Consider the following 72,089-nt stretch of genomic DNA (forward strand, 5'->3'; position numbering starts at 1 on the left):
GGTATACTTGTAACCTTTCGATGATACCTTGGATTGCAGGATATGACGTTTTCCATGGCAGTTAGGTTTAGCATGATAGTATGTTATTCTTTTATAAACTAGTATGGAAGATCCTTAGCATTGAGTAAGCTAGCCTAAATGATTTCTTAGTGTGAATGGTATAATAGGATGTCATTTATTCATGGTACAAGTATGACTTGAAACTACTTATGAAATGTCCTCTTATGAAGTATAGTTAGCATCGGTAGTTGCTATAGTTTCCTTCAATGATATGAACGACTTTAGATGATAGTTACTTGTCAAATGTAAATGTAGGTCAATAGTGAGATTTACAAATAGTAACACATAAATAGGGTAACTTTAAGATATTTTTAGTATGTGTGGTAGAATAAGATTCCTCGAATGCATTTCACAAGTGTGCCTTTAGGTGACTCAGCTTAGCTAGTAGTATTAAATGGTACCTTGCCCTTGCACATGTATACTTAGAGGTGGCTTGTGAAGTGGTTCACCTGAGTATTAAAGACAAATGGTTGAAGTATAAAATTATAATTATACCTTACGTATGATGTGATGATTATGTTATGATTAGGTATTGTCTCTTATGCTTATGGCTTATGTTGACTAACCAGTTAAGATGTCTTATGATGTTACATTAGCTCTCATACTTAGTACCTTTGTGCTAATGGATATTGCCGACATTCTAACCAAATGTAATGTTGGAGCTTTGAGTTGCTTTGAGGGTAGAGTTTTAAGGAATTTGTAAGAAGTGAAGAAGTGGTGACTCCTCATAGCTTCGAGGGATAAACCTTTATGTTCCATTTATGTCATTTACTTTTCTATCTAGAAAATGTCATGCAGGTTGAATCCCAAGAGTTTTATTCATGTTATACATAGATGGTTTGAGACAACAATTTTAGAAAGACTTCCTATTTTATGAAATACTTCCCGAGTTGTTTTGAATTCTTTCACATTTTCAATACTTTCATGTAATGAAATTTAAAGGCTTGTAAAATATCTCTTCGAGGTCAAATGTGCCATGTTACAACTAGAGGGTTCTCTCGAGTCTTGAGAAACTTGGTATCAGAGCATAAGCTTATAAAATGGTCTTAGGATTTCTCAAAAGACATATAATTAGAGTCTTGTTCATGGGTGTAAGACGCGACAGGTTTCATGAATATGAGGCTATAGGATGTTTAGGAGCAATGTCACTTCTTCATTCTCTTTGCCATTCCATAGATGTTTACTCTAGTAGGTCTTTCTTCTAATATTTGCCTATGATTTTTCAGGTTATGGCAAATACTAGATCTAATTCTAGGAGATTTGAGGAAAGTGAAAGGGAATAAGAGATTCCTCCCCAAGTTCCAAATTAAGACCCTCCTTAATATCAACACTAAGTACCTCCTAAATTTTCAAAATGACTCTCCAATAGGGAATGCGACTCTTGGTGAGCTTAGGGATTCTAAGAAACTATTGGCTCAAACCTTGACAACGCAAGCTAATAGAGAGGTGGTGGCTCCGGCCAACCCTATAGGAGGAATTGGTGCTTCTAGGGTAAGAAAGTTCTTGAAAACCCACCGGAGTTCTATGGCTCCAAGGTGGAAGAAGATCCAAATGGGTTCATAGATGAGTTTTATAAGGTGCTTGCAATCATTGGAGTGTCTTCCAATTAGAAGGGAGCTAATCGCCTATAAATTGAATGATGTTTCCAAATTTAGTATGAGCAATGTAAGGATAGTAGATCTTTGAGAGCGGTCCCAATAGAGTGGGAAGATTTTAATTCAGGATTTCTAGATAGGATCTTTCACAAGGAGTTGTGGGAAGCAAAGTTGGAAGAATTCATTAACCTTAATCAAGGAAATATGTGTTTCAAGGAGTAATCTTTCAAATTCACCTTTTTGTCTAGATATGCTCCAATAATGGTAGTCAATCCTAGGGATATGATGAATAGGTTTATGACGGGGGTATCCGACTTGGTAAAAGGAAAATGTCGTATGGCAACGCTTGTTGATTACATGGATATTTCTCATCTCGTGGTGTTCTCCTAACAAATAGAGGAGTCACAACACATGAAAGAGAATGCTAGAGAGAAAAGGAGAGGTAGGATGCAAAAATGGGGCATCCGATGGACATGGTCGTCCTAATAGTCAACAAAAGTTTTCGAACAAGTTTATCAATGCTCCTAAGTATAATGAGGAGGGGTGTATGACACTAGGTCACAAGGTATAGGTAGTGATTCCCTAAGGCCTACTTGTTCTAGGTAAGGTAAGATGCACAGGTTAGGTGTTTGGCTGGTAGAGATGGTTGTTTTTGATTTCGTGAGAGTGGCCACATGAAGAAAGATTTCCCTATGACGAGAAGGTTAGAAAGTTTCTCCAAATGTAGTAAGTGATGAGACTCAAAAGGAGAATATTTTAATGCTCTCCAATTTAAAGAAGATCAAGAGTGATCTCCTGATGTCCTTTCTGGTATGTGCTTCTTTCATATTTTAAAAAATTTCAAAATTTCTTATTTTATGACTTAGTATAGGATGTTGTTCTTGTTATGAAGGTGTGTAGGACTTGCTTAAATTGATGTATTTGCATTGTGTTATCTCTTTTTGTAGAATCTTGATCCAAGTGCATTTAGACATAATGAGTCTATGTTGAGCATGTTGTATCTATGAGATGTTAGATTCTCCTTGGAAATTAGTAATATGTTTCTTTGAAGCATTTTCAGTTGCATTGAGTATATCTAGATATGAATTATAGTTTCCTTAATTGGTTTTGTGCATTTATATACAATGCGTAGACGATAGGCTTCTAGCTTTGAGTCGTGGTGTTCCACTATGAAGGTTTAAGGTGTCATTCGAGGACAAATATTCCCTAGGGGGCATTATTATAATACCCAGAAAGTTGTATGACCTAAACTAGATCCCTACATGGAGTATTATAACATATAAAGGGTTAAAATAATGTTTCTAGACCTAATCTAATGCAATTAACTTAGTTTGGTAATTCTGGGAAGTGAAGTGGCAAGAAACGACCATGATACGCGGAAACTAGTCCAGTTGAACTAATTTATGTTAGGGTCTTGTAGTTGAGTTTTGAGTGTTGTATGAGGGTGAAATTGAGCATCAAGGTTTCCATAACCTAGATATACATGTTTAGAGTACAAACATCCTGGTACAGCTCCCCAAGGACAACCCTAAGGGTCCTTGAGAAGGACTCAAAACCTATGAGGTAAAGGTAAGGGTTCGTAGTGTATACTGATATACCGTGGTTTCATGGTATAATTAAAACTTTTTCCTTAAGTTTAGTGTGTCGAAAAGTCTTTTGTGTTAGTTTTTATATAAGTTTCTCTTTGTTTTGCAGGAAATCTGTCCAAAGTTGAATTTGGAGATTTTGAGCGAAGAAATGCAGAAGAGACCACCTACGAAGCTTATGATGGTCCGTCGTGCTTGTGACGGTCCGTAGGTGGCAGCGTAGTAAAGCTGCTGAAGGAAGATGGGAAGGTCTGACCAAGTGTGGGGTTACGAAGCTTGTGACGGTTCGTCGTGGCTATGACAATCAGTCCTGCAGGTTCGTCGTGTAGTTCAGAGAAGTGATCCCAGTACCCAGATTCCAAGAGTTGAAGTATTTTGGAACGAAGACCCTCGACGGACCGTTGTGCCTATGACGGTCTGTCATACTTGCCGTTGACGTTGGTGAAGAGAGCAGTAGAATAAATTGCACCAAGCATGGGATGACGGAGTCCATGACGGTCCGTCGTGACCACGACGATCCGTCGCGTGGTCCGTCGACCCAACGCATTTTGGCAGTTTTAAAGCAAACAGAGTCCTTGTTTAATTAGTTTTTTTTATTTTTATAAATAGTTCAAAAAACCTCATTTTTGAGGTTGGACTCGGTTAGGTTATACTCTTAGATTGTAAAATTCCTTATTGGTAAACATTGTATTGTGAAACTCTTGATAATCATTAGACTTTTTGTGAGATTATTGATTACTTTGAGATTCTTGCAAGTGAATATTGGTGATTAATCAAGCAAACTTTTGGATTTTACTCTTTCTCATTGAAGTAAGTACATGAACTCTTATTTAATATATTTGAATATTGTGTTTATGGCCATGAGTAACTTAACTCCATAACTAGGGTTGTAGGAACCATAGGCAAATAATGAGATAAACCCTAACTAAAATAACAATTCTAGAATAGTGTTGTGCGTATATTAATAATTCTTTTGTTTAGAAGTCTTTTTAACGGATGGCCAACGTTAGAATTCGCCTTAATGCTACTTGCCAGACCAAGGAGGTAGATAATAGGAAAAGAATTATTAACATAGATTTAGTGTATACTATCTAATAGGCTAGTATTGATTAGTCCGAGGTAATAACTTAGTCAAATATCGAATACGATGCTTAATATGAGGTAAGGATAAGGGTTAGGATAGCAACACACGTAGCCGGACCAAGGTGCAGAGTGAGATTTTCTAGATGTCGGACCAAGGATTTAGAAATACATAACTTATCACTTTGCATGCAAGATACTAGGAAAGAATTGTTATAGTTAGAGTTATCAAGTTATGAACCTGTGGGGAACACGTAAACCCTAGTTACTTTGATTAGTTATTAAAATCCAACATTCAAAGTTATTAAGTGTCTCTGTCAAGTTTGATAATTAATTTTACTCATTTAGAAATAGAAACCCCCCTTTATTGTTTTTACTTTCCAAGGAAGTCATTGACCAAACAATAGTAATAACAGGTTGAAGTTAAGTCTAGACTATTTTCCTCGTGGGAACGATCCCAACCTCACTAGTTGGATTATTTACTTCACACGAACGTTTTACTTCTTATTTGAGAAGTAAGTTTGAGCGTATCAAATTTTGGCGCCGCTGCCGGGGATTCTAGCTTTTAGATTAACTTGAACTTATTACTATAGTTTAGTTAATATTTTCTTGATTTTACTTTATTTTATTGTTTTTGATTTCTTTTAAGAACTATCCTCCTTGTATGCCAAATACATGGAGAGGAAGAGAACCCTTGTTTCCCTACGATCACGAGTTAGAGCATACACTGTGCAGTATGAATTGAAACTTGGGAATAAATAATGAGGATCCGAACCAGAACATCCCAGCTTTGATGTTCATTGTCAGATGTTACTCGATGCTCCGGGTGAACATCAACAGAGGGGACAAAATCCCGTTCCACAGCCCCAAGCATACTACAGAGGGTATGATAACATAGCAGACTCTGATGAGCCACTTGTCTTGCCCCCCTCTACCCACAGGCCACACCTTTATGGTAGCTAGTAGCTTGATGCAAATGCTCACTGCCAGAGGTTTGTTTTCAGTGCTACCTTCTGAGGATCCACATGCCCATATAGATAAGGTAAGGCAGTGTGTAAAAGTTGTGTGGGGAGGCCTGATTTGGATCTAGATCTAATAGGGCTCAGAGTGTTTCCTCTCTCAGTGACGGGAGAGACTGCTTTATGGTTCGCTGAGATCCCATAAAACTCAATCTTCACTTGGAATCAATTAAGAGATGTCTTCTTAGCACGATACTATCCGGTCTCCAAGAAACTAAACCACAAAGACAGAGTGAACAACTTTGTGGCACTACCAGGAGAGTCAGTTAGTAGTTCTTGGGATAGATTCACCTCATTCTTGAGAAGTGTTCCAAATCACCTTATAGATAATGAGTCGCTGAATAAATAATTCTATCGGGACAAGATGATAACAATAAAGCGGTGGTGGACACTATAGCAGGTGGGTCTTATGGGGAGTGTCCTTATGCTTAGATTGCTGAAAATTTAGAGAAAATCTCCCGGAATAACAAAGCTTGGAGTACTAGGAAGTCTGATACAGGGAGAAACACCTTCGCAATACAGTCCAATCACAACCCAGCCACAGATGAGATTCGTGAAGAAATGGCTCAGATGAGAACTGAGCTTGGGTTAGTACTAAAACATGTCACAGGGGGTGCAGAAAAGATAAATGCAGTTAACTACTTGGCTAAACCACCACCTCCTAATGATGAGTGCTATTATGCGGAGGACACTAATGCAGTAAATGAGCAGACGTGGGGTTTCCGACCAAGCGCCCAAGGCTCAAATCAGGATAACTGGCGCCAAGGTCAAGGACACCATGGTCGGAACTATGGTAACTACAATCGTGAGGGTCATTATGTCCGAGATGGAAACTACAACCACGACAACAACATTAACAGGGGTAACTATGCTAATAGAAACGATAGGAATGGGCCCTATGTCCCCCCTCAAAATCGTAAAGTTACTCCTACGGATGGTGGAGATAGTATGGCGCGAGTTGAGGATATGTTGCATAAAATGATGAGGAGGTTTGATGCTAGTGATGAGCACATTAAAGAGTTGAGGTGTGATTTAGCTAGTATTGGGCAAAAAGTTGATACACATGCAATTTCGATTAAGCAGATCGAGTTGCAAATGGCCCAAATATCTGCGGCAGTGAACACACAGCAACCTGGAACTCTTCCTAGCAACACTGTCCAAAATCCAAAGAATGATGAGCGTTGTATGGCAATCACTAATCGGGGTGGTAAGAAAAACATTGACCAACCTATGCCATCTACTGAGGAAAATGTGAGAAAGGATAATGATAATGTGGTAAAGGGTAGTGGTGAAGCAGAGGAAAGTAATGGAAAAGATGCAGAAGTACCTATCAAGGTAATTCCCATGCCTAGGCCACCACCACCTTTCCCTCAGAGATTAGTGAAAAAGACCGAGGATGGCAAATACCGGCGTTTCATAACAATATTGAAGCAGCTTTCTATCAATGTCCCTTTGGTAGAAGCTCTAGAACAAATGCCCGGTTATGCCAAATTCATGAAAGATCTGGTCACCAAGAAAAGATCGGTCAATTTTGAGAATGATGATAGACTGCAGCATTGTAGTGCTATTGCTACAAGATCCCTTGTACAAAAGAAAGAAGATCCGGGTGCGTTCACTATTCCTTGTATAGTTGGGTCATTACATTTTGTGAAAGCATTATGTGATCTAGGGGCAAGCATAAATCTCATGCCCCTCTCAATTTACAAGAATTTGGGTTTGAAGGATCAAAAACCCACTGCGATATGGCTATTGATGGCTGATCGGATAGTGAAACGGACAATAGGGATACTCCCTGATGTGCTAGTAAAAGTTGAGTCATTCATCTTTCCGGCTGATTTTGTTATTCTTGATTGTGAGGTCGATTTTGAAGTGCCTATTATTCTTGGGAGGTCATTCCTTGCTACAGGTTGAGCATTAGTTGATATGGAGAAGGGACAGATGACATTTTGGTTGAATAATGAAAAAGTCACCTTCAACATTTGTAGGACCATGAGGCAGAGTGGTGAGCTCCAATCGGTATCTGCCATATCCCACAAAGAAAAGATGAAGAAGGGTAATGAATAGACAAATGCAAAACAAGAGTTTATTGTTGGAGATTTGGTGCTTGTAGACAGTTCTGGGGTACCTTGTCTTCCGGGCAAGCTCAAGTCCAAATGGACTGGCCCTTACTTGATTACCCAAGTATTCCCTCATGGAGAAGTTGAGTTAAAAGCCAAGGAGAGAGTGCGGTTTAAGAGGAATAGAGATAGAATAAAACTCTAATTTGGGCATAAAGCATCGGGGAATAAAGTGATAGAGGCATACCATCTTGATGAAGTCTGAGTAATCAAGGGTCCCTAGTCGTGCTACAACATTAAATCAGGCGCTTGTTGGGAGGCAACGCAATACTTATAGTTTTTTTTTAGTAATGGTAGCATTCTGTACTAATGGGTTTTAAATTTGCAAGCACATTACCAGGAAATTCTGCAGAAAATTACTCTAAAGCATTCACTGATGGATACATCGACGGACCATTGCACCCGCGATGGATCGTCGTATGCATCCGTCGTGTCAGGTACATTTTTTGTTATTTTAAAACTAGGGCACACACGACGGAACCAATGATGGATCATCACAACTGCGACGGACCGCCGTCGGGGAATTGTCGCGTGATTAATGAGGCATACCGACATGACCCGATTGGAGTTTAATATAAACTTTCACCATTTAAACTCCCCAACCCCTCATTTCACCCCCATTACTTCATTATTTCTCCCATTACTCCTTCCTTCTCAACTTTCACAATCTATTCCTCTATCAACCACCGATCATTGACCCCCCACAATTCTCCAAAGCCCTAGAGTGTTAATCTACTAGTGGGAACTACTGTTGTGGGTGTCTGCCTGGCCACCGAGCACTTGTCTATTTGTTTTTCTACATTTCTAAGGTATGCGTCTCTAATTTCTACTCTTTTATCTTGCATTTTTGTTTAATATTTAGTATTCGCTTAGTTCTTCATCGTATGTTGTTTCCTTTATTAGATTCTGTCTAACCTAGGTTCAAAATGTTCGAAATTGCCATGTTTACAACCTTAGACAAAGGTGCCTTTGCATTGCTAGTTTCCTAGGCAGTTGGGATAGACAAATGTAGGTCCAAAACACTACCAGTTTGATGTGGGTTCATCGGGGATGCATAGGGTACCTTCAGTTATGTCACTATTATTCAGAAAGAGACCCCGATGATGGACCGCCGTACCCACTATGGACCGTCGTAGGGTCTGTTGCAAAAGCCCTAGCGCCTTGTCCCAACGGACACATGTGATAGACCTTCGTACTCACGGCGGTCCGTCCTGCACAACCGTTCCAGTTGTCAGATACCCTATTTCTAAGGGTCTCTCATTTTTTTCCCAAGTGTTCCTCAACGGACACATGTGACGGACCGTCGTCTTCACGACGATCTGTATTGCAAAACCGTTCTGGTTGTCAGAGACCCTGTTTCTAAGGGTCTCTCATTTTTTTCCAAGTGTCCTTCAACGGATACATGTGACAGACCGCCATACCCATGACAGTCCGTACTGCACAACCGTCATGACGGTCAGAGACCCCTCCCCTAAGGGTCTCTATATTTTTTTTTCAACTGCTATACGACGGAAACCTACGACGGACCGTCATACCTGTGACGGTCTGTCCTGCACAGAGCGTCATGCTAGTCAGAGACTCTCCTTCAGAGTTCTCTATATATACAAAGTCTAATTAATACATGACGGATCTCATGACGGTCCATCAAAGTCACGATGGGCCATCACCAGGCCCATCGTGTGCCACTGTGTCTATAGCAATTACCTACTATTTTCAATGTTTTGTTAAGTATGGTTTTGCTTGTCTAGTTTGCCACTACTCGTACTAATATTGATCCTTTACAGGTACTATCTACTATGGAACCCAAGCAAGACCGCATCTGCGCACGCGGGCGATCAAAGTCTGTCGCCCCGTCTGCCCGCATGGTCATCGTCTCTGATGATGAGTGTCACCCTTAGTACGTGCCCCCAGGCACTTCCACCCCTTCCCGCGCTGCGCGTGCTCCCAGAGCCACACCCAAAAAGTTGGCATGCGTAGTCACTGCCTTCCAGTCTGATGAGGAGCACACACTGACCGGCACACCCTCTGGGTCAGCCACAAATGAGGAAGGAGCGTCTGACTCCTTAGGAGTATCATGGTCGAGGAAGCTTCCGGCTCTGCTGAGGTTCCCGCACCCGCCACCACTGCAGCGTCGGCCTCGTCTGATGAGGCTGACTGTTCAGACTCTACATCATGCTCACCAGTTCAGGTCCCCACCCCAGCCACTGACCAGCCCAACTGGTGGTGTGTCGATGGGCAATTCCGAGTCTTCTCCGACACCAATTTCCTGACTGATAAAGGAGTGATGACTCGAACACTCACGTTGGAGCGGCGGGTCCTTACAAGGAGTCTCCCGACGATGCCTGAGATCCATAATCTCTTCATCAGGCATCGCTTAGAGTGGACAGCACGTCCTTTGGGATGATACAGTGAAGAATTGGTCTGAGAGTTCTACGCATCTTACGTAGCGACTCTCCGATCACAGATAGATAGACGGGCTGCCCCCACTAAACAGGCCCCACTGGAGCAGGTTCGAGTACGAGGCGTACAGGCTGACATTTCCATGCTAGCCATCTTCCGATTTCTATACGACGAGAGTGTTGAGGCTACTCGGACCCCCCTCACTACCGAGTTTGACTACCACTGGTAGATAGTTAAGGATGGTCAGTTCTTGCGCGAGCCATCACTGAGAGAGACATCACCAAGAGGTGGATGGCCCTACACCTGTCAGTAGATGGAGAGGGTGCCGATTAGGTGACTGAGCCGAAGGGGGACATCAAGAAGGCCAACCTCACGTTCACAGCAAAGTTCTTGTGGTTGCTTGTCTATCACTGTCTTTCCCCCACAGTTGCTGATAATATTGTTACCTGGGATCAAGCAGTGTTGATGGCGGCGATGATAGCCAGATTCGAGGTGGACTTCGCATGGCTTCTCCAGGCAGTCATGCATGAGAGGGCATTCAAGGTCACTACTACCTACCCTTTCCCGTGCATGATCTTTGCCCTCTGCAGGTCCGCGGGTGTGCCCATATGGCATGTAGATCATCTTAAGACCCCGCAGGGAACTGTTGACGTCGGCCTCATCAGATACGAGGCCAAGGAGTTGTCTCCACACAGAGGGCCTCGTCTGGAGCTCCCCCACTTGCTGATGATCTTGCTGATACGGTAGCCCAGGACCGCACAGCTACACAGGCGGCGTCCACTGACACTACCCCAGTCGAGTCTATCCTGGGTAGTAGCACTGCCCCGAGCTCCTCTCGCACAGCCCCTCTACCGGCACTGGTCCCGCTTGCTAGGGTCCAAAAAACTAGAGGCACAAATGGCCACTCTTCTGCATCATATCCAATCGGGGATGCAGAAGTCGATTACTGAGTCTGAAGAGCACCTAGAGAGAAAATTGGTGCAGTTTACAGAGCGGAAGAAAGATAGGGTTAACCAGCGCTTGGACGCCATTGAGTTGAGGGTGCTAGCCCGACCAGCCCCTCCGGTGGATGTGTCGACCCTCAAGGCTACAGTCGACAGTCTTCCTGCAGATATCGGCGCGATCTTAGAGGCTAGGGTGCCGGATTCTAAGGCCCCTTCTGTCGAGCCTGCTGAGGACACACTGTTGGCGGCCCTTTTTGCTACTTCTGAAATTGCACCACCTCCCCCTGGAGAGAGTGCCAAGAGGCGTAGGGGTCGAGCAGAGGATGAGATGCGAGCACGGAAGAAGGTGAGCCGAGAGATAGAGGCTGCGAGGAGAGCCTCACATGCTGAGGAGGCGGCGCACCAGATGAGAGCATCAGTGTTAGCGCTGGGGTGTCTAGCTCCCGCACTGTAGAGATAGCAGGAGGCACTACTGATGGTGCGGCTGTTGCTGAGGACACCACTGAGGGTGTCCAGATTGCAGAGGACGTGGGTTCCGGGGAACCGGACCCACCAACTTGCTGATCGACGGCACTTTGCGCCACAGGTTTGCTTGACCTACCACTCTAGTATTTTAATTTTTATGCATTGGGGACAATTGCATGTTTTTTTGTTGGGGGTGGGGTAAATGGAAAGTGAGTGTTAGGGTGAAGTTTTAGTAGCCCAATTCACTATCCTCTTTTGGGGTTTTCTTGCCTATGTTCTTTTTCCCCAAAAGACTGATTTCTTTTCTGTTGAACCGACATTTTTATATCTTTTGTACATAGTTTAATTCTGGAGCATGATGGCTAAAATGATATCCTGATAAACTGGCAAATGATGCATGACTAGGCATAGTAACTGATAATTGTGTGGCTCTAAGCATGAAATAGAGTTACACCATTGCATTACCCTAAGTCTTAAATTCAAACTAAGTGTCTGATAATCTGGTATAGTGATGAGATCTCAAGTGAGTGTGAGGAAAATTTGAATAGACCACTATTGGTACTGAGCTAGAACTTGCCTGGTTAGTCCTGCTAAAAGTAAGTTGTAATAGACAATTAGGAAAGGATCATAGGCCCTTATTCAATATAGCCCATTTCTAGCCTAAATAGAAGAAACCAAATGAAAATTATCCTTCTTTGATCAAAAAAATTTGAGCTTAAAATTAGACCTTTCTTTTTCACCCCAACTGATCTTTTCTGGGAACAATGTGTTGGCCCTGGTCCCTCCTTGGACATGTGCACCTCAGCTTATGCCAAAAGCATAAGTTGACGGTGGCTAATGCATAAACAACCTTTGTTATGGCCCTGATCCAAATTTGGATATTTTGTACTTTGTTCATGGCAAAGTCATGAGTTGAGGGTGGCTATTATAAGGAATGCTCTGGAAAGTGGGGTTGAAAGAACAAAGAGAGAGAAAGAACAAAAGTAAAGTAACTCAAGAATTCGTTGAAAGAAAAGTAAAGAAAAAAAATTACAAGAATTACAAACAAGAAAACAAGAGAGTCACTTACACAAATGAAGAAAGAAGAGAAAATAGCAAGGTGAAAGAATATGAGAAACTGGGCGAGATAAAATGATAGAAAGTGGAAGGTTTAGCCGATATTTCAAGGAGGGCAAAAAGTCACTAAAGTATAAGTAAATATACCTTACCTGACCCCGAGCCTATATTACTAGCTAAAAAATTCCTATCGTGATCCTAAGGGTTGTATAGCGAACTTAAGGCAGTGAAAATAAGGGCAAGCTTATGGCAATAGGTATGAATGAGTGTGACTTTGTTCTGAGAGCGAGTGTTGAAAAGTAATCCTTATACTCAAACTAAAATCATTGTGAGAAAATGGAGGATTTTTTTTAAAGTGAGGACACTAGTTGCAATATCGGAATTGTTAGCACCTCGGTAAGAAATTGAAGAGGATAGGTGTAAGTGCATGGTGAGTCTGTGTCATGTTGTGATCCCACATAATTCAAGCCTAATAGTGATAGCATGCATAGATTTGATGAGATTAATCGGGATTGATAGCCAAATGATTGCAAAGGATAAAACATGGATACTATTGTACAAAGATTTTGTATTGAGTAATAGTGTGTCGCTAGAGGAGAAACTACGAATTTAAGTTGAGGGTGTTGATATACCGTAGTTTCATGGTATAATTAATACTTTTTCCTTAAGTTTAGTGTGTCCGAAAGTCTTTTTGTGTTAGTTTTTATATAAGTTTCTCTTTATTTTGCAGGAAATCTGTCCAAAGTTGAATGCGGAGATTTTGAGCGAAGAAATGCAGAAGAGACCACCTACGGAGCTTATGACGGTCCATCGTGCTTGTGACGGTCCGTAGGTGGCACCGTAGTAAAGCTACTGAAGAAAGATGGGGAAGTCTGACCAAGTGTGGGGTTACGAATCTTGTGACGGTCCGTCCTGCAGGTTCGTTGTGAAGTTCAGAGAAGTGATCCCACTACCCAGATTCCAAGAGTTGAAGTGTTTTTGAACAAAGACCCTCGACGGACCGTTGTGCCTATGAAGGTCCGTCATACTTGCCATCAAGGGTGGTGAAGAAAGCAGCAGAAGAAATTGCACCAAGTATGGGACGACGGAGTCCATGACGGTCCGTCGTGACCACGACGATCCGTCGCGTGGTCCGTCGACCCAGCCGCGTTTTGGCAGATTTCCAGCAAACAGAGTCCTTGTTTAATTAGACTTTTTTATTTTTTATAAATAGTTCGAAAAACCTCGTTTTTGAGGTTGGACTCGGTTAGTTTAGACTCTTAGATTGTAAAATTCCTTATTGGTAAACGTTGTATTGTGAGATTCTTCATAATCATTAGACTTTTTGTGAGATTATTCATTATTTTGAGATTCTTGCAAGTGAATATTGGTGATTAATCAAGCAAACTTTTGGATTTTACTCTTTCTCATTGAAGTAAGTACATGAACTCTTATTTAATATATTTAAATATTGTGTTTATGGCCATGAGTAACTAAACTCCATAACTAGGGTTATGGGAACCATAGGCAAATAATGAGATAAACCCTAACTAAAATAACAATTCTAGAATAGTGTCTTGCATGTATTAATAATTCTTTCGCTTAGAAGTCTTTTTAACGGATGGCCGACGTTAGAACTCGCCTTAATGCTACTTGACGGATCAAGGAGGTAGATAATAGGAAAAAAATTATTAACATAGATTTAGTGTATACTATCTAATAGGCTAGTATTGATTGGTACGAGGTAATAACTTAGTCAAATATCGAATACGATGCTTAATATGAGGTAAGGATAGGGTTAGGATAGCAACACACGTAGCCGGACCAAGGTGTGGAGTGAATTTTCTAGATGCCGGACCAAGGATTTAGAAATACATAACTTGTCACTCTACATGCAAGATACAAGGAAAGAATTGTTATAGTTAGAGTTATCAAGTTATGAACCTGTGGGGAACACGTAAACCCTAGTTACTTTGATTAATTGATTAAAATCCAACATTCAAAGTTGTTAAGTGTCTCTGTCAAGTTTGTTAATTGATTTTACTCATTTAGAAATAGAAACCCCCCTTTATTGTTTTTACTTTCCAAGGTAGTCATTGACCAAACAATAGTAATAACAGGTTGAAGTTAAGTCTAGACTATTTTCCTCGTGGGAACGATCCCAACCTCACTAGTTAGGTTATTTACTTGACACGACCTCTTTACTTCTTATTTGAGAAGTAAGTTTGAGCGTATCATATACACACGTAGTCGGACCAAGGTGCCGGGTGAACTTCTATAAATGTCGGACCAAGGTTTAGAGATACCTAACTTATCACTTTTCATGCAAATCACTAGGGAAGAATTGTTTTAACCAGGAATACGGCATTATGATCCTACGAGAACACTTACACCCTAGCTTCTTTCATAACTTGTTATGCGGAATTTGATATAATATGAGAAAATATAAACGCGAAAAACAAGACAACAGATTTACGTGGTTCACCAATAAATTGGCTACGTCCACGGGAAGAGGGGGAGCAGTTTTATTATGGAGAGGCAAGAACAGAATTACAGAATAGGGTTTGTCATAGCATCTATATATATAGTGCTAAGCTACGCCCTAACAGGCTTGGGCCCAAAATACAGAACTGACAGATAATTAAGGGCTCAATACGGGTTCGATTCAAGGCATTCAACAAATCTCCACCTTGACTTGAATTCTCCAAACAGATTCTTCAGACACACTATGATAGTGCCAGGCCTCCCCCTCTTCCTCAGAATTGCCCCGCAGGGCAATTATCAGCTTCTGATGTTGAGAAAGTCCAAACAGTGTTGAAACTTGCTCTGTGGAACCGGCTTTGTGAACATATCAGCAGGATTATCAGCAGTTCCTACTTTCTTCACCTTGATTCTCTTCTCACTTCTCAGAAAATGATACCTCACGTCAATATGCTTGGTTCTCGCATGATGGACTTGATCCTTGGCTAGACAAATTGCGCTCAAACTATCACAATATACCGTAGCCTGATCATGATGCAGACCAAGATCACTAACCAGCCCTTTCAGCCAAATCCCTTCTTTTGCAGCCTCTGTCAAGGCCATGTACTCCGCTTCCGTAGTAGACAAAGTCACTGTAGGTTGCAAAGTTTCCTTCCAACTGACGACAGATCCTCCAAGGGTAAACACATAGCCAGTCATCGATCTTCTTGTGTCAACATCTCCAGCATAGTCAGAATCAGAATATCCAGTTACCAAACACTGAGTATCACCTCCATAAATGAGACCAACATCAGATGTACCTCTAAGGTACCGAAAAATTCTCTTCACAGCCTGCCAATGTTCTTTCCCTGGTTGTCCCATGAATCTGCTCACTACAGTGACTGCATGTGCTAAATCTGGCCTTGTACGGACCATAGCATACATCAAACTTCCTACGGCACTGGCATAAGGGACTCGTGAAATATACTCCTTCTCTTCTTCTGACTGTGGAGCGAACATGGCAGTGAGATGGATATTGGCAGCACTGGGGGTATCAATAGGCATAGATGAAGACATGCCAAACCTCGCCAAGACCTCTGAATGTAGCTTCTCTGTGACAAGAAAAGTTTCCTTCTCTCTCTGTCTCTAATGATCTCCATCCCTAGAATCTTCCGAGCGGCTCCCAGATCCTTCATCTCAAACTCAGCACTAAGTAAACCCTTCAGCTTCTGAATGTCATACTTCTTCTTTGCAGCTATCAGTATATCATCCACATAAAGCACCAGATAGATGAATGAATCATCCTTGAGCCTATTGTAGTAGACACAACAATCATATGAGCTCCAAGTATAGCCCAACTTCACCATATAGCTGTCAAACCTTTTGTACCACTGCCTTGGAGACTGCTTAAGTCCATATAAGGACTTCTTCAACTTGCAGACATGATTTTCCTTCCCTGGAACTTGGAAACCATCCAGCTGAGTCATGTATATCTCTTCCTCCAACTCTCCATGTAGAAACATTGTCTTCACATCAAGTTGTTCAAGCTCCAGATTCTGATGTGTAACTATCGCTAGTAACACTCAAATGGAAGTATGTCTGACCACTGGTGAGAAGATCTCATTGTAGTTCACTCCCTCTCTTTGGTTGAAACCTCTGGCAACAACCCTGGCTTTATACTTGACTCCTTCTGCTGGTGATATCTCTTCCTTCTTCTTGAAAACCCATTTGCAAGTAATTATCTTTCTCCCCGAAGGCTGTATGACCAGATCCCATGTTTGATTCTTGTGTAGGGACTCCATCTCATCTCCCATATCGGCAAACCATTTTTCAGAATCAGGACTTAAAATGGCTTCTTTGTAAGTAGACGGCTCAGATGTATCTACCTCTTTAGCAACCTGCAGTGCATAACCCACCATGTCCTCAAAACCATACCTCGTAGGTGGCCGAACTCCAACCCTCCTTGGCCGATCTTGAGCTATACTCTGATGGATATCTGATGGCATGGATTCTGGAATATCAGTTTCTGTCTGTGACTCTTGATCCTTCTTTTCAGGTTCTTTCAAATTGCTCTCGCTCTGAATGACTTGAAACTCCACCTATTTATCAAGACTCCCAGTTTCTGACAAAGTTGTAGGCTTCACAATGGTTCTAAGCAGAGAACTTCATCAAAGACAACGTTCCTGCTCATAATAACCCTCTTTTCTGCTAGAGACCAGATTCTGAAACCTTTCACTCCATCTCCGTAGCCCACAAATACTCCCTTTTTAGTCTTGGTTCTAACTTACCTTCACTGACGTGATAGTAAGCCGTACAACCAAAAGCTTTCAGATTTGAATAATCAGCAGCTTTTCCTGACCACATCTCCATAGGTGTCTTGCACTGTATGCCTGTATGTGGTATGCGGTTAATCAAGTAGCAAGCTGTACTAACCTCTTCTAGCCAGAATCTTCTATCTAGCCCAGCATTATAGAGCATGCACCTTGATCTCTCCAGAAGTGTTTGATTCATCCGCTCAGCTACACCATTCTGCTGTGGTGTATTTCTGACTGTATGATGTCGAGCAACCCCTTCATCCTTACAGAAGTGATCAAATTCAGAATTCTAGCCCATTATCAGTTCACAACCTCTTGATCTTCTTCCCTGTTTGATTTTCCATCAAAATTTTCCACTCCTTGAACTTCTGGAAAGCTTCACTTTTATGCTTCATCATGTACACCCAAGTCATCCTTGAATAGTCATTAATAATGGACACAAAAAAATCTGCAGCCTCCCAAAGACTCAACACGGCATGGACCCCAGCAATCAGAATAGATGTAATCAAGTGTGCCTTTTGTTCTGTGAATGGCCTTTGGAAACTTGTTCGATGTAGTTTTCCAAATACACAATGTTCACAAAACTCTAGGCTCTTAACCTTATGACCAGCAAGAAGATCCTCCTTTGACAGAATTTGCATCCCTCTTTCACCCATATGACCAAGTCTCATGTGCCATAACTTAGTCATATCCTCCTGGTGAACTTCTGACGATGCAACATGGGCTGAACCTGTAACCGTGGAACCTTGTAGAAAATACAAAGTACCACGCATGACACCTTTCAGAATCAGATTTGAACCCTTCCAGACCCGCAAGACTCCATCTTTTCCTGACCAGCTGAATCCCTTGCTATCCAAAAGACTGAGAGATATCAGATTTTTCGTCATCAATGGAACGTGCCTGACCTCGTTCAATGTGCAGAAGCTACCGTCATGTGTCCTTATCTTGATCGAGCCTGTCCCAACCACCTTGCAGATAGAACTGTTGGCCATCGAGATGCTACCTCCGTCTACCTTCTCATAAGCTGTAAACCACTCTCTCCTAGGACAGATGTGATAAGATGCCCCAGAATCGAGAACCTACACATCTGAATGATGAGTGTGCTCATCCGCAACTAGGGCAATGTCTTCTTCAGAATTGGTGTCTTCTTCAGCAACAACAGAAGAAACTGATTGTTTTTCCGATTGCTTCTTCTTCTTCGGACAATCAAATTTCCAATGTCCCTTCTCCTTGCAGTAATTACAAACATCATCCGGCTTTGCACCCTTCGACATCGGGTTATTTTTCTTTCCTCCATTTTTCCTTCCCTTTCCGCTATTGGTGAACAGACCGGAAGGATGTATGTCCGTACTTGTGCCATTAGCCTTATGCCGTAATTCCCTGTTATGGAGGGCCGATCTGACTTCTTCCAGCGACACAGTATCTTTCCCAACAATGAACGATTGAATAAAATTCTCAAACGACATTGGGAGAGATACTAACAGAATCAGGGAAGAATCTTCATCCGCGATTTTCACATCGATATTACGCAATTCTAATAACAAAGTATTCAATTGCTTTAAATGTTCCCTGAGTTATGTACCTTCAGCCATTCGTAAACCGAATAGACGTTGTTTCAGAAGCAGTTTGTTGGTTAGAGATTTTGTCATGTACAAACTCTCCAGCTTCAATCACAGACCAGCAGCAGTCTCTTCATCCGAGACCTTCGTGATGACGTCATCCGCGAGACACAGCATGATCATCGAGTGCGCCTTTTCCTCCAGAATCGCCATCTCAGGAGTAATGACGGCATTCTTGTCTTTCGACAACGGCGCCCAGAAGCCTTGTAGTTTCAACAAAGCCCGCATCTTGATCTGCCATAAACTGAAACTGTTCCTCCCTGTGAATTTGTCGATTTTCACGTTCAAAGCAGACATATCAAATTCTCCAAGAACACCGATTAACCGAAAGGCTCTGATACCAATTTGTTATGCGGAATTTGATATAATACGAGAAAATATAAATACGAAAAACAAGACAACAGATTTACGTGGTTCACCAATAAATTGGCTACATCCACGGGAAGAGGGGGAGCAGTTTTATTATGGAGAGGCAAGAACAAAATTACAGAATAGGGTTTGCCATAGTGTCTATATATATAGTGCTAAGCTACTCCCTAACAGGCTTGGGCCCAAAATACAGAATTGACAGATAATTACGGGCCCAATACGGGTCCGATTCAAGGCATTCAACATAACTTGATAAAAAAACAAAGTCTTTGCTTTTATTTAGTTGTTTGGGTTAGAATTGTTAACAAAGATTTCTGTTACAACCCCCCCCCCCTTATTTACTTGCTTTTGGAAAGAACTTGACTAAATAGCAATAATCTTCCAATGAAGTTAAGTCTAAACAAATTTCCTCATGGGGTCGACCCCAAGCTACTAGTTGGGTTCTTTACTTGATACGACCGTTTATACCTCTTTAGGGACGTGTAATTTGAGCATATCATGCTAGAGGTTGATTTTGTCCACTTCCTGGTTGTGGAGCCACCACCACCTTGTCGTTCCCCTGTCTTATTCCAACTTTGCAGGAATGCCAATGTAATAGTCTTGCATGATGACCAATTTCTTCAGGAAATCAATACGCTAGATATTGGGATGACTCAGGATTATAACAACCTGGATTCACCATGCAAAAAGCCACTAGTTGAGGTACTACCATTAGGTGAGGATCTGTAGCATATGTGGATATAATGCAGGTTAATGACCTTGCCCTCTAGACACTATTATAGATGCCCAAGCTCCCACATCTTCAGTTACCAGTCAGGACCCTAGCTCTTCCAAATCCACTTCTCCATCCGGGTCCATTCTCATCACCCTAGCCTGAGTGTAGAAGATGGAGACATATACTGCTACGTTGCTTCAACATGTGAATCCCTGGATGCAATGTTCAATAGCATAGTTAGAGGAAAGAATGGAGCACTTGATGAATCAGCAGGTCCAGGACTTTCATAAGAGTCTGGATGCTTTTGAGGAGAGGCCATCCCCAATGATTGATTTGACCACTTTCCGGAGGGAGTTTACTAGCCTTCGGGCAGAAATTGATGCCTTTCTAGCTCCCTCAACGACTGAGAGAAAGTATTCCCTCACGACATCGGAGGATCTAGTGGTGTTGAATGCCCTATTCTACGACAGTATTCCGCCACAAGCTTCTTCCCATGCCGTAGGAAAGCAGCACATCTTGGTTCGTACATAGATTGGTGCTAAGGTTGCGAGATAGAGAAAAAAAGAGTTCTAAGTAGATTGAGGATTACTAAAGGGCATCTATAGTTGATGAGTGAGCTTAAACAGAAATGAGCCAGAGATGCTGGTATTGGTACATCTGGTCCTGTGATCACTACTAAGGGTGCTACTACAGTAAGAGTTGATGTGAGCACTACTAAGAGTGCTTGGGTAGTATAAAGGAGCTCTACTAAAGGCGCTTTAATTGTTTATCCAGTGGGATTTGGAAAATTGGACCCACCTACTTATTGAGATGTCTTCGGCGCATTTGACCCACAGGTTTGCCTCACTTTCACCCTATGCATTGATTTTTTGTTTTTGTGTGCATTGGGGACAATCGCACTTTATTTTGTTGGGTGGGAGGGGGTAAATGGATTGTGAATGGTGGGCGAAATCTAAGTAACCCAAATCACTATCCTCTCATTAGGTTTTCTTGCCTGTGCTCTTTTCCCCAAGAGACTTTTTTAAAATCTGTTAAACCATCATATTTAGGATTGTAGGTGTAGAAGCATGAAGAAGAATACGGAGCGTGATGGTATAATGACAAAGAATTGATACCCGTCCAAAACTTTTGAAATGTGCTAGAACTTGTTGTCTTGATGAGTTGAATGTGTTGTCTCTTAGTATGACATGATAAAGAAGCAATTTGATCTCATGACTTACGCTAAATCTTGAATTAGGTAACCTGATAATCTAATAATCAAACAATGTTCCAAAAGTGAGTGAGAAAGTTTGAATGTTCAGAAAGTTGTGTGCCAATATAGAACTTGCCCTGTTGGTCCTTCTTAGATGATCGAGGCTAGAAGCTAGGAAATGATCATAGGCCCTGCTTCTGATAAGTCCACTAATGCCTAAATTAATCCAACAAAATGAAATAAATTTTTCCTTTGGTCCTAATGTTTAATCCTCAAATAGACTATTCCTTTCAATCACCTACTTCACCCTCCCTTAGTTGATTGTTTTGGCCTTTTCCCTCCTTGGACATGTGCACCTTGACTTATGTCAAAGCCTAAGTTGAGGGTAGATAAGTCAAAAACTTACCTTAATCTTGTTCCATTGTCTGACATTAGATATTTTGCACCTCAACTCTCGCAAAATTGATAAGTTGAGGGTGGCTATGAAAAAGGAAACTAGAAGAAAATGGTATGAAAAGAGTTTTGTTTTTGAAGACATGAAAAGAAAAGAAAAGATAGAAAAATATGTGATTTTGTTCAAAAAGATGAATAGCAAAAGTGTTGAGAAGAATAAAGAAAAAGAATAAAAGTAAAAAATATGAGTTGCAAAGTCAAATAACACAGTCAAGGGAAATAAAAGAAATAAAAAGTTGTCAAGAATTGGTTGAGAAAAGAGGTAAAAGTCAATGTTATGTCAAGGAGGGCAGAAAGTCACTAAAAGGAACCCAAATATATCCTACCTTACTATGAGCCTATGTACAAGCTAACAAAGTCCTAGAGTGATCCCAGTGGCAAGTTGGAGAGCCTATGCCATGAAAATAAGGGCAAGCATATGGTATTCAGCACTAAATATACTTGAAGTCAGTTCTGAGTGTGAGTGTTGAATGAATCCTTAAACTCAAAAATCATGTCTATAGTGTGAAAAGGAATTTCATTTGAAGTGGCGGCAGTAGTTGCATTATTGGAAAATAGTAGTACCTTGGTGATTATGAACAGAGTATGTTGTGCTATCTATTGGTCGATCTATGTCATATCTTAATCCACATGAGTTAGTTTTATTCAGTATAAATGAAAAGGTTGCACTAGACAATGGAGTTGGGATAGTCGTTCAAAATTCTTTCGGATCCTGTGCGCATACAAACTATGCTACCTTACTAAATTCGATGATCTGAACTCAATGGAGCTGTAAAAACTTCCATACGAGATTATCTTGACAAAAAAGTGGGTCACACACCCAAAGGCCATTTTTAACCAAAAATTACTAAGGGGCTAGAAATGAGTCTAGAATGTTGACAAAAGTCAACCTTAGGCCAATTTCAAAGGCTAAAATGCTTAATGGTCCAAACTCGTACCGAAGGTCTCGATACATGCTATTATCCTAATGTGGATATTCTAGAGCTGATGGAACTGCCAAAATTCCTTTTCTGAGGTCTTTTACCTAATGTTTTGACTAAAGTCAACTATTCAAGTTTCAAAAGCTCTAAAACTGGGAAACAAGCATAAAACCCAAACGAACGATCAGGAGATCAAACAATCAGTGCCACCAAGTCATAAATGACTTGGGGTCGCTATAGGAAAGCTCTAATCTACGAAAAGAAGGTAAATACATAAAAATGACCTAGAGGGTCATTACAACATCCACTACTTAAAAAAATACTTTCGTCGATGAAAGTAAGAGTCAAAAAGTACATGAAGACTCAAATAAGTCGGGGAAATGCTCTCGTAACTCCTGCTCGGTCTCCCAGATAGTCTCCTCAACTAGGCGATTCCTCCAATGGATCTTAACAACATGAATAGCTCTCGGACGCAATTGCCTGCCATCTTTGTCAAGAAAGGCAACCGGATCCTCTATATAGCTTTGACGATCATCCAACTTAATTGAATCATACTGAGCACAAGATATTCATATGGAACAAACCGACATAGCATCCAAACATGGATAACTGGGTAGGTAGTCGATAGTGCTGGAGGTAAAGCTAACTCATTGGCAACCTCGCCAACTTCTCTCAAAATCTCAAAAGGGCCTATATACATGGGGCTAAGCTTGACCTGCCTCGTAAATCTCATCATGCCCTTTATGGGCGATACTCGGAGAAATACTCAATCATCAACTGCAAACCTCAACAGTCGACGCCTGTGATCCGCGTAACTTTATTGTCTACTTTGAGTCGTCCTGAAAACCTATCCTTAATTACCCTTACCTGATTGAGGCTATCCTGAATCACCCTCACCCGATCCAAGGCATCTTGAAGAAAATTTATACCACGCGGCCTAGGCTTTGTAGACTTAAACTAACCAACTGGAGAGAGACGATGTGTTATGCCATATAAGGCCTCGAACGGCGCCATCTGAATACTAGGGTGGTAGTTGTTGTTGTATGCAAACTCCGCCAAAGGCATGGAGTAGTTCCACTAACCTTCAAAATACATAATACGGACTCGTAACGTATCCTCAAGGACCTGAATAGTCGTTGTGACTAGACATCCTTCTGCGGGTATATATTGTGCTAAGGTGGACACGGGTGCCCGAATCCTCCCAAAAAGCCCTTTCAAAGTTCGAAGTGAATTGTGACCACTGGTCTAAAATAATAGAAACAGGCACCCCATGAAGACGAACTACCTCCCGAATGTAGATACGAGCCAACCTCTTGGCACTGAAGGTAGTATGAATAGGAAGGAAGTGTGTTGACTTGGTCAATTGATCCACAATGACGCAAATGTTGTCAACGCCTCTAGAATTTCGAGGCAACCTCACAATGAAGTCCATAATGATATGCTCCTACTTCCACTCCGGAATAGGTAATATCTAGAACTTGCCACCAGGCCTCAAAAGTTTGGACTTCACCTGCTGGCAACATAAACAACGAGATACATAGTCGGCCATATCTCTCCTCATACCGCTCCACCAATATACTGCCTCAAATCACGATACATCTTAGTTGTGCTCAGATGGATGGAATATCCCACAAATTGAGTTCACAAAGTAGCCACGACAATAGGTGAAATAAATAATTTACCTCAAACAAAGGTCCCAAAGCAGCTTCCGATCTCACCAACGTGTTCTCCTCAAAAAAGCTCACAACCTAGCCTCTTGGATCACCTAGTTTGGAGCTCTAAAGCTCAAGATATCACACTTTTAAAATGAGGTTCAAAAGCATAAATGGGGCTTTTAAAAGGCAAATCTGGTTGCTAAATAGCCCAAATATATGATTACTAAAAGCCCAAAAAATCTGGTGCTAAAAGGGCTGCACCAGATCTCAGCTTTTGCCTTTTTAGAGTTTCTGACGAGTAGCTCGAAATTCGTTCAGAATCCTGTGCGCACATAAGGACTATGTTACCCCCACTAAATTTGACGTTCAGTCTCAATGGCACTGTCAAAATTTCTATACGAGGTCATCTTGACAAAAAGTGGGTCCCACACCCAAAGGTTATTTTTAACCTAAACCACCGAGGGGCTCGGAATAAGTTTGAAGGCCTTGGGATTCGAACAAAAGATCGTTTCCGACCAAACTTAGCATTACGGGGCTAACCGCGCTGTCAGAATATTCATTTAGATGTGTTTCCCAAGAATGTTTAGCAAAGTCAACCTTAAGCCAAATTTCAAAGGCTAAAACGCTTAATGGTCTAAACTTGCAATGAAGGCCTCGATACTCGTGTTAGCCATGCAACTAGCCTAATTTGGTCATTCCGGGGCTGATGGAATAGTCAGTGCCATGTAGGAAAGGTTTAAACTATGAAAAGAAGGCGGGTACACAGAAATGACTGGAGGATTACACCACGCTACACACAAGCTTGGTCAGGAACTCTCTGTATATAGAATTACTAGTTTCTTTGGGTGAATTTTTTTTTTCTAGCATCAGGCACTCATATGGTTCTGATGTATGGTGCATCATACATGTTTGAAGTGTTATAATGTGCCAGAACCGCAAATTCTTATTGTTATGCAGGTCATATGTTTCTGATGTTTGGTGCATCATACATGTTTGAAGTGTTATAATGTGCCAGAACCTCAAATTCTTACTGTTATGCAGGTAGGTTATAATATAATGTTTGAAGACGTAGGTGTATTCTGTATCTACCTTCTTTTGCTCTAAGTTGCCTCTTCACTTCCATTATAATTTGTTTTAGTTTCCCCGTGTAAAGTATGATTGGTGATAAGCTTGTATCTTGATGGTAGAAAGTAGAATGTTATCCTTTGTGTAATGTTCTGACTTGAGTATACAACTCTGTTTAGCATTTGTGTAATGTTGTGTCATAATTTGTCATTTCTTGATTTTCCTTTAGGTCTAGCAGTCGAGGAAACAGCAATAAGCTGCAAATTGAATTATTTACCACCAAAACTAAGACCCACAATTTCATACACCTACTCTTTGTAGTTCATTCACTTTCCCCATCAAAGGGGCTAGGGAGATGGGGGAAAAAATAACTGCAACATGTACCATTACCTTGTACCCACCGCGACATGGCAATCGCAAAGATACTAGCAGTAGAAATCCCTTCCGATAGAGATCAAATTGGAATATGATTCTGGTACAGTAATGTATTGTACAGCCCGAATTAAATTAAAACACGACAGGACATTAGCACAATGGACAAAGAAAACTTTTTCCTACTGCCAAACAGTTTCAACTACTTCAGATCTTCTATCTTAGCCAAATGTTGAAATAAGGAAACTCTTGTAGATGCTCATGAATTTGGCCACAAATGCTGCAAAAACAAATCAAAGACGAGGAACCAATAAGCTCGAAGCACATCAAACCATAACCGTAGGTTAACAAAATCACATCTTTAAATAACAGTCAATCCTAGTACAAATATCTAGAAGAACTATTTAACTTGAGCAACAAAAACTGCGATTACTGAGCAAGTTTGGTCTGTAGCTTAAATCTTTATAACACCATTAAGTGTGAACATGTATCATGCTTCTCCAATTAAGTATATCTGCTTCGGCCAAACAGCAGACTATACAGTCATACACCTGCTGCAAATACATGCTAAAGAATGGAATTAAGCAATCCCTTGCTGCGAAATATTATCTCCCTGATTGTTACAATTGGACTATCATCGTCACTCACTCTTAATTTGTGTAGATGGCTCTTAATTGGATCATTTATGGGTGTAAAGAAAAATCAACTTTTAACGTATATTGAGCCCCTTCCCCTTCAGTGACCAACTTTGAGTTAAATCCCAAACTAAAAAAATTGCTCCATGACCCATTTGATATGCACAACTTTGGAGTAAGTTCCTTGGTTTTTTCTGCTCCAAGTTACAAATGAGAGACTAAGGGGTCGTTTGTAGAGTGTATTAAGGAAAATAATGCATGCATTAGCCTTGTGTATTACTAGTACCTTGTTTGATATTCTTATTCAACATGTGTATAACTAATCGCATTAGTTATACCCTGTTGTTTATTAAGGTATGCATTGTTAATACCATGAATTTCTAGGTATTAGCAACGCAATGGTTTTAATGCATGCATTTAAATGATAAAACACTCAATTATCCTTTTCCACCATAAAATTGGAGGATATCTTGTCAATAATTTTTTTAATGAAATCCATACTATTTTAATGTATCAAACCAAACAATGCATTATAATAATCTATGTATAATTAATGCAAGCATAACTAATAGATGCATTACTAATGCAAGCATTACTTATACACTATTTAGCAGTATTCTCATACACTCTACCAAATGACCCTTAAAAGTACTTAGACTAATAAGTAAACAACAAACTAATGTCTTATTTCCTACAATCAGGCACCACTAGTAATTGAAGAAACATTCCTTAGCTTCAATCATTCTGTAGGTGTCCATCAAAACTCCACACTAACATACACTCCAGTCACACATAAACACAACTAATTCATGAAACGGAGAAACTATGCTTATATGAATAACCCTTTGTGGATGTGCTCATTGTGATGGGATTCAAGTATATTTAATAACACAGTTCAACACAATATAAACTAAAATATATATAAACAAAACTGTAAAGTTAATCCCACAAGCAGAAAGCTCATAAAAATTTTCCCTGCCATTTTCCCAGCTTCTGGTATTGTTTGTTGGTGATAAATATCATATCCATATCTTGTTTTATTGACAAGATTTCCGAGCAAAGCATAATAATACCTTGGTGATATAAAATGTGAGAAGTAATGAAGCACGCATCTTTATTGCTCGGACTCTTCAAAAATGTTGACTGATGAATGTTAGATCTTCAAAAATAGTACATATTTGGAGGATCCAATACGGGTGTGGCAGTGTTTCGGGAGAGCCCGAGCACATAACATGGAGAAAGGAGGGCATTAGCTGGAGTATCCAAATACCGAAATGGTGCAACTAAAATTATCAGGGGTAAGCTAATGAAGTACTCAACTTTGTCTTTTTCACAGCAAAGGGACATATTGAGCTCATAGAAAATCCATGAGCAAAATGATTGAAAAGACAACTTAGGTGATTTAATTTACATCCTGCACAACGGTTGGTTGTCCTTGACAGTAGCTTATCAGGAAGTTTGCATATCATATAAGAAACCTGGAAGTAATTTGAATCCCATAGAAGTGCTTACGTCTCTAAACTCAACTCACGACTGTCTCAACTTTGGGAGTCCATTCATGCATCCATTTCCTCAAGTCAGTATATCAACAGTTTCCTTAAAATTGATAGTTGGCGCCAAACATTCAACTGTGACCTAAATCACCTAACATGCAACCCCAAATAGGACATCGCTCTTATTCAGTACTTCCCAGAATGTTCCTTGAGACTATTGCTTTTATTCTCTTTAAGCAACTCCTATATTCCAACCCCCAAAAGGTTAACGGTTCACATGCTAGACATCCCTTTGCCTCTGCTAACAGTATTACTTCTTCCTTGTTAAAAATAGTTTTACTTCATTTTTTTAATTTGCAATTTTCAAAAGTTATTACTGTCAATGATGACGGATGTAACTTATAGGTCACTTTCAAGCTTTCCCAACATTTCTTTTTCATAGGTTGGTAAAAAGGTTCATTCACACCAAGGTGGTGTTGGGAGATTACAGCAGGGATATTACGAAAATCTCAGTTCCTCTCTACTCTAGCATGTGAGGCAACTGAGGAACTCCTATAGACTATCTACATCATACACCTTCCGAGATTGAGCACTTTCTAACATGGAATATGGTTTGATTCAAGTAAAGTTGAAAAGTAGAGAGATATGCTTGCATATTAGGGCGTCTCATTAGTAGAAAATGAGAAAATCAAAAGTTTGTAACAATCATTTCCCTTATTTGGCAAGCAAAACAGAAAGGGAAAGGAAAAAGAAAAAGAAAAACTGAAAACACATTTTCTAGAGGTGGCAAGTTTCTCTCCTAGTAGGATGACAAAAGACATGAAATCTATTCGGTGAACTCATCCATGATAAATAATACTACTTAGCATTCACTGATATACAGATAAGAAGGGCATGCTTGTGAAAAAAACATCCGCATTCACGCATGGTTCCAGGAAAGGGTTAGACCCCAAGGGGTGTGACGTAGACAGCCTACCCTACTACAAGCATTAGTAGCTGCTACAACGGATCATCCATATACAAACAATATCTTTGTTTGAACATTGGAGCGGAAACAGCTAGCCCACCGGGTATCTGCTACCTTACACCAACACAGGTACCGAGTAACTCCATCCACCAAGAGTTGGACAGATAGAAAGAACCTAGTGTTTTTGCTTCATCGGATTTGGACCTAAGACCCTTTGATTCTCAACCCACTATACTGACTATTAGAGGTCACACCATTGAGTGCTCATCCAGATATCATACCATACTGATACAATATCTCCACCATCATGTTCCTCAACCTACAATTTTTTTATATTCCTTGTGCACTAAAATCAAATGTTTTTTAATGAAAAACTGAAAATTATCATTCTTTTTTTGGATGAATATAGTGTTTGGGACAGCTTGTGCATACCACAACTAATGTCATGGGGTAACTGATACCTCAAGTTTATCATTCATACTACTAACTTCAATCTTAAACAAGAACTAACGATATTTATGAATGGAGAGAGTATGGTACGGCATACACCGAGTTCTTATAATAATTTCTCACCCTACCCATACACATGGCTGGTTCTGAAATTGTAATCCTCACCTTCCCCTTATCCGTGGTTCCAGAAGTTACAATTATGATACAAGTACAATAAATGCAAATATTTACAGGTTGAATGAGAATCCATCCCGATCTCCAAGCAAAGATAAATCTTATTCTCCTTTCAGTTTCTTACTTCAACAAAGGTACCCTTCAGTTTTCTTTAACCAGATAATGCATATTATAAAAGCTGCCTTGGCATCCCAAGGGAGGTACATCAACATACCTAGTGTGATCACACAAGTGGGATTTGAGAATGGTAATGTGTACGCAATCTTGCCCCTATGTTGTGAAGGTAAAGAGGTTGCTTTCGATAGACCCTCAGGCTCAAGTAAAGCATAATAATAACAAGTATAGAAAGGAAATACAGTAGTGAAGAAGCCATGGTAAAAATAAAGTAGAAGAGAGCAGTAGCAACATTAAAAAAAATACGGTAATAGAAGTAGAGGAAACAACAAGTGGTAATAAAAAAAGAATAAGACAGTAGAAAAGTAATAATCGGAACAATACTGATAACGTAAACTAGTCAAAATTCGACTACCTATCAACATTTTACCCTAATCCTCGGCCTTCATACCCTCTTATCTAAGATCAAGCACGCAGTAAGTAAAGTTACAACTAACACGTGTGTCATATCCTATCTAATCACCTCTCCGCACTACTTAGGCCTACCTTTACCTATCCTCATACCTACCAATTACCATAGTCAACGTCTCACATCTCCTCACTAGGTCATATGTGCATCTCCACTTCACATGCTCTCACCTCGTCCGGAATTTCTTGGTTCCTAATCGTATCTCTCTTAGTATGCCCACACATCCATCTCAATATCCTCATGTTCGCTACTTGCATCTTCTAGACGCGTGAATTCTTGACCAGCCAATACTATGCTCCATACAACATAATTGGTCTAACAATTACTTTATAAATGTTACCTTTAAGCCTTGGTGGCACATTCTTATCACACAAGACATTTTATACATCGCCAATCACCCATTTCTTGGATTATCGACCTAAACAATAAATAATCCAAATGCTTCTTAACGCGTGATATTCTCCCAGGCTTCTGCTCCGATCAGCTCACTATCCAAATATAAATATAAAATCCCTTTAATACTAGCATCCTATTAACCCCTTCAGACTGAACTAATCATGTGCAAATCCTATCTACAGATCAAATATGTGGCAGAAGATTTTTCAAAAGAAACATTCCAAAGCTCTTAGACGAACAGAACAACACCAGTATTCAAAAATTAAGTTCACATAAAAATTTTTAAAAAAGCAGACAGGAAATCACAGAAGTCATTTATAAGTTACTTACAGCAACTTATATTTCAAACAATGTATGAGAGCATAAACAACTGAGAGATCAAGTAAAGGTAACATAGAAAATCAGCATCTGAGAAAATAGAGCTCAACCAATACAAAGCAGCCAGTCAAAGCTGTTTTCTGATAATGCTCAAAGTTGATTTCTAATTAAAAGGATATGCAATACCTTCGAGATGAAATATAGCCTTCTGTCCAAGACGCATCCTATGCTCCTGAAAGGCACAATTTCTTAAGGAAAGTTTTAAACTATTTCTTACAAAACAACAAACATTAATTCATGCACGAGAAAAATGCAGAATTATCAATACAGTAAAAGTGCACATAACCTAATGGCTGATTCAACAACAAAAAAAAAGCATCCCTTTACATCTCTCAACAAACATTAATGCTGAGTTCATACATTGACTTGAATCCTAACTTATACTTGGTTGTAGTACTACAGAATGATTGATCATTCAAGCCAAACCATAAGGGAATGGTTGGAGTAGTCCGACCTTTAGAAATTCCTTTGATTCCTTAACTCTCATCGACTTAATACGAAACATTATGTAACTCAATAACTTACATAATGAGCAGCCCAGTTGGTCACCTCATGCTTCAACTCTGAATCCAGTTTCTTTAATAGTTCAAAAAGTAGCCTCTGCAATTGAAAGCAGAATCATTCAAACATAAATGTTTGTAACACCTTACAGAGTAGAAGGTAAAGCACCTGGAAAAAGATCTTACCTTCAAAATAATTTCAGGGGGAATACAATTAGTTAGAAGCTCATATAACTTTCCTCTTACCTCAAATAACCTGTAATAAAGAACATTGCAGTTCATACAAGGACGCAAATGTATATTGTGTAGTTGTGTGGTGATAAGCACAATTAAGACACATGTCTTGTTCAGATTGCCCATGGGAAGTTACCCACCTCCCTCCTTCCTAACTTCGTATGAAAGATGATGATTTCTTTGCATGATTAATAGTTGAATATCTTAAATGATGTGAAAAACAATGTAAGCTCAAAAACACACAGTTTTCCTTTTTTCAACTTATAGTGAGGGTAGAATATTGTTCCTTTTTTATGAAGTACGTTCTTGTGTTAAAAAGCATCAAGAAGATACATAAAGCTTTACACAAAGAAAGGTTAAAACTCCAGAGACTGCAAAAAACTAATATTGTTCTAGTAATTATTTATTTTTCTTGATGAAGGCAATATTTTGTATATCAATCATCAGCTCAGAGCGGGTAACCAAAAATTTACATCATATCCTATATCCACAGGAGAGTGCCTATCAAACAAAAACATAAAGAAAAAAGCAAAACTATCACCAGATCCTCCATCATCGTATAACTTATAAGGATCCTGGGATATCCACCATAGCCACAGGATCATCTATATACTCTGAACTACATTGTTCTAGTGATTCTTGTGCTTGAATACTTGGATTTTGCCTTTCAACTGAATGTTTCTTCTGGCTCTGCTTATTAAAGAGCATGCAATTCCGTCTTTTGACATTTAATGGGAAATAGGTGAGGAAATTTGTGATGCAACACTATGCATTATTGGTTGCATATGGAATGAACAAAAAAGGAAATGATTTAAGGGAGTATCAACCATTGTTCATAAAGTATATCTGTGTTTGTTTGGTGCATCCAAGGTAATGAAAAGGGCTTAAAGAATTTAAAGGATCTTCACTTGGAGATGGAGACTTCTGTAAATCGATTGCAGCAACTATTCATTCTTTTTGCTTCTTTTTTTTTTTTAATTTTCTTTTGTTTCAGTGAACTAGTTTTTTAAAAAATCCTGGACAACTTTTTAGAAGTTTGGAGACAAATTGCTTATCTATATGTGACTCGCTCGCTCAATTGTCTGTGCTTTACATTACTGATTTATTAATCAAATAAGACATTCAGATCCTCAATTTGGAAACTACTTCAGAAACTGAGACAACAAAGAACTACTAACTTTAACAGAAGAAAGCAATCAACAAATTCCATGACAGGATAAATTTCAATATGCCCCCTTTTGACTTCTTACTGCCTCTTTTCTACTTATAGGCGAAGGAGTGTCGCCAGGGCTTAAGCCCAAAGCACAATTACAGCATGCTGTAGTGAAGAAAGGCACAATAGGAAGAAAACATAAATTAGCATGTGTAATGTAAGAGAACTAACTACAGGTATGTATGGATTATGGTAAAAAGAACTACAATAAGTTAAATAAATGAAGAAATGGCCCTATCAATCAAGTTCGAAACCTTTTTAAATTAGATGCAGAGATGCATATTAAGATTCTAAATCATAAAAGCAACTAGTTTTCTAAAACTAATTTCTAATTTCCTATTTCTAGTCACTAACTTCCCCATTTCTAGTCATTCATTACATTACTTGAAATTTAATTTTGCTTTGCTTGCTTTTTTATGACAAGAGAAATCCGCAGCCGCTAACCTTTGGATGCGCATAGGATAGAATCCTCACTCCTATACAATAGCTCACAAATCACACATGAGAGGTAACCCGCACTAGTCAAGCCCGGTGAGACGAGCACAACCCAGAAGGCAAACCCCCTGCTTTCTCTGGCATGGGGTATCGAACTTGAGACCTTCAACATGGGAGTCTCAAGCCCAAACCACTGGGCCACCGAAGGTATGTGAAGTCTTATAGGTTTCTCTCTGTTTTTATAACATACTCAAAAGCCAATTGTCCTCTTAAATTTACAGCTCCCTTCTCTCAAAGTCAAATCTCCACTTGTCTTGAATTCCATGTCGACCTCTAGTGGCAGAACTGGACATTCAAAGAACAGTTTATAGAAGCACGAGCTGAATATTAAATACCCTATTCATATTAACTGTCAACAGTACCTTTTAGGGCTCTGCTCTTTCATTATGTCTGATGCAATTTCTGAAACATATTGCTCCCAGTCCATTGGAGGTACAGTTTGGTTGTTTGTAAAGGGATACCTTGCACAAATAAAGAAGGGATCAGCAAGTGCATAAAAAAACTTTGGTACAAATAATATACCATAAACTCAGAATTAACAGCCTAAGCTAGCAAGAAACTAAAATAAATCAGTATCCAGCAGTTAAAGGGCTCAACTGTTGAACACGGCAAGACTCAAATGTTAAAACTGCCCTTCTCAGATTCCTATTTGACTTTTCCACAATGCGGGCTGCAAAACCCTGTGGAAATTGAAGTCCTTCCTTTTTGGCAATAAATTCCAAAACACTAACAATCTGTCAAACAAAAAAGATTAACAAGAAACAGTTAGGAATAAGATGAATAATCAAAGGACCACGTGTCAACAATTCTTTGCTAAATGACTGACTAGGTCGTATATATACTTTGATTCAGAAAAAATCTTATGCATCAAAAACTTCCTGATGGTCCCACACCAAAGTCAAAAAAGCATTAAGTCAAGTAGAGTCACAGGTCCTAAGGCAACCAGGCTTTAGTCTAGTAGGAATGCAGAACGTGATGTGTAGATTAGGTGCAAGGGCTTGAACACTGCTGCGGAAAAAGTCCTGGTATTTAAGTGGAGAAGGGTAAAGTGGATCAATTATTCAATGAGCTTCAAACAAGGCCCACTACCCTTCAGGGATTTCTCAATTATGAGGGGACAATGTCACAGGAAAAAAATAACACATGCGTTATGGTCCTTCAGTTGACGTATTTTCTTAAGTTAAAACTTTCATCTTATAATGTTTCCTGGACAACTAGAACATGTCAGTGGAATAACTCAAATTAGCATATCCGTAATTAAACTTAAATAAGATCAATTCATACTTGAGCAAATGTTCTTATATATTTTTTACTTTTTTTGAAAATTGATTAAATTACAACAAATGTTCTTACATTTAATCCAAGTATAACCAAAAAATTTTAATTGTAAAGAAAATTTAAACAAACTCATGTGACAATTCTACAAATAACTACTGCTCTCGTGCTGTTAGTGCTGAACTGTGTGATCATCTCCTCTAAAAGCTTAAGTTGTTAGAGAAGTCACACTATTATTTATTTAGTTACATCTATAACACGCCCTCTCATGTGCAGACTGCAGACTTAATTCTTTTTTCATGAGCCAAGCACATAGATATTACTTTTAATAGTGGGTGATGGTGAGACTGACCCGGGACTTGTGTGTGCTCTAATAAATGTTGAAGTTTGTTTTATCTAATCTAGAAGCTTAAGCAATTAAAAAGTGCACAATATTATTATTTAAGTATATCTCCAACATTTAGTTGTTCTAGTTACTCTATTCACTAGATGAGCCTCCATCTTGTTTCTAAGGCACAAATTGGTATGTAAGACCAAAGACTGCTCAAACTATGTTCAAGGATGTATGGCACCCTTTCCTCAAAAAGTGTCTTTTCCTGTGGTAAACGAATAGCCAAAGCAGTTGAAATGGCATTTTCAATCCACCATGTCTAAGCTAGCACAACATTTAACTTTACTTAGCACCTTTTTTGGCGACAATGAATGTCATTACAGGGAAATTCTCACATGAAATAAACCCTGGAGAAAAGACCAGATAAACACACTAGTCTAATGCAAGCCCGAACCAAGAAAATGCAGCTAATTGTTAAACAGCACATATACTTCTACTCTTGATCTTGTAGTATGAAAACCAGAAAAAGAAAAGGAAAGAAGACAATGTTGTAATATTAGCAGTGGGACAAACCAGAAAGATGGTGAAAGAAAATATATCAACAGTGGGACAGCTGAATTTCACTGACCTCTTCTTCCATTGGTGCATTTATTCGCACATTAAGGCATCGTGAGCGAACTGCTTCAGTGACCTTTGAAGAACTGTTGGAGCAAAGAATCAGGCGACATGATGCACTGTACTTCTCCATTGTTCTTCGAAGAGAATGTTGTGCTTCTCTTGAGAGCTTGTCAACTTCATTTAGCACTAGAACTAATATGTACCAACATGATATCAGCTAGGTACCTTTTACAGCTACTAATGAACAAAGTATAAATAATAGAAGACATTTACACAATGCTGGTGGCAAATAATTGAAATTCCAAAATAATATCTCAAAGCTGATAAGGCATTCAATAACTATTTTAAATTCCTCAGCTTAACATAGAGAAATCACTATAGAATATCAATTTTCTTGTCCTGTTAACCTTTGGTATGATATATCACATGAAATGCTTCTTTTTTATAAATTATCTATAATAGATCATATGTATTTTCCTTATTAAAAGATAGATTATGGATTTTGTTGTTTTTCATTTATTCATACAAAATATACCTAGTGTAACCCCACAAGTGGAGCCTAGCAAGGGTAGAATGTATGCAGATACCCCTAACTTGGGATGTAGAGAGGTTGTTTCCGATAGACCCTCGGCTCAAGGAAAAGAAACTCAAAGCAGTTTGAAAAAAAAATAACAGAAGTGAATAAGAAGCCATGGCAAATACCATAGAAAGCACGACAAAGAAGTCTGAAAAAAGTAACTACAACAAATAGTACTATGATCAAAGTCTCTAGAGAAGTCGGAGGTCATGTCCTTCCACAAAGCTCAATCGCCGGCATTGTTAGACCGGAGGGAAGATGCCAACAGAACAAATCAACGAGAGAACCCTGTTTCTCTCTTTCTACAGAATATGTCTCAAGAAGCAAACAAATTTAAGTACTTGCCTGGTTGGTTCCATTACGAAATGGCTGCACTTCCGAGGCAATCGAAAATTGTGTTGTTAACAAACGGGAAGTAGCAGATGGGTTGAAAATTATCCAGCTGAGCGACACCCAAACCTTATTTCGCTCTGCTAATGAGCAGCAGGCAGTGAAGACATTTCAGGAGGAAGGAGATGGTTAACTAGCAACTTCTGTTGGAAAGGTAAATAGAGCAAGATGGCTGCGTTGACAAAAGATTCTTCGGCAACACTGTGATAGTAAATCTGATGGGCCCTCTGCTCCATCTATGGAGTGTTAATATATTCAAAAAGGTAGGGAAGATACTTGATGGAATGGGTATGAAGTTGTTGGTACACCATCTTTCCGACTTGCTAGCGAGTTGAAAATGTTAAAAAGAAATATGAGGAAGTGGAGAAAGAAGATGTTTGGGATTGCGGCAGCTAAGATGAGGGAATTAGAAAATGAGGTGGACAATAAGGAATGTGGAAGGGATGAACGCATTAGAAGATAGGAAGAGAATTAGGAAGGAGATGGAAAAAAGGTAGCTTGCTGCTTTAGCGGTTGCTTAAGAGACTAGTTGGAGTCAAACATCGAGGATATTGTAGCTGGAAGAGGGGAATTCAGATACAAGCTTATTTCATAGGGTTGTCATAGCAATTAGGATGAGGAACTTAATTGAATCTCTAGATGTGAACTGAGAGGTGCATGAGAAGGACGATGAGAAAGTGAGGGAGCCATTGTAGTATTTAGTCAATTAAGGAACGGGATGAGGGAGTGGTAGGAAAGGGGTATAGATGAAGAAGAAGTGCAGGAAGCGGTGGCAAGTGATGGATTCACTCTAGCTTATTTCCAACAGTGTTGGGGTAGTTAGAAGTGAGTTGATGGAGATAACTGCAGTATTCCAAGATACTAGGAGTTGGGGAGAAGTTCTAGTGCATGACTACTACGCCAAAGAAGGAAGGAGCAATGAGTATAAAGGATTTTAGATATATTAGTCTGATAGGAAGCATTAACAACATTATTTCTAAGGTGCTTTCTAATAGAGTAAAAAAAAAGATTTTGGATAAGACAGTGTCTACTTGTCAGAATGCTTTTGTGGAAGAAAGACATTCTGGAATCAGCTTTAGTGGCAAACGAAGTGGCTAATTTAGAAAGACGAAATATGACTCGTGCACTTTATGTAAGTTGGATCTTGAGAAAGCTAACGATCATGTGAGTTTGGATTTCCTTCATTAAATAATCTTGATGATGGGTTTGGGGGACGAGTCAAGGCGATGGATCAAGTTTGCTAGAAAGTGTTGCTTTTTATATATTTAATGGGTCAAAGTTGTTAAGACTCTTTTTAATTAGTAGAAACTAGACTAAGTTGTTGAGTCACCTTTAAACCCCTTTTTCCCTTTCGTGTCAATTGGTCTGTTCTTGGCCATTTCTTTGATTATCTCTTGAACAACGTATCTGTCCTGAAATCCGGCATCACTTGGATTTAATTCCACATGGTGAGTGCTTGACAATGTTGTGAGCTCCACATCAATTGTCCGAGTACCAGCCTGAGAGGAAAACCCATAAAGAGAGATCAATGCAAAAAAACACTCCTTGCTTTTTTTCCTTTAGCCAAATGTCCCTCAGAGATAAAATTTCCCCAAACTCTTAAATATCAAATTCTTGCAGTTTTGACAGATAGATTAGAGGTATATTGGTAGAAAAGCCTCTCAAATGCAAAAGACAATTAGATATTTTTAATTAGTAAATAATGTACTAAAATATTTTTATGAATAAGTACTTTAATTACTCAGTTCCAGACATCAAGTGATTTAGAGTAGTGCTGAAACTGATAGATTTTATTTTGTGAAAGACATAGGAAGAGAATATGAGGAATTAGAGGGGTTCTCATGTTTTTAACACTTCAGTCCAGGTCATTTTAAATAGCACAATTTCATTTGAACTTAAAAGTTAATGAAAATTGTCTGTTTACATATTGCCTAAACTTCCTATTCTTTCTTTAACACTAAAATTCACACAATATGTTGCTGACAAACATTGAGAAAATATATATACACACATGACTAAATTAAAACTGGAGAAAGAGAAACAGAAGATTTTTTAAAGAAAAAAAGGGGAATATAATCAGTCTTCAGTCTCATTGTATTTCCTTCTTTCTTTTTGGAGCAACATGGAAAATGTACATGGATACTCACAATGTCTCATGATTTACTTAATTAGTTTTCTTTGTTTTAATAAATCCAAGTTATTTATTAATACCACATGAAGAAGATGATTGCTTTACAAGAGAAGTACAGTGCTATAAATCAAAATCATCAAAAATCTAACCAACCATCTATACAAGTAGGTACATATGTTGTGCACCAAAAATTTTTAGAAGTAACAAACTAGAACTATTCTTTGTCGCTTTTTTTTTTAATATGAGTGTGTATGTGTTACTTGAATGTTAAGCATCTTCCACTATTTTTGTGCATTTTACTTTTAAAAAGGGCAATTGTTATATATTGGAGAAAGAAAAAAAGGAATCAATTGATGTATGCAAATAATAAGAATGCAGATAAAAAAAAAATCACATGCACATATATACTTGCATTCCAAAAGAAAAGAAAAAGAAATTCAAGGAAAAGCTTACATCAACTTTCCAAATCTTGTTCTCAACCTTAACCTGCATAAGTCATCCAAACATAAATTTCAAATTTTTAGATACAGAGAGAAAAAGAAAACAATGAATTAAAGAATTACCTTGTCAGCACTTGGACCAAAAATCTGTCTAAGAAGTGCCATAATGAGAGTTTTCTTTCCTGAACCGGGAGGGCCGTAAAAGAGGAGATGAGGACAATCTCCCTCTGAGACCTAATAATAGTAATAAGGGTGATGAGTTTGAGTATATGAAAGAATTGACAAAGTGTGAAGAGATAATTTACCAGTTTACGAAGATTTTGAGCAACATCCTGGTGTACAATAACTTTATCTAATGTTTTAGGGCGGTACTTGTCAACCCACAACATTTCAACCTATAGTTGAAGAGAAATCGTCCTGAAATAAGATATCAAACACTCTGAATTTTGATTGTTCTTGTTAACACATACAAACACAAAAATGGAAGAAATTTAACCTGATTCGCGACCAATTTTCCTCTGCCAAGCTCACTACTCAGTAGAAGCAGACATTTCAATTTTCCGCGCCAATGTGGGTTTTGTGCTATCATGGGCTACTAGGGTTGGGCCTATTCAACAAGCCCACCCACCACCACATAACATTCTTGGGCTTCTGTTTAAATTTCGGATTTTGTTACAGAAATTACACCTTTTGGTTTACTAATTAGTGTTATTTTCTATAAATTTTACAAATTTTCAAATCATTTTTCTCTTAAGTCAAAAATTTCCTTAATATATTTGAACCTCCATTAATGTATTTGACCCTCTTTTTAATAGGGAAAATTTCATATATGACAAACTTATTTGATTAAATAACATTATATGGGTATAGTTTACCTAATTACATTTTATGGGTATAGTTTAGTTATTTTAGGTATCCTTATTTTTGTATATAAGGTTTATTTTGTTTTTTATTTATATAATTTTATTTTAAAAAGTGGTTTGTAACTGAAGCATTAAATATGCTAACAATAAATATAGATAATGTCATAATTTAAGGTAAACGTCCCTTTTTTAAAGTAAACGTTCAAATTCATATTTTTTTTCAAAAAAAAATAAAAATTATACAGCAATTGAAACAAAAGATAAACTTGTTTTTGTTGTTTATGAAACAACAGTTCATCAATTTTTTTTATTTTTTCTTTGTAATCGAATTCAAGTAAGTGTTCATTGGATGAAAATTCATTTTTATTATTGCAATAATTATACAATGTTCTATTGGATTTACAAATTTTGATTTATGTGCGTTCGTTATTGTGGTGCCGTAAATTTTTTTTTTGAAAACTGGTTTCAAAATATGATTATTTTAAGCAGACAATTATATACTTTTTGTTGATGTAGTATTTGTATATTATAAAGAAGATCAGTGTAAGCGAATACAAGTAATCGTTGGTGATAATTATATATAGCCATAAAGTAAGTATTTTGCTTTTGATACAATTATATATATTTTTTTGATGTAGTATTTGTATATTAAAAAGAATATCAGTGTAAAATCAATTCAATAATTTGATTGTATAATAGTGTTGTGTTAATTGTATATATGATCTTTTTGAATGATTTGAAATTTTTTTTTTTTTATAATTGTACAGATAATGGCTTCATTGGCTATTTTGGTTATGCATTCTGGTTAATATGTGTACATGAATATGGTTAGTTAAACATGACAATATATACAACTGTCTAAATGACTTTGTATAGACTCCAATAATATATAAACTTAATATATACGAACTTCAATAATTTGTCTATAACTACTAAAATATACAAATTACAATCATATATGAAATTTTCCCATATGTATAACTAAATCCAATTACTTTGTGTATATATGTAAACAAAAACAAAAATAATAATGAGCCTTTAATATACAATCCGCTACTACCACTATTAAAACTTAGTATATATGTATACAAAAACAGCCAATTTTGAAAACAGTCATGGACATATCAATTTTTGTATATGTATATAAACTCAATATATACTAACTTCAATAATTTGTATATAACTAATAAAATATACAAATTATAATCATATATGAAATTTTCCCATCTGTATAACTGAGTCCAATTACTTTTTGTATATATATACAAAAACAAAAATAATAATGAGCCTTTAATATACAATCTGCTACTACCACTATTAAGACTTAGTGTATTATTCATTATACATAACTTAAAGTATGTATAAAGTAATCAAATCCACAGACACATATACAAATATATAACTAAAACATGTGTGTACTAAACATGCAATATACTATATACAATTACGTGAATACAAAATTTACTTAAACAATAACTTTTTGTATATTGACATCTAAGTAACAAAAAAATTGTATCTAAATTTGTGTTTTAAGTCACTACCTCATAATTATGATGTTCTTCAGATCCGTCAACTTCACATGCATTTTCCTCTGAATCAATGTTTACTGCTTTCCTCTTTCTTCCTCCATGTACAATTTTAATGCCTCTAGCTTTAACATTGTTAATAACTTCTTGAACTGCCGTAAGGTCATATTTTTTTCTTTGATCTCAATTCTTCCATTGTTTGTTCATGTTGAACTTGTTTTGATTTTACCATAGACCCTACGTCAACCCAAAATCTTGAGTGTAACCATTGAAAATGATGATAAATTGTCAACAAAATTGACATGCAACGGAATACCTTTAATAATCCTCATAGATGAAGATGATTCATTCATTCTGTGACTAATTAGAGATCTAATAAGAACAAACAATTGATTATTTCATCAAAAAAATATGAAAAAACATAAGAAACACAATACATATACAATTGTTGTATAAAAAAAACGACTAAAATTTAGGAGTACCTACGAAAATTGAATTCAACTTCAGGAGGGAGTAATTGAATTTTGGACAATTTGAAATTCAAATCGGATAGAAGTATTAATTGTAGGAGAAAAAAGTGGAATATGAATAGGAGAGATAATATTGTTTTATGTAAAATTATATACAAAATTAATTTTAAAAAAAGTTTTTATACTATTGGTTATATAATAGGTGGTGGACCCCATTAATTATAGCAAAAAAAATATACTAAAATTATAGAAAGTAAATAAATTAAACTATACCCCTATTATATAATTACTTAGGAATGTTTTGCCATTCCATATAATTTTCCATTTTTAATATATCAACACATGTATCCGACCCTCTTTTTAATGTATCAGCACTTTGATTTTTTGGTCATTAATGTATTTGACCTTCTCTTTAATGTATCAAACGTTTATATTATTGTATCCGTTTGAGAGATTTCTGTAATTATAAACTTTAAAAGGATAAATGATAATTTTGCCTTTAAAGTATGTGATTATTGTATTTTGGCCTTAAATTTCAATGAGAAACTTTCACATATATCCACTCAAAAATAGTTTAATTACTCTCCATAGTTATAATTTGATGATTACGATTCGTAACTACATGTTATAGGGAGGAGAGAGACGAGCGAGATTGGAGGAGAGAGGAGAGAGAGTCAAAATTGGGAGAGAGGTGAATTGTAAATGTATATCGATTAGATAATTGTATATTATATATATATATATATATATATATATATATATATATATATATATATATATATTTGTATATATGACAAAAGAGATTGAGAGGGGGAGGAGAGAGGCGAGCGAGATTGGGAGAGGGAGGAGAGAGGCGAGCGAGAGAGGTCAGAGAGTGGGAGGGAAGTGAATTGCATATGTATATATATTAGATAATTGTATATCATACATACACATTTGTATATATGACAAACGAGATTGGGAGAGATAGAAGAGAGGCGAACGAGATTAGGAGAGGGAGGAGAGAGGCCAGAGAGTGGGAGAGAGGTGAATTATATATGTATATCGATTAGATAATTATATATCATACATATGTATTTGTATATTTAGGCGAATTATACATATACAAATGTGACTAATTATTCAAACTCGAAATCGCCCCACATAATTAATGTATAATGTTAGTCATGAATAGTAATTATAGCAAATTATAGTAATGATAAATAGTTAAGTCGTATAAGTTTGCTTAACTGCATAATTTTCTCTTAAACATTTTAACTAATTTGGAATGTTGGTTTGTCATATCTTATAGGAAAAACTACATAAAATGACAAACTATATTTTATATTAAAATAATATAGCTATACTTCCTTAGATTTTCATTTTATGACTATATTTAATTAATAAATAGAAAATAAATATTAAATTATCCTAAAAAATATAGTATATGCCCCTAATTTCACGTTTATATTCCTTCCATAATAATTGTGCATGTACGCCTCATGTTTCTCTCTCTATAATCTACTCCTATATTAATTATGTTCTTATTTTAACGTTTCTCTTCCTTCCATAATAATTGTGCACAGATATTATGGATGTTTCTCTCTCTATTATCTACAGCACGCCTATTGAAATTAAAGAAGCCTATTTTCACGTTAATTCCAAGAAACCCATTTTTTAGCTTCAAACTTATCTCTCAAATCCTCCCAAAATCTGATTTCACATTTAGTCATTTTCCAAGAACCCCATTTTATAGCTTCAAACTTATCTCCCAAATCCCCCCAAAATCAGATTTACCGTAAAATTCTTAATCAATTAAATCTCTATCAAGCTCCCACGAAATTAGGTTTGTATTTTTTCAAATCAAATACGCAACATTGCTTGATTTTCGGAGATATTTATGTTGTTTAGATCATGCAGGTTTCTTCAATTTTTATTAGGTTAAATTCTTTAATATTTGTTTGTTTATAAATTTTTAGGATATGGGTTGTTGAATATAATTGTCTAAACAAAATACCAAAAGGATAATCACAAGAGATACAAAATATACCGAAAATTTCATGGTTGAAATACCATCTTTTGATTTAGGTATAACTTAGATTAAATCACAAATTTCAGGATATACTGCTGCGATGGAATTACATAAGAAGTCGAAAGATGAAATAGTAAGGTTTCCTTCAAAAAGAAAAGTAGGGTCAACGGTGAAAGCGATTGAAAAAAATTGTTACAAGAGGAGGAAAGTAAATGTAGTTTCCGACATGATTGGAGAACATGCAGTTAATGAAGAACAAGACGAAGTCAGTGAAAAATTAAAGGTATGTACATTTTTAATTTTTTTGAATAATTTTTGCATATGTACATGCAGTGTACTTTAATTCTATTAAGAAAGATCATGTGGTTATATATCTTTTGATTTGTAAAAATTACTTAAATGAAAATAGTTTTTGATTATGATATAGTATTGATGTTGTTGAATGGTGGTAACTGTAGTTTAGATATATATGCATTTAGTTTTGTAAAAAGTACATAAGTGAATACATTTTGTATGAGAGCCTTTTGTGTGAATGTAGGTAGTGATGTAATGCATGCAGGTTGCATGTAAAAATTAGTGTATATTGTAAGAAATATCAAGATCACGTACAATAAGTCAAAAAAGAACATTAAAGCTTTTTGTACATGTGTTATAATGTAATGTAAGTCGAACAACAAAGGTTACGTTGAGTATATACCAAGAAAGTTTATTAGTAGTTTTTCCTTTTCTGAATGTGTTATCTTTTATAATTACAGGGTATCAGATTCCATGTATTGGCTCGCCCAATTAAACCCCCACGCATGTAGGTTTATGTGAGCCATAACATAGTCACAGATTTGAAGGGGAAGCTTACAGCGACCCAATTCAATCAATTTAAAGATACATGTTTTGGAGCATATACAAAAATGCACCTATGTGGAGCGCAACCACAAAGGTTTAGGTGTTTCATGGTATGTGAATTAGAAGACAGTTCCCCTGATGAATTGTTGTTTCATATAAATCATACCACGCACCATTTTTGTATAAAGAATTTGCTATTATTACTGGGTTGAACTGCTTTGGTAATAAAGATGACTTTTTGTTTGATACAAGGAAGCCAAACAGATTAATCAATCAGTATTTTGAGGGTAAAAGTATTGTTACAAAAGTGAATTTGATCAGTACATATAAAAAAGGTTTGAGGTGGTGGCAATGATGATGCTGTTAAATTCACTACTCTGTATTTTATTTGTACGTTCATATATTCCCGTCAGAAGAAGAGCTCATCAATTCCAAGGATACATTTTGATCTAGTTGAGAGCGGCCGGTACCATGAATACCCCTGGGGGAAAGATGTTTTCTACAAATTGCTCAAAAGCGTAACAAAAAAAATTGATGAGAAGAAAAAGTATTAAAGAATTGATGGTTTGCCTCTAGCCATGCAAATTTGGATATATGAATGTTGTTCTGCGGTTGATTCGAATATTGCTGTAAAAAAGAGCAATCGTCAATGTGTTCATGTTTTTAAGATGTGCTAATTTTCTACATTTGTTTTTTAATTGTTTACAGCATATTGATGTGATCCTGTATTACTTGCGTAAAAAAAGTAAATACAACATCAATAGTCGCTACAGATACACTACTGTTGATTGTCTATTCAAGTCAAAAATTTCTGAAATTTATGCTGCATATGCTCAAGTTGAAAGTAACTTTTGTGTTGCAAATGTTGAAAGCGCCATACGTGATTACATAAAAGGATATAGATTGATGACTGTCATTCCATGGAATAGAATCGACAATGTGTTCATACCAGTGAACGTGGAGCATAAAAATCACTGGGTGTTGGCTGTTTTGTCATTAATTGACCAACACATTTATGTATATGACTCATACAAAGCAGCAGGTCATAACTATCATGTTAGAGAAGAAATTCAAAAGCTTGCTAAGCTTCTGTAAATGTATGTTTCAATAGAGATTGGAAATGATTCGGATGATGCAGAAGATAACCACATCACATATGACGTGACGTATGTGGAGGATATACCTCAACAAGGTCAGCTTTTTTGTAAGTATAAAATAAGTTTCTTCATTCAACTTTCCTAAAAAGTATCAGATTTTAAAAATTAGTGTATATTTTCAGGAATTGCGGAATATACTTGCTAGCTTTTGCCGAGTACCTAAGTGAGGGTGAAGGTATTCCAGTTCAATACCTTGATTCTAAGTTACACCGCATCAGATACGGTGCACTCTTGTGGAAATATGCAATAAAAAGATGAAAGACGGGGCTGATAGCGATAATGAGGCACCGCCAAGAAGAATGAGGACACCCGCAAGGATCGATAATAGTCAACTTGTTCTGATGGATTAGTATTTTGTACTAGTTCTATTTTTTGAACTTATGGTTAAAACTAATATTTTGGTTTTTTGTCAAACATTATCAACTTTTCTTTATATTCATATATGATCACATTAGTTGTTTTAAATTTATTGCTGTGTTATTTCATAATTAATGAGATGATCATGACTTGCCATGATTTGGCTTTGGCATCGATGAATTATTCAATGGCTTATCAGCTGCAACACGAGGGGATAAACGATATTTTTGATCATGTAAAATAATTTCCTGCAAAAGAAGTATAACATATTTTCGTATCACAACTTTTTTTCACATTAAAAGTAAAAAATTAGGCTTAAGTCATCAGCGGTCCCTTAAAGTTGTCTACATAATTCACTTAGACACTTCAACTAAGACTAGTACCAATTGAACACTTTTACCTATACAAAAACCGTTCCTATTAGACGTTTTTTTATAATCATCAAAAAATGTGAAGAGAGTGTGATACACTTGCGGTGACATGGCAAAATGACTAATTAAAAAATAATATTTGACATTGGGCCCCGAAAATTATAAAACACACACACATTTAATATCTAATTTTTTAAAAAAGAAAAAGAAAAATAAAAATGTCAACCTATTCTACCCTACCTTACCTCACCCTACCCCAACCCCCTTTCGTCTTCATCTTCATCATCTTCCCCAAAACACATTCTTTCTCAAATTACAAAATCTTATTCTTTTCTAATAACTTCAAAATTAAATTTAGATATATATATATATACACACACACACACATCTTCATCTTCTTCCCCAAAACACATTCTTTCTGAAATTACAAAATCTTATTCTTTTTCAATAACTTCAAGATTAATTTTTTTAAATATATATATATGATACGCTCAAACTTACTTATCAAATAAGAAGTAAAGCGGTCGTGTCAAGTAAATAACCCAACTAGTGAGGTTGGGATCGTTCCCACGAGGAAAATAGTTTAGACTTAACTTCAATCTATTATTACTATTGTTCAATCAATTACTTCCTTGGAAAGCAAAAATGATAAAAAGTGGGGTTTCTATTCCTAAATAAATGAAAATAACTAGCGAAATAAAAGGAGACAACTAACAACTTCGAATGTTGGTGTTTAATCAATTAATCAAAGTAACTAGGGTTCACATGTTCCCCACAGGTTCATAACTTGATAAGTCTAACTATAACAATTCTTTCCTAGTATCTTGCATGCAAAGTGATAAGTTATGTATTTCTAAATCCTTGGTCCGGCATCTAGAAAATTTCACTCCGCACCTTGGTCCAGAAAGTAGCATTAAGGCCAGTTCTAACGTTAGCTATCCGTTAAAAAGACTTTTATGCGAAAGTATTATCAATACATGCAAGACACTATTCTAGAATTGTTATTTTAGTTAGGTTTTACCTCATTTTTTGCCTATGGTTCCCACAACCCTAGTTATGGAGTTTAGTTACCCATAGTCATAATCACAATATTCAAATACATGGTATAAGAATTCATGTACTTCAATGAGAAAGAGTAAAATCCGAAAGTTCGCTTGATTAATCAACAAAAATCACCAACAATCAATTCAAAGAATCTTAAAATAATCAAGAATCTAACAACAATCAAGGGCTAACCAAATAATCCAGCGTCTAACCTAATAATCCAGAGTCTAACCTCAAAAACGAGGTTTTTCGAACAATTTATAGAAAATAAAAACCTAATTAAACAAGGACACTATTAACTGTAAATTTGTCAAAACGCGGCTGGATCGACGGACATCACGACGGATCGTCGTGGTCACGATGGATCGTCGTGGTCACGACTGACCGTCATGGACTCCTCGTCCCATACTTGATGCAATTTCTTCTGCTGCTCTCTTCATTACCCTCGACGGCAGGTATGACGGATCGTCACAGACACAATGGTCCGTCGAGGGTCTCCGTTCCAAAACACTTGAACTCTTGGAATATGGTACTGGGACTACTTCTCTGAACTTCATGACGAACCTGCAGGACGGACCGTCATGGACACGACAGTCCGTCATGCTTTCTGTAACCCCACAGTTGGTCAGACTTCCCCATCTTCCTTCAACACGTGCACTACGCTGCCACCTACGGACCGTCATGAGCATGACGGACCGTCACAAGCATGACGGACCGTCACAAGCTCCGTAGGTGGTCTCTTCTGCATTTCTTCGCTCAAAAACCTCCGCATTCATCTTTGGACAGATTTCATGCAAATAAGGAGAAACTTATATAAAAATTATCACAAATAGGTTTTGGACACACTAAACTTAAGGAAAAAGTATTAATAATACCGTGAAACCACGGTATATCAACACGCTCAACTTAAATTCGTTGTTTGTCCTCAAGCGACGTACTATGACTCAATACACAATCTTTGTACAATAATATCCATGTTTTATCCTTTGTAATCATTTGGCTATCAATCCCGATTAATCTCATCATATTTATGCATGCTATCACTATTAGGCTTGAATTATGTGGAATCAGACCATGACACAGACTCACCATGCACTAACACCTATCCTCTTCAATTTCTCACCGAGGTGCTAATATTTCCGGTAATGCAACTAGTGTCCTCACTTCAAAACAAAATCCTCATTTTTCACACAATGATTTCAGTTTGAGTATAAGGATTACTTTTCAACACTCACTCTCAGAACAAATTCACACTCATTCATACTTATTGCCATAAGCTTGCCCTTATTTTCACTGCTTTAAGTTCGCTATACAATCCTTAGGATCACGATAGGACTTTCTTAGCTTGTAACATAGGCTCAGGGTCAGGTAGGGTATATTTAGATATACTTTAGTGACTGTTTGCCCTCCTTGACATATCAGCTAAACATACCATTTTCTATCATTTTATTTTGCCCAGTTTCCCACAATCTTTCACCTAGCTATTTTCCCTTTTTTTCTTCATTTGTGTAAGTGACTCTCTTCTTTTCTTGCTTGTATTTCTTGTAATTTTTTTTACTTTTATTTAAAGTAAATCTTGATCACTTTACTTTTGTTCTTTCTCTCTCTTTATTCTTTCAACCCTACTTTCTGGAGTATTCCTCATAATAGTCACCCTCAACTCATGGCTTTGCCATGAGTCAAAGTACACAATACCCAAAGTTGGGTCAGGGCCATAAAAATGTTGTTTACTGCATTACACACCATAAACTTATGCTTTTGGCATAAGCTGAGGTGCACATGTCCAAGGAGGGACCAGGGCCAACACATTATTACCAGAAAAGATCAGTTGGGGTGAAAAAGAAAGGTCTAATTTAAGCACAAATCATTTGGATCAAAGAAGGATAAATTTCATTTGGTTTTATTTTATTTAGGCTAAAAATGGTTTACATTGAATAAGGGCCTATGATCCTTTCCTAATTGTCTATTACAACTTACTTTTAGCAGGACTAACCAGACAAGTTCTAGCTCAGTACAAATAGTGGACTATTCAAATCTTCCTCACACTTACTTGACATCTCATCACTCTACCAGATTATCAGACACCTAGTTCGAATTTTAGACTTAGGGTCATGCAGTGGTGTACCTCTATGTCATGCTTAGAGCCACACATTTATCAATTACTATGCCTAGTCATGCATCATTTTCCATTTTATCAAAATATCATTTTAGCCATCATGCTTCAGAATTAAACTATGTACACAAGATATACACATGCCAATTCATTAGAAAAAGTAATCAGTCTCTTGGGGAAAAAGAACACAGGCAAGAAAACCCCAAAAGAGGATAGTGAATTGGGCTAATCAGACTTCACCTTAGCACTCACTTTCCATTTACCCCACCCTAACAAAAAGACATGCAATTGTCCCCAATGCTTAAAAAAATTGAAATACTAGAGTGGTAGGTGAAGAAAACCTGGGGCGTAAAGTGCCGACAATCAGCAAGCTGGTGGGCCCGATTACCCTGAACACACTACCTCTTTAATATGGACACCCTCAGTGGTGTCCTCAGCATCAACAACACTATCAGCAGTGCCTCCCGCTATCTCCACAGTTCTGGAGCTAGACGCCCCAGCAGCTAACTCTTCTGCTCTCATCTGACGCGCCTTTGCCTTAGCAAGCGAGGCTCTCCTCGCAACCTCCATCTCACGGAGCTCCTTCTTCCGCGCTCGTGCGCCATCCTCCTCTCGACCCCTACGCCTCTTGGCATGCTCTCGAGGGGAGGTGGTGAAATCTCTGAAGTGGCGAATAGGGCCTCCATCACTGTGTCTTCAGCAGGCTCTACAGAAGGGGCCTCAGACTCAGGCACCCTAGCCTCTAAGATCATATCAATATCTGCGTGAATACTGCCGACCGCAGCCTGAAGGGTCGACACATCCACCGGAGGGTCTGGTCGGGCTAGCACTCGCAACTCAAAAACGTCCAAGCGCTGATGAACCTCAGCGATCTTCCGCTCTGTGTGCTGGACCATTCTCCGCTCCAAACGCTCTTCTACCTCGGTAATAGACCTCTGCATCCAAGGATAGATATGATGCCGAAGTGTAGCCATTTGCGCCTCTAATTTCTGAACCCTAGCAAGCGGGACCAGAGTGGGTAAAGGGGTTGAGCGAGAGGAGCTCGGGACAGTGCTACTACCCGAGATAGACTCGACCGGGGTAGTGTCAGTGGAAGCCGCCTGCATAGCCGTCCGGGCCTGTGCTACCGTATCAGCCAGATTGTCACCAAGTGGAGGCAGCTCTGTACGGGGCCCTCTGCGTGGAGCCAACTCATTGACCTCATCTCTAATGATGCCGATATCAACAGTGCCTAGAGGGGTCTTGAGCTGATCAACGTGCCATATAGGTTCACCTGCGGACCTGCATAGAGAAAATATCATGCATGGGAAAGGGTAAGTAGTTGTGACCTTAAAATCCCTCTCGTGCATGACCGCCTATAGAAGCCACACAAAATCCACCTCGAACCCGGCTATCATCACCGCCATCAGTACTGCTCGATCCCATGTGATGATATTATCAACGGCCGTGGGGGAAAGGCAGTGGCGGACAATCAACCATAAAAACTTCACCGTGAAAGTCAGGTTGGCCTTCTTGATGGCCCCCTTCAGCTCAGTCACCCAGTCGGCACCCTCTTCATCAACGGACAAGTGCAGGGTCATCCACCTCTTGGTGGTCTCTCTAAGTGATGGCTCACACATAAATTGGCCATCTTTGACAATCTGCCATCGGTAGTCAAACTCGACAGTGAGAGGGGTCTGATTAGCATCAACATTCTCGCCGTATAGAAACTGGCGGATAGCAGGCAGGGAGATATCAACCGGAACTCCACGTACTTGGACCTGCTCCAGTGGGGCCTGTTTGGCAAGGGAAGCTGATATACCGTGGTTTCATGGTATAATTAATACTTTTTTCTTAAGTTTGTGTGTCCAAAAGTCTTTTTGTGCTATTTTTTATGAGTTTCTCTTTGTTTTGCAGGAAATCTGTTCAAAGTTGAATGCGGAGATTTTGAGTGAAGAAATGCAGAAGAGACCACCTACGGAGCTGATGACGGTCCGTTGTGCTTGTGATGGTCCGTAGGTGGTAGCGTAGAGAAGCTGCTGAAGGAAGATGGGGAAGTCTGACCAAGTGTGGGGTTACGTAGCTTGTGACGGTCCGTCGTGGCTATGACGGTCCGTCTTGCAGGTTCGACATGAAGTTCAGATAAGTGATCCCAGTACCCAGATTCCAAGAGTTGAAGTGTTTTGAAACGAAGACCCTCGACGGACCGTTGTGCCTATGAAGGTCCGTCATACTTGCTGTTGAGGGGAATGAAGAAAGCAGCAGAAGAAATTGCTAAGTATGGGATGACGGAGTCCATGACGGTCCGTCGCGAGGTCCGTCGACGCAGCCGCGTTTTGGCAGATTTCCAGCAATTAGAATCCTTGTTTAATTAGGTTTTTATTTTTTATAAATAGTTCAAAAAACCTCGTTTTGGAGTTTAGACTCTGCTAGATTAGACATCATATTATTAGACTCTGTGTATTAGTGTTTTGATTTGGAGATTCTTACAAGTGATTTTTGGTGATTAATCAAGCAAACTTTCGGACTTTATTCTTTCTCATTGAAGTAAGTACATGAATTCTTATTTAATATATTTGAATATTGTGTTTATGGATATGAGTAACTAAACTCCATAACTAGGGTTGTGGGAACCATAGGCAAATAATGAGATAAACCCTAATTAAAAGAACAATTCTAGAATAGTGTCTTGCATGTATTAATAATTCTTTCGTTTAGAAGTCTTTTTAATGGATGGCCAATGTTAGAACTCGCCTTAATGCTACTTGCCGGACCAAGGAGGTAGATAATAGGAAAAGAATTATTAACATAGATTTAGTGCATACTATCTAATAGGCTAGTATTGATTGGTACGAGGTAATAACTTAGTCAAATATCGAATACGATGCTTAATATGAGGTAAGGATAAGGGTTAGGATAGCAACACACGTAGCCGGACCAAGGTGCGGAGTGAGATTTTCTAGATGCCGGACCAAGGATTTAGAAATACATAACTTATCACTTTGCATGCAAGATACTAGGAAAGAATTGTTATAGTTAGAGTTATCAAGTTATGAACCTGTGGGGAACACGTAAACCCTAGTTACTTTGATTAATTGATTAAAACCCAACATTAAAAGCTGTTAAGTGTCTCTTTCAAGTTCGTTGTTTATTTTCACTTATTTAGAGATAGAACCCCCCCTTTTTATATTTTTACTTTCCAAGGAAGTTATTGACCAGACGATAGTAATAATAGGTTGAGGTTAAGTCTAGACTACTTTCCTCGTGGGAACGATCCCAACCTCACTAGTTGGGTTATTTACTTGACACGACCGCTTTACTTCTCATTTGATAATCAAGTTTGAGCGTATCAAATTTTGGCGCCGCTGCCGGGGATTTTAGCTTTTAGATTAACCTGAACTTATTACTATAGTTTAGTTGATATTTTGTTGCTTTTACTTTGTTTTATTGTTTTTGATTTCCTTTTAGAACTATCCTCCTTGTATGCCAAATACACGGAGAGGAAGAGAACCATTGTTTCCCTACTATCGTGAGTTAGAGCGTACACTGCGCAATATGAATCGAAACTTGGGAATAAATGATGAGGATCCAAACCAGAACATCCCAGATCTAGTGGATGTTCATGGTCAGATGTTACCAGACGCTCCGGGTGAACATCAATAGAGAGGACAAAATCCCGTTCCACGGCCCCAAGCATACTACAGAGGGTATGATAACATAGCAGACTCGGATGGGCCACTTGTCTTGCCCCCTCTACGCACAGGCCACACTTTTGTGGTAACTAGTAGCCTGATGCAAATACTCACTGCCAGAGGTTTGTTTTCAGGGCTACCTTCTGAGGATCCACATGCCCATATAGCTAAGGTAAGGGCAGTGTGTAAAAGTTGTGTGGGGAGTCCTGATTTGGATCTAGATTTAATAGGTCTCAAAGTGTTTCCTCTCTCACTAACGGGAGAGGCTGCTATGTGGTTCACTGAGCTCCCATACAACTCCATCTTCACTTGGAATCAACTAAGGGATGTCTTCTTAGCACGCTTATATCCGGTCTCCAAGAAATTAAACCACAAAGACAGGGTGAACAACTTTGTGGCACTACCAGGAGAGTCAGTTAGTAGTTCTTGGGATAGATTCACCTCATTCTTGAAAAGTGTTCCAAATCACCATATAGATGATGAGTCACTGAAGGAATACTTCTATCGGGGACATGATGATAACAATAAAGCGGTGTTGGACACTATAGCAGGTGGATCTTATGGAGAATTCCCTTATGCTGAGATTGCAGAAAAACTAGAGAAAATCTCCCGAAATAACAAAGCTTGGAGTACTAGGAAGTCCGATACAGGGAGAAACACCTTCGCAGTGCAGTCCACTCACAACCCAGCCACAGATGATATTCTTGAAGAAATGGCTCAGATGAGAACTGAGCTTGGGTTGGTACTAAAACATGTCACTGGGGGTGCAGAAAATATTAATGCAGTCAACTACTTGGATAAACCACCACCTCCAAACGATGAGTGTTATTATGAAGAGGATTCCTATGCAGTAAATGAACAGATGGGGGGTTTCCGACCAAGTGCCCAAGGCTCTAATCAGGAGAATTGGCGCCAAGGTCAAGGGAACCAAGGTCGAAACTATGGTAACTACAATCGTGAGGGTCATTATGTCCGAGATGGAAACTAAAATCGCGACAACAACTTCAACAGGGGTAACTATGGTAATAGAAATGACAGAAATGGACCCTATGTTCCCCCTCAAAATCGTGAAGTTACTCCTAGGGATGGTGGAGGTAGTATGTCGCGAGTTGAGGATATGTTGCATAAAATGATGAGGAGGTTCGATGCTAGTGATGAGCACAATAAAGAGTTGAGGAATGATTTAGCGGGTATTGGGCAAAAAGTTGATACACATGCAATATCGATTAAGCAACTTGAGTTACAATTGGCCCAATTATCTGCAACTGTGAACACACTACAACTGGGCACTCTTCCTAGCAACACTGTCCAAAATCCGAAAAATGATGGACACTGTATGGAAATTACTACTCGCGGTGGCAAGCAGACCATTGACCCACCTATGCCATTTAATAAGAATAGGGTGACAAAAGATACTGATAAAGTGGTAAATGTTGATGCTGATTTAGAGGATAACATTGCAAAAGATGCTGAAGTGCCTAAAAAGGTAACTCCTATGCCTAGGCCACCCCCCCATTTCCTCAAAGATTAGTGAAAAAGACCGAGGATGGCAAATATCGGCATTTTATAACAATGTTGAAGCAACTTTGTATCAATAATCCTTTGGTAGAAGCTTTAGAACAAATGCCCGGTTACGCCAAGTTTATGAAAGATTTGGTCACAAAGAAAAGATCGGTTACTTTTGAGGATGATGATAGAATGCAGCATTGTAGTGCTATTGCTACAAGATCTCTGGTCCAAAAGAAAGAACATCTGGGTGCGTTCACTATTCCTTGTACAATCGGGCTATTACATTTTGCAAAAGCATTATGTGATCTGGTGGCAAGCATATATCTCATGCCCCTCTCGATTTACAAGAAGTTGGGTTTGGGTGACCCAAAGCCCACTGCGATGCGGCTACTGATGGCTGATCGAACAGTAAAATGGCCCATAGGGATACTTCATGATGTGCTAGTAAAAATGGAGTCATTCATCTTTCCGGCTGATTTTGTTATTCTTGATTGCGAGGTTGATTTTGAAGTGCCTATTATTCTTGGGAGGCCATTCCTAGCTACGGGAAGAGCCTTAGTAGACATGGAAAAGGGGAAGATGAAATTTCGGTTGAACAATGAGGAAGTGACCTTTAATATTTGTAGGTCCATGAGGCAGAGTGGTGAGCTCCAATCGGTATCTGCTATATCCTACAACATGGGTGAGACATCTGAGACACAAATAGAAGAATGTCTAGGTGTCAAAGTATTAGCGGCAGTGAAAATGAACTTTGATAGCGATTGCATTGAAGAATATGATTCATTAGTCGCGGCTCTTGACCGAGGTGATGTTTGGTTTAAACCGAAGAAATTTGAGCTTGATATGAAAAATTGCGAGTCCCCACCCGCGAAACCATCGATAGAAGAGGCTCCAAAAGTTGAATTAAAAGCTCTCCCACCTCATCTTAGGTATGAATTCTTAGGAAATGGTGACACTTTGCCGGTAATCATTGCATCAGACCTGGATGAACAACAGGTTCAGAGTTTGGTGAAGGTACTAAAAAGGTTCAAAAGAGCTATTGGGTGGACCATTGCGGACATTATTGGGATCCCTCCTGGTATTTGCTCTCATAAAATCCAACTCATGCCTGATCATAAGCCGAGTATTGAGCACCAGAGACGCTTGAATCCTCCTATGCAAGAGGTTGTGAAGAAGGAAATCATCAAGTGGTTGGATGCCGGAGTAATCTATCCAATCGCCGATAGTAGTTGGGTATTCCCGGTTCAGTGTGTACCTAAGAAAGGGGGAATGACTGTGGTCCCCAACGAAAAGAATGAATTTTTTCCAATGAGACCGGTTACTGGATGGAGGGTGTGTATGGATTACCGTAAACTGAACTCATGGACTGAAAAAGACCATTTTCCTATGCCCTTCATGGATCAAATGTTGGATAGACTTGCCGGAAAAGGGTGGTATTGTTTTCTTGATGGGTATTCGGGGTATAATCAGATTTCTATTGCACTAGAAGATCAAGAGAAAACCACTTTCACTTGTGCGTATGGGACCTTTGCGTTCAGAAGAATGCCGTTTGGGTTGTGCAATGCACCCGCTACCTTTCGGAGATGTATGATATCAATATTTTCTGACATGGTGGAGGATACTATAGAAGTTTTTATGGATGATTTTTCTGTGGTTGGTGATTCATTCGAGCGGTGTTTGACCAATTTATCTGAGGTTCTTAAGAGATGTGAAGACTGCAATTTGGTACTAAATTGGGAAAAGTGTCATTTCATGGTAAAAGAGGGTATTGTGTTGGGTCATCGCATTTCAGAAAAGGTCATAGAGGTTGATCGAGCTAAAGTTGAGGTAATAGAGAGACTTCCCCCGCCGATCTCTGTGAAAGGTGTGAGAAGCTTTCTTGGGCATGCAGGTTTTTACCGGAGATTCATCAAAGACTTTTCAAAGATTGCACACCCATTGTGCAAATTGCTGGAGAAAGAATGTAAATTTTGTTTTGATGAATCCTGTCTTAAAGCATTCGGTGAGCTAAAAGAAAAGTTAGTGTCTGCGCCTATCATTATTTCTCCGGATTGGAACAGTCAATTTGAGGTAATGTGCGATGCTAGTGGGGTGGCTCTTGGTGTAGTATTGGGACAGAGAAGAAATAAAATCCTTCACCCAATTTACTATGATAGTAAAGCCCTAAATGAAGCTCAGAAGAACTACACTGTGACTGAGCAAGAACTCCTTGCAGTAGTCTTTGCTTTTGAGAAATTTCGCTCCTATTTGCTAGGTACTAGAGTTATAGTGCATACTGACCATTCAGCATTGAGATATTTAATAGCGAAGAACGATGCGAAACCTAGGCTGATTCGTTGGGTATTACTGCTGCAAGAATTTGACTTTGAAGTGCTGGATAGAAAAGGAACTGAAAATGAAGTTGCTGATCACTTGTCTCGTTTAGAGGATGAAGCTATGAGAGAGTTAGGGGATAAGACTGACATTGATGATACTTTCCCCGATGAACATGTATTGGCTGCTTCACAAGACTTGATTCTATGGTTCGCAGATTTTGCGAACTATCTGGCTAGTGATATTGTTCCATCAGACTTGTCCTTTCATCAAAGGAAAAAGTTCATGTACGATGTGAAGAAGTTCTTTTGAGATGAACCATATTTGTATAGGAGTTGTGCCGACGGGCTTATTCGGCGTTGTGTGCCAGAATGTGAAATGTTGAGTGTGTTGGAGGCATGCCATTCTTCACCTGTTGGCAGACATCACAGTGGTATCCGAACCGCTCACAAGATATTGCAATGTGGTTACTATTGGCCAACTCTTCATCAAGATTCTCATGGGTTTGCTAAAGCATGTGACAAATGTCAATGAGATGGTGGTATTTCAAGAAAGCAAGAGCTCCCTCTAAACCCCATTCTTGTGATTGAGTTATTTGATGTGTGGGGTATTGACTTTATGGGCCCTTTCGTGAGTTCTCATGGGATGAAGTACATTCTTGTAGCTGTTGATTATGTATCTAAATGGGTCGAAGCCATAGCCCTCGCAAACAATGAAGGGAAGAGTGTCACTGCATTCTTGAAAAAGAATATATTCTCCCGTTTTGGCACCCCAAGGGCCATTATTAGTGATGGGGGCTCCCACTTCTGCAACAGATTGTTCAAGGGGTTATTGGAGAAATACGGTGTTCGCCATAATGTGGCCACTCCTTACCACCCTCAAACTAGTGGGCAAGTTGAAGTATCGAATCGGGAGATCAATAGATATTGTCCAAAACAGTGAATGCTAGTAGAACGGATTGGTCAAGGAGGCTTGATGATGCTCTTTGGGCCTACCGGACAGCATATAAGACTCCCATAGGTATGTCTCCATACCAACTTGTATATGGGAAAGCTTGTCATCTTCCGGTTGAGTTAGAGCATAAAGCCATGTGAGCTATGAAGAAGTTAAAAATGGATTAGAGCGAAGCTGCAGAGCAACGGTTAAATGGGTTGAATGAACTTGATGAATTTCGCTTGAAAGCCTATGAAAGCTCAGCCCTATATAAAGAAAAGATGAAGAAGTATCATGACAACAAAATTGAAAAACAAGATTTTATGGTTGGGGATTTGGTGCTTCTATTCAATTCCAGATTGCGCTTGTTTCCAGGCAAACTCAAGTCCAAATGGACTGGTCCTTACACGATTACCCAACTATTCCCTCATGGAGCAGTTGAGTTGGAAACTAAGGAGGGTGTGCGGTTCAAGGTGAATGGACAGCACATAAAAATCTATCTCAGGCATGCTAAATCGGCGAATGAAGTGGTCGAGGCATACCATCTTGATGAAGTCTGAGTAATCAAGTGGTCCCAATTGTGCCGCGACATTAAATCAGGCGCTTGTTGGGAGGCAACCCAATACTTATCGTCTTTTTAATAATGGTAGCATTTTTCTATTAATGGGTTTTAAATTTGCAGGCACATCACCAGGAAATTCTGCAGTAAACTACTCCGCAGCAGCCACTGACGGATACATCGACGGACCGTTGCGCATGCGACGGACCGTCGTATGCATCCGTCACACCAAGTACGTTTTTCTGTCATTTTCAAATTAGGGCACACACGACGGAACCTACGATGGGTCGTCACAACTACGATGGACCGTCGTCGGGGAACCGTCGCGTGATTAATGAATTCTACCCGACCCGACCCGGCTGGACCCTTTTCAAAATCTGACCGTTTATACTCCCCGCCCCTCCATATTTCACCCCATTACTTCCTTATTCCCCTCATCTCCCCTCTCTTTTCAACTTCCACACTTCCCCTCACTGATCATTGCTCCCAAAATCTTCCTAAGCCTTATACTTATCATCCACTAGTCGGTGCTGCTGGTGTAGGTGTCTACCTTGCCAACTGAATCATTCTCCATTTGTTTTTCTCCATTTCCAAGGTATGTGTCTCTAAATTTATACTCATTTATCTTGCATTTTGGTTTTGTAGTTAGTATTAGCTTAGTTCTTAGTCGTATACTGTTTCCTTTATATGCTTATGTCTAAACCTAGGCTCAAAATGTTCGAACGTGCCATGTTGATAACCCTAGGCATAGGTGATTTTGCATTGGTAGTTTCCTAGGTAGTTGTGATAGACACATATAGGTCCACAACACTACAAGACCATGTGGGTTCATCGAGGATGCATAGGGTACCCCCAGTTCTAACACTGCTACTCAGAATGAGACCCCGATGATGGACCGTCGCACACACGACGGACCATCATAGGGTCCATGTCAAAAGCCCTAGCACCCTGTCCCAACGACGCCTGTGACGGACCGTTGTCTTCACGATGGTCCGTCCTGCACAACCATTCTGGTTGTCAGAGACCCTGTTTCTAAGGTCTCTCAACATTTTCCAAGTGTCCTACGACGGACACTTACGATGGACCGTCGTCCCCTTGACGGTCTGTCCTTCACGACCGTCATGATGGCCAGAGACCCCTCTGATAAGGGTCTCCCAACATTTTCTAAGTGTCCTACAACGGACTCTTACGATGGACCGTCGTACCAACGACGGTCCGTCTTGCATGACCGTCATGATGGTCAGAGACCCCTCTGATAAGGGTTCTTTATATATACATAGACCAAGTACAACACGACGGACCTCATGACGGTTCGTCATATCCATGACGAGCCGTCATTTAGCCCGTCGTGTGATACAGTTTCACTATCACTAAAACACTATTTTAAATGTTTTATGCCGTATAGGCTTGCCTGTCTTGTTTGCCACTACTCGTACTAATAGTGATCCTTTGCAAGTACTATCTACTATGGCACCCAAGCAAGACCGAACCTACGCACGCGGGTGATCCAAGTCTGTTGCCCTGTCTGCACGCTTGATCATCGGCTCTGATGATGAGCGGGACCCTGAATATGAGCCCCCAGGCACTTCCGCACCTTCCCGTGCTGCATGTGCTCCCAGAGCCACACCCAAGACGGTGGCGTTCGGCGTAGTCACTGCCTCCCAGTCTGATGAGGAGCGCACACTGACCGGCACACCCTCTAGGTCAGCCACAAATGAGGAAGGAGCGTCTGGCTCCTTAGGAGTATCATGGTCTGAGGAAGCTTCCGGCTCTGCTGAGGTTCCCTCACCCGCCACTGCTGCAGCGTCGGCCTCGTCTAATGAGGCTGACAGTTCAGACTCTACATCCGGCGCACCAGCCCAGGTCCCCACCCCAGCCTCTAATCAGCCATATCGATGGTGTGTCGAAGTCCAGTTTCAAGTTTACTCCGATGCCAAATTCCTGACTGATAAAGGAGTAATGACTCGGACACTCACCTTGGAGCGGCGGGTACTTACTGGGAGTCTCCCATCGATGCCAGAGATCCACAACCTATTCACCAGGCATCGCTTAGAGTGGACAGCCCGTCCGTTGGGACGATACAGCGAGGAAATGGTCCGAGAGTTCTACGCATCCTACGTAGCGACTCTCCGATCACAGATCGATAGGCGGGCTGCTCCCACTAAACAGGCCCCACTGGAGCAGGTTCGAGTCCGGGGCATGCAGGTTGATATTTCCCTGCCAGCTATCCGCCGGTTCCTATACGGCGAGAATGCAGATGCTACGCGGACTCCCCACACTGCCAAGTTTGACTACCACTAGCAGATAGTGAAGGATGGCCAGTTCTTGCGCGAGCAGGCACTGAGAGAGACCACCAAGAGGTGGATGGCCCTGCACCTATCAGTCGATGGAGAGGGTGCAGATTGGGTCACCGAGCCGAAGGGGCCCATCAAGAAGGCCAACCTCACGTTCGTCGCAAAGTTCTTGTGGCTGCTCATCCGTCACTGCCTTTCCCCCACAGCTGCTGATAACATCGTCACCTGGGATCGAGCAGTGTTGATGGCGGCAATGATAGCCGGATTCAAGGTCGAATTTGCATGGATTCTCCAGTCAGTCATGCATGAGAGGGCATTCAAGGTCACTACTACCTACCCCTTCCTGTGTATGATTTTTACCCTTTGCAGGACCGCAGGTGTGCCCATATGGCACATAGATCAGTTGAAGACCCCGTAGGGCACCGTTGACGTCGGCATCATCAGAGACGAGGCCAATGAGTTGGCCCCACGTCGAGGGCCCCATCCAGAGCTGCCACCACTTGCTGATGATCTTGCGGATACGGTGGCCCAGGCCCGCACCGCTACACAGACATCTACTGACACTACCCCGGTCGAGTCTATCCCGAGTAGTAGCCCAGCCCTGAGATCCTCTCGCACAGCCCCTCTAACGACACTGGTCCCGCTTGCTAGGGTCCAAAAATTGGAGGCACAAATGTCCACTCTTCTGCATCATATCCAGCCGTGGATGCAGAAGTTGATTACTCAGTCTGAGGCGCGCCTAGAGAGGAAGATGCATCAGTTTACCGAGCGGAAGATTGCTGAGGTTAACCAGCGCCTAGATGCATTTGAGTTGAGAGTGTTAGCCCGCCTAGCCCCTCCGGTAGATGTGTCGACTCTTCAGGCTGCAGTCGACAGTCTTCGTGCAAACGTCGATACGATCCTAGAGGCGAGAGTGCCACAACCTGTCGAGCCTATTGAGGACACTGTATTGGCGGCCCTATTTGCTACTTCAGAAATTCCCCCACCTTCCCCTCGAGAGAGTGCCGAGAGCCGTAGGGGTCGATCAGAGGATGAGGTGCGAGCAAGGAAGAAGGAGCACCGAGAGATGGAGGCCGCGAAGAGAGCCTCACTTCCTGAGGCGAAAGCACACCAAATCAGAGCATCGCAGATAGCGGCTGGGGTGTCTAGCTCCCGCACTGTAGAGACAGCAGGACTCTGCTAGATTAGACATCATATTATTAGACTCTGTGTATTAGTGTTTTTATTTGGAGATTCTTACAAGTGATTTTTGGTGATTAATCAAGCAAACTTTCGGACTTTATTCTTTCTTATTGAAGTAAGTACATATATTTTTATTTAATATATTTGAATATTGTGTTTATGGCGATGAGTAACTAAACTCCATAACTAGGGTTGTGGGAACCATAGGCAAATAATGAGATAAACCCTAATTAAAAGAACAATTCTAGAATAGTGTCTTGCATGTATTAATAATTCTTTCGTTTAGAAGTCTTTTTAATGGATGGCCAATGTTAGAACTCACCTTAATGCTACTTGCCGGACCAAGGAGGTAGATAATAGGAAAAGAATTTAGTAACATAGATTTAGTGCATACTATCTAATAGGCTAGTATTGATTGGTACGAGGTAATAACTTAGTCAAATATCAAATACGATGCTTAATATGAGGTAAGGATAAGGGTTAGGATAGCAACACACGTAGACGGACCAAGGTGCGGAGTGAAATTTTCTAGATGCCGGACCAAGGATTTATAAATACATAACTTATCACTTTGCATGCAAGATACTAGGAAAGAATTGTTATAGTTAGAGTTATCAAGTTATGAATCTGTGGGAAACACGTAAACCCTAGTTACTTTGATTAATTGATTAAAACCCAACATTAAAAGCTGTTAAGTGTCTCTTTCAAGTTCGTTGTTTATTTTCACTTATTTAGAGATAGAACCCCCCTTTTTATATTTTTACTTTCCGAAGAAGTTTTTGACCAAACGATAGTAATAATAGGTTGAGGTTAAGTCTAGACTATTTTCCTCGTGGGAACGATCCCAACCTCACTAGTTGGGTTATTTACTTGACACGACCGCTTTACTTCTCATTTGAGAAGTAAGTTTGAGCGTATCAGAAGCCCGCTTATCAATCTGCGATAGGAGAGTCGCTACGTAAGAAGCGTAGAACTATCGAACCTGCTCTTCACTATAACGTCCCAACGGACATGCTTTCCACTCCAATCGATGTCTAGTAAAGAGATTGTGGATCTCATGCATCTTTGGGAAACTTCCCGTAAGAACCCATCGCTCCAACGTAAGTGTCAGAGTCATAACTCCTTTGTCATTCAGGAACTTTGCATCGGAATAGACTTTAAACTGCCCATCGACACACAACCGATTGGGTTGGTCAGTAACTAGGGTGAGAGCACGAGCTGGTGAACCGGGTGTGGATTCCGAACTGTCAGCCTCATCGGACGAGGCCAATGCTGAAGCGGTGGCGGGTGCGGGAACCTCAGCAGATTCGGAGTCTTCCTCAGACCACGAAACTCTTAAGGAGCCAGACGCTCCTTCTTCATTAGTGGCTGACCCAGAAGGTGTGCCGGTCAGTGTGCGCTCCTCATAAGACTGCGAGGCAGTGACTACGCCGGACGCCACCTTTTTTGGTATGGCTCTGGAAGCACGTGCAATATGGGATGGGGTGGAAGTGCCTGGGGGCACGTACTCGGGGTCACGCTCATCACCAGAGCCAATGACCAGGCAGGCAGACGGGGTGACAGACTTCGATCGCCCGCGTGCATAGACTCGATCATGTTTTGGTGCCATAGTAGATAGTACCTGTAAAGGATCAATATTAGTACTAGAAGGAGCAAACAAGACAAGCAAAACCACACAAATTAAATAAATAAAATTAAAATAAAATGACATTTCTATAGTAACTGTGAAACACGACGGGCCAGGTGACGGCTCGTCGTGACTATGACAGACCATCATAGAGTCAGTCGTGTCTTACTTAGACTTTGTTTATATGGAGAACCCTGAAGGAGAGTCTCTGACAAGTATGACGGTATGTGTAGGATAGACCGTCACAGGTACGATGGTCCGTCGTAGGTGTCTGTCAGAGGACACTTGAAAAAAATTATGGAGACCCTTAGGAGAGGGGTCTCTGACCATCATAACGGTCATGCAGGACGGACCATCGCGGGTATGACGGTCCGTCGTACTTGTCTGTTTGAGGACACTTAGAAAAATAGAGAGAGACCCTTTGGAACAGGGTCTCTGACAACCAGAACGGTTGTGCAGGACGGACCGTCGTAGGGATGACGATCTGTCGCATGTGTCCGTTGGAGGACACTTAGAAAAAAGTGAGAGACCCTTAGGAACAGGGTCTCTGACAACCAGAACGGTTGTGCAGGATGGACCGTCGTGGGAACGACGATCCGTCGCATGTGGCTGTTGGTGGACACTTGGAGAAAATTGGACAGTGGGTGTTAGGGTTGTTGGAACGGACCCAACGACGGTCCATCGTGGGTACGACGGTCCATCATCGGGGTCTCGTTCTGTAACTCAGTGACAGAACTGGGGGTGCCCCATTCATCCCCTATGACCCAAATCGAATTGTTAGTGTTTTAACCTACATTTGTCTAACCCAAATAACTAGTAAACTAGGAATGCTAAAGCACCTATTTCTAGGGTTTTAACACGGCAATTTTGAGGATTTTTAACCCAGGTCATACAGAATTTTATTAAAAATAAAAATAAAAAATGAACATATCAAGAACAACTAGGCTAATACTAATTGATAAACAAAAATGCAATAAAAATGAGTATAAATTAGAGACACATACCTGATAATTTGAGAAAAAAACAAGAGGAAAAGGTACTTGGTGATCAAGAAGACACCCACAACAGCAGCTCCGATTAGTAGATGAGGACTTTTAGGACTTCGGAGAATTTGGGGAAAATGATCGGTTTAAGAGGGAGATGATTTTGAAAGTTGAAAAGGGAGGGAAATAGGAGGAAGAGTGAAGGAATGGGGTGAAATTAAGGGTTGGGGGTTTTAAATGTTGAATTTTTTTTAAAAAAACCCCAGCCAAGTCGGGTCGGGTACGCCTCATTAATGCCGCAACGATTCCACGACGACGGTCTGTCTCAGTTGTGACGATCCGTCGCTGGTTCCGTCGCGTGTGGCCTAGTTTGAAAATAACAGAAAGACGTACCTGGCACGACAAATTCATGCGACGGTCCGTCACAACTGAAACGATCCGTCACAGTATCTGTCAGTGACTGCTGCAGAGTAATTTTCTGCAGAATTTCCTGGTGATGTGCCTGTAAATTTAAAACCCATTAGTAGAAAATTCTACCATTACTAGAAAGAAAAACTATAAGTATTGGGTTTCCTCCCAACAAGTGCATGATTTAACGTCGCGACATGACTGAGGATACTTGATTACTCAGCCTTCATCAAGATGGTATGCCTCTATCACTTCATTCACCGATGTAGTATGCCCAAAATAGAGTTTTATTCGTTCTCTATTCACCTTAAACCGCACTCCCTCCTTGTTTTTTAACTCAACTGCTCCATGAGGGAATACTTGGGTAATCAAGTAAGGGCCAGTCCATTTGGACTTGAGCTTGCCCGGAAGAAAAGGCAACCCTGAACTGTCTAAAAGCACCAAATCCCCAACCATAAACTCTTGTTATGCACTTTTTTTTATTCTCCTTCTTCATCTTTTCTTTGTGGGATATGGAGTATACCGATTGGAGCTCACCACTCTGCCTCATGGTCCCACAAATGTTGAAGGTAGCTTCTTCATTGTGCAACCAAAATTTCATCTGCAATTTTTCCATATCAACTAAGACTCGACCTTTATCAAGGAATGGCCTCCCAAGAATAATAGGCACTTCAAAATCGACTTCACAATCAAGAATAACAAAATCTGCCGGAAATATGAATGACTCCACTTTTACTAGCACATCATGGAGTATCCCTATAGGCCTTTTCACTGTTCGATCAGCCATCAGTAGCCGCATCGCAGTGGGTTTTGGGTCACCCAAACCCAACTTCTAGTATATCGAGATGGGCATGAGATTTATGCTTGCCCCCAGATCATATAATGCTTTTGTAAAATGTAATGACCCGACTGTACGAGGAATAGTGAACACACCCGGATCTTCTTTCTTTTGTACGAGAGATCTTGTAGCAATAGCACTACAATACTGCATTTTATCATCATCCTCGAAAGTGACCGATATTTTCTTTGTGACCAGATCTTTCATAAACTTGTCATAACCGAGCAATTGTTCTAGAGCTTCTACCAAAGGGACATTGATAGGAAGCTGCTTCAGCATTGTTATAAAACAATGATATTTACCATCCTCAGTCTTTTTTTTACTAATCCCTGAGGGAAGGGTGGTGGTGGTCTAGGCATGGGAATTACCTTCATAGGGACTTCTGCATCTTTTCCAGTGCTCTCTTCTGCTTCAACACTACCCTTTACCACCTTATCATCATCCTTTCTTACCTTTTTTTATCATTAGATGTCATAGGTGGGTCAATGGTTTGCTTACCACCCCAAGTGGAGATTGCCATACATTGCGCATCATTTTTTGGATTTTGGACAGTGTTGCTAGGAAGAGTGCCCGGTTGCCGTGTGTTCACTATCACAGATAATTGGGCCATTTGCAACTCGATCTGCTTAATCGATATTGCATGTGTATCGACTTTTTGCCCAATACCTGCTAAATCACACCGTAACTCTTTAATGTTCTCATCACTAGCATCAAACCTCCTTATCAACATATCCTCAACTCGCGCCATACTATCTCCACCATCCCTAGGGGGTAACTTCACGATTTTGAGGAGGGACATAAGGCCAATTCCTATCATTTATGTTATCGTAGTTACCTCTGTTGAAGTTGTTGTCACGGTTGTAGTTTCCATCTCGGACATAATGTCCCTCACAATTATAGTTACCATCGATCCGACCTTGGTTCCCTTGACCTTGGCGCCAATTATCCTGATTTGAGCCTTGGGCGCTCGGTCGGAAACCCCCCATCTGCTCATTTACTACATAGGAGTCCTTTACATAATAGCATTCATCATTAGGAGGTGGTGGTTTAGGCAAGTAGTTAACTGCATTTATCTTTTCTGCACCCCTAGTGATATGTTTTAGTACCAACCCAAGCTCAATTCTCATCTGAGCCATTTCTTTACGAATCTCATTTGTGGCTGGGTTGTGAGTGGACTGCACTGCGAAGGTATTTCTCCCAGATTCTGACTTCCTAGTACTCCAAGCTTTATTATTCCGGGAGATTTTCTCTAATTTTTCAGCAATCTCAACATAAGGACACTCCCCATAAAATTTACCTGCTATAGTGTCCAACATAGTTTTATTATTATCATCCTGTCCACGATAGAAGTATTCCTTCAGTGACTCATCATCTATACGGTGATTTGGGACACTTCTCATGAACGAGGTGAATCTATCCCAAGAACTACTAACTGACTCTCCTGGAAATGCCACAAAGTTGTTCACTTTGTCTTTGTGATTTAGTTTCTTGGAAACCGGATAGTAGCGTGCTAGGATAACATCCCTTAGTTGGTTCCAAGTGAAAAATTGAGTTGTAAGGGAGCTCAGTGAACCATATAGCAGCCTCTCCCGTCAGTGAGAGAGGAAACACTAGAAGCCCAATTACATCCAAGTCCAAGTCTAGCCTCCCTACACAGCTTTTACACACTGCCCTTACCTTAGCTATATGGGCATGTGGATCCTCAGAAGGTAGCCCTGAAAACAAACCTCTAGCAGTGAGCATTTGCATCAAGATACTAGTTACCACAAAGGTGTGGCCTGGTGGTAGAGGTGGCAAGACAAGTGGCCCATCAGAGTCTGCTATGTTATGATAGCCTCTATAGTATGCTTGGAGCCGTGGAGCGGGATTTTGTCCCCTCTGTTGGTGTTCACCCGGGGCATCGGGTAACAACTGACCATGAACATCAACCGGAGCTGGGATGTTCTGGTTTGGATCATCATCATTTATTCCCAAGTTTTGATTCATGTTGCATAGTGTACGCTCTAATTCGTGATCGTAGGGAAACAAGGGTTCTCTTCCTCTCCGTGTATTTGGCATACAAGGAGGGTGGTTCTTCAAGAATCAAAAACAATAAAACAAAGTAAAATCAAGAAAATATCAACAAAACTATAGTAATAAGTTTAAATTAATCTAAAATCTACTTTCCCCGGCAGCGGCGCCAAAATTTGATCACTCAAACTTACTTCTCAAATAAGAAGTAAAGAAGTCGTGTCAAGTAAATAACCCAACTAGTGAGGTTGGGATCGTTCCGACGAGGAAATTAATTTAGACTCAACTTCGATCTATTATTACTATTGTTCAGTCAATTACTTCCTTGGAAAGCAAAAATGATAAAAAGTGAGGTTTCTATTCCTAAATAAATGAAAATAACTAGCGAAATAAAAGGATACAACTAACAGCTTTGAATATTGGAGTTTAATCAATTAATCAAAGTAACTAGGGTTTACATGTTCTCCACAAGTTTATAACTTGATAAGTCTAAGTATAACAATTCTTTCCTAGTATCTTGCATGCAAAGTGATAAGTTATGTATTTCTAAATCATAGGTCCGGCATCTAGAAAATTTCACTCCGCACCTTGGTCCAGCTACGTGTGTTGCTATCCTAACCCTTATCTTTGCCTCATATTAAGCATCGTATTCGATATTTGACTAAGTTATTACCTCGTAGCAATCAATACTAGCCTATTAGACAGTATACACTAAATCTATGTTGATAATTTTTTTCCGATTATCTACCTCCTTGGATGGGGTGGAAGTGCCTGGGTGCACGTACTCGAGGTCACGCTCATCATCAGAGCCAATGACCAGGCAATCAGATGGGTCGACATACTTCGATCGCCCGCGTGCATAGACTCGATCTTGTTTTGGTGCCATAGTAGATAGTAACTGTAAAGGCTCAATATTATTACTAGAAGGAGCAAACAAGACAAGCAAAACCACACAAAATAAATAAAAAAATTAAAATGAAATGACATTTCTATAGTAACAGTGAAACACGACGGGCCAAGTGACGGCTCGTGGTGACAATGACAGACCGTCATGGGGTCCGTCATGTCTTACTTAGGCTTTTTATATATGGAGAACCCTGAAGGAGAGTCTCTGACAAGTATGACGGTATGTACAGGACGGACCGTCACAGGTACGACGGTCCATCGTAGGTGTCCGTTAGAGGACACTTGAAAAAAATTATGGAGACCCTTAGGAGTGGGGTCTCTGACCATCATAACGGTCATGCAGGACGGACCGTCATGGGTATGACGGTCCGTCATACTTGTCCGTTTGAGGACACTTAGAAAAATAGAGAGAGAACCTCAGGGCTTGTATGATGCAGTAAGTATTTTGACATGTCAAATTGAAACACACATCAAGTTAAAACATTTAACTTTCAACCAAAAAATTTAAATTATATATGATAGCCAAATACTCACTAACTAATATCAAAGACAAAGTATACATGAACGTTAAACCAAGAATGATTCAACTTAAGGGCAGATACATATTCGAAGTAATTACATATAAAAGTACAATAGAGCAAGTAGACATCTTGTGAGGTAACATAATAGTCTAACACAATGTAGAGTAATAACCAATAAAGGGAACATATGAACATGTGACAAAATGACATATATGATGGACTAGACAATCGATGAAAGTTGACGGGATATGGCAGGTTGTATATTTAAGATATAGACTTATGTAACATGTAAAATCTAGGATCTCTTTGATTTATATAAGGGAAATACGTTCCAAGGGTACTTTAACGATGAAACAAGTTTAAACTTTGCAGTCTTATACTTGGTAGAGTATGCATGAACATTTAGTAATAAACTAATATGAGAGTACTTTCTCTAATGATCTAGAGTGTAAGAACTACAATTGTGGATCAGTCACTAGCATGGGCACTTATAATGCTTACATGCGTTGGATTCATGAAAATGAAATAGGAAATTGAATGGCATTACATAACTTGCTGCACAACTTTGGATATTACCATGAGTTAACTGTGTTCTTTTCAAATTATTTATCTTGCTGCAAAGAAACCTCACTTGCTAAGACTTGGAATCTTTAAGTTTTAGGTCGTCCTCTTCCCCTTACTTTGATTTTAAATCATATTACACTTGAATTCCTTAATATGGAGATGTTCTACCTACTTGTACTTTAATAACACATGTTTCCTTTAGATTCTAATGGTGAAGTTGTAGAACAGAACTCTATGGAGCTTTCATGGCTTTCCATTGGAGAAACATTCTAGAAAATATGTGATGAAGGAGATATGATAAGCTTGAGTGCTTTAGAGGTCGCTTTTGGACGCTTCACTCAATAAATTGGAGAAATAATATGTCCCTTTACTTTTAAGCAATCAGGTACATCACCTACTTAGTTTTTGCCACAAGTTTTTAATTATCTGCATCAGCTACTTGCTCTTTTTACTTAAATGCAATCCACTTATTCTAAGTAGGTGCATCACCTACTTTCTCCTTTTAAATTAAAATTTGGTCCTCTAATTTTAACTAGGTGCATCACCTAGTTCCCCTTTTTCACTTAAAATGCACTCCACTAGTTCTAAGTAGGTACATAACCTACTTGTCTCCTACTAGCATGGTTTAGTCAAATAAGCAACTCAATTATTTTACATCATTTTCCATCTTAGTTTCTTTACAAGACCGTAGCACTAATACTAACTTGACCACTTTGACCTTTACATTAAATACCACCTTTACTATCATGAATAAGAGTTCTTTTTTAATTCACTTTTTCATATATATATTGGAAGTAACAGGCGGGGTATCACAACGTTAAACATATTCTACTGTCACTAGTCGCATAGGAAACCGAGTCCATAGATATACCACAAGGAAATTTCTAAGGGACATATATGTAGAACTATTACATGTAGAATATAGGGTGTTACACTATGAAAACTTTACCCGTAGCTTGGAGGTAGAGAATATATTTCCAATAGATCCGAGGTGGAAAATATATTTCCAATAGATCATCATATCAATAAAAAAATGGTTCAAAGTAGTATGAAATAGGAAATGATAGAAGTGAGAAACTATGACAAACCATTATAAACAGTGGATATAATTGAATAATACGACAATTATTGAAGAGCAAATAAAAAGGAATATGTGGTCTATTCATAGGCTTGAGAAATCCTTCCTTTGATCTAGGTTTTGGGTTTTGAGTTAAGCCTAAAGCTTAATTTAGCATGGTATGAAGGATCAATCCAAATTAATGTTTACCGATTATGAGCCCCTAGATTAAAATGTCCACAAACCAAATGTCCCGTTTGGTGAAGAGTCCCAAGAGATTTTCTTCACCTTATTCATGATCTCTAAATGTATTACCAAAACAAGGAGCTTATGTTTATTAATATGAGTCTCACTGGGATAACCTAGTCTTTACAAAGACCTTTATCATCTTTCTTAGATAGAAAATAGTCTATTTTTCTTTCCTAATGTACTATGGAACTTACAAAGTTCTCCTCTTCCTTTGAGAAACTCTAATGGCTTCCCCATCCCAAAGGATCTTACAAAAACTAGAAGTGAGCCTTTCCTGTTTTCGAAACCAAATCCTCTATGAACTTGTCATAGCCCCATGGAGTTGACCCGTTGTGTCCATTTAAATACTTCTACGAATAACTTCTCAATGAGGGGTATACCTGTGAGTGGTATACCTTCCACTATATGGTCAAAATAACTTCTTTTCCTCTTTGCCCAAGCCCTCTTGTGGTGTGTATGAACTGACGATGTTCAAAGTGGACCCTCTAATGAGAAACTTAATCTCCATCATCCTGTCGTTGATCCTCCAAACATCTCCTAGGAACTAGGTACACTAATCTTCCTTTTTTGAGAATCTTCACTAGTGTATGGACATCCCCATCAAAGTTCCTATGTTCAAAGAACCCACTCTCAAACTAGAAGATTCCATGACCCACTTACCATCCCTGACCCAAGCCTCTGCCCCTGACTGATAAAATAACTAATCTAGGGCTTACATCGAAATGAGTAGGAAACAATACTCAATAGTAAAGACAAAGCTAGAAGCTAAGAACAAAAAGTCAATAATGCAGGAAATGAAGCGCAAATGAGCAAGAATCTAAGTACGAGTACAACTAATAAGACAAGAATGATAGAACTATAGGCTGAGATAACTATACACAAGAATCGCTAGGGTAGGATCAAAGCACAAGCAAACAAGAATCTAAAGGCAAGAATGTTTAATAGAAAAAGATGACTTGACCCAAATAAAGAGCGAATGACCTGCTTGTCAAGCTTC

General features: G+C 39.4%; 2 protein-coding genes across 3 annotated transcripts; both read right to left on the minus strand.

The window, feature by feature from the left end:
* Positions 1 to 22,688: 22,688 nt before the first annotated feature.
* LOC104645812 (uncharacterized) lies at positions 22,689 to 23,776 on the minus strand. The gene is made up of 2 exons (XM_010318370.1): positions 23,630 to 23,776; positions 22,689 to 22,898 (listed from the first exon to the last, which is right to left on the minus strand). The coding sequence occupies exons 1-2, from the start codon at positions 23,774 to 23,776 to the stop codon at positions 22,689 to 22,691; spliced, it is 357 nt and encodes a 118-aa protein (XP_010316672.1).
* Positions 23,777 to 25,487: 1,711 nt separating this feature from the next.
* On the minus strand, positions 25,488 to 39,332 carry LOC101253010 (replication factor C subunit 3). 2 transcript variants are annotated; one of them, XM_004228289.5, is made up of 12 exons: positions 39,213 to 39,332; positions 39,022 to 39,133; positions 38,840 to 38,950; positions 38,730 to 38,762; positions 37,476 to 37,644; positions 35,189 to 35,370; positions 33,552 to 33,688; positions 33,317 to 33,415; positions 31,199 to 31,268; positions 31,038 to 31,112; positions 30,639 to 30,684; positions 25,488 to 25,716 (listed from the first exon to the last, which is right to left on the minus strand). In XM_004228289.5, exons 2-12 carry the CDS (start codon positions 39,103 to 39,105, stop codon positions 25,658 to 25,660), a joined length of 1,065 nt encoding a protein of 354 aa, XP_004228337.1. In that variant the 5' UTR covers positions 39,106 to 39,133; positions 39,213 to 39,332; the 3' UTR covers positions 25,488 to 25,657. The 2 variants fall into 2 exon arrangements, with proteins under 2 accessions (XP_004228337.1, XP_069153521.1); XM_069297420.1 differs by lacking the exon at positions 25,488 to 25,716 and adding an exon at positions 27,187 to 27,230.
* Between the last annotated feature and the right edge of the window lie 32,757 nt (positions 39,333 to 72,089).

The sequence above is a fragment of the Solanum lycopersicum genome, chromosome 1 (genome assembly GCF_036512215.1).
Source record: "Solanum lycopersicum chromosome 1, SLM_r2.1".
NCBI lineage: Eukaryota > Viridiplantae > Streptophyta > Magnoliopsida > Solanales > Solanaceae > Solanum > Solanum lycopersicum.

Bases quoted from the DNA above. Each gene is read 5' to 3' on its own strand.
- LOC101253010 (XM_004228289.5), bottom strand. From the start codon at position 39,105: ATGTTGTGGGTTGACAAGTACCGCCCTAAAACATTAGATAAAGTTATT. The intron at 38,763-38,839 runs GTAATTCTTTAA...TGACTTATGCAG, and splicing joins TTGGTCCAAGTGCTGACAAG to GTTAAGGTTGAGAACAAGAT. The intron at 31,113-31,198 runs GTAAGATCTTTT...TTTCAATTGCAG, and splicing joins CCCCTGAAATTATTTTGAAG to AGGCTACTTTTTGAACTATT.
- LOC104645812 (XM_010318370.1), bottom strand. From the start codon at position 23,776: ATGGACTTCATTGTGAGGTTGCCTCGAAATTCTAGAGGCGTTGACAAC. The intron at 22,899-23,629 runs GTAGTTCGTCTT...TCTTGTGCTCAG, and splicing joins CTCGTATCTACATTCGGGAG to TATGATTCAATTAAGTTGGA.